At 38.6% G+C, this 72,089-nt stretch overlaps 1 pseudogene; it reads right to left on the bottom strand.

Moving 5' to 3' along the window:
• Positions 1-36,387: 36,387 nt before the first annotated feature.
• Positions 36,388-37,201, bottom strand: LOC143663396 (putative cytosolic iron-sulfur protein assembly protein CIAO1 pseudogene; annotated as a pseudogene).
• Positions 37,202-72,089: the final 34,888 nt, after the last annotated feature.

The following is a 72,089-nucleotide window of genomic DNA, read 5'->3' as shown; positions in this document are numbered from 1 at the left end:
AAGAGTTCAGTTCTCAGCTTATCTCTTTCCTGTCTCATTTCACTATAAGTTGTGAGGAGAAACTGTGCTACATTTTCGACATTTAATTTGGAGATCTCTTCTGCTAAATATCCAAGTTCATGGCTTTTATAATCTGCTTTCCAGCCAAAGCCATTAGTCAATTTTTCCAGATTATCTGAAATTTTAAAGCAAGGCTCACTTTCCTTCTAGTCTATAATAACACGTGCCTCATTTCTGTCTAAGGCTTTATCAGAAGTGTCTTTAGAGCCCACATTTCTACCAACAGTCTCTTCAAAGCATTTTAGGCCTTCTCTATCAAGTTAATAATGAGGGGTTTATGAGAAAAATTGTACCTTTTTCACACAATGAGAAAGAAAGTACCCTAGAGAACTGTCCTGGTTAGGGTGATGCCTGGCACCAATTTTAGAACCATGTGCCCAGCATCTGTACCACCTATATGGATGTTCCATGCCCCTCTTGTTTCCACAACCCATTTCCAAATTAAAGTCTCTCATGGATGCATAGGACTGAAAGAACCTGAGTAATGGTGGTGGTGGGGGGGGCTGGTTGGGTTGTGTGGGGTGGTATGTAGCAGAGGGATAGGCAGGATCCTCGTGAAGGGAACCATTAAACTGTAGAGAGAAAATTCAGAAGGTTTTATGAATAGTGTTGAGTCATGTTTATTTGAGATATCCACAATTGACATTTAATCCCAGTAATGACGGTTGTGGAGGTGATGACGATGATGGTTATCATTTGTTAAGCACTTAGGTTTTAGTCACTGTGCCCGGTGCTTTAAATACTTAATGAACATATTGTTGTGTGACACCAAATTTTGTTTTTCCTTTATCTGGTCAAACAGCACTCAAATTTTACTATGAGTAACTTTCCTTCTCCCAACCTCAGGCATGGACATTTCAGTGGAGTTGATAGCTCCTTAACCCCAGGGGTGTGTCCATGACCCAGGCCTAAGCCAATCAGTATAGCCTATTCCTGGCCATGGTAGTAAGTTCAGGGAACTGGGCACTTGACCATCTTCAGACCGATGAGAGTCAGGCCCAGGCTTTTGCATGAATTTTGGACTGTACCATGGGAAAATCAGGTCTAGGCTACTTGGCTGTCATCTTGTCACCAACTGGAGACTTGAACAAAACCAAAAAAAAGGGGACACACTGGACATGGAAGAACACCAAGTCCTGGTGATAGCATTTCAGCCCCTGGATCAAGCTACACCTGCAATTGGCATGTCTCTAGAGTTTTCACTTACGTTAAATCTACAAATTTCTCATCTTTAAACCACATTGAGTCATACTTTCTTATTTCCAAAACTGCCTTAATTTCTACACATACATTCACACTTTCAAACATTCACACTTTCAAACATTCACAAATGTGTCATAAGATTAATCATATCACATTTCACAGATGAGGACACTAAGGTTCAAAAGGATAAGTAACCTGACCAAGATCATATAATTGTCCTCAAGATTTCAAAGCACAAGCCTTTACCTACTGCGCTTAAGTACTCCTGTGTTACATAGGAACACTGGAGAGCACTAAGAAGGCAACAGCTGAGTGATTCAAGGCTTGAAAAGCAAGTCCTTGCAGAGTGCTGGTGAGTGGCCTCTGAAAGCATGAAAATTACTTTTCATTTTTTTTCTTTATTCTCTACAGTATCTAGCCCCATTTTATGCACAGCCTGACTTTCAATGAGTACTTTTCTTATTGAGTGAAGTGGCAAAGGAGGGGACTGAATGCCTCCAGTTAGGAGGAAATGAGAAGCAGGTTAGCTATCTCTACCTGTGCAAAGGGATGCTGTATGAACAACAACGACAGGACTCTGTGTGGCCCCTGCTAGTGAACAAGTTGTGGGGATCTACATGTTGCAGCAAGATGAAGAATGTTTCAATACCAAACAGAAGCTTCTACTCTCAAGGGGCAGAAGGCAATGCTGTGCATCACTGTGCACTCACTGTCTGGAAATATTAAAGAAAGAAAACATGATCATCTTTCTGAAATGTTTGAGGTTTTCCTCCATCTCAGAAGCTCTTTCAAGTTTTCACTGCATGTGCTATTCCCTCTGACAGAAATGCTCCTCTCACTCCTTGTTTGTCTGGCAAACTCTTACTCTTCTTTCAAGATTTGGCTCAAGTGTCACCTCTTCTGGGAAGCCCGCGCCAAATTATTTCTCTGGCTTGAGCACCACTTTCTCTATCTCCCGCAGCATCTTATGTACATCTACAATGGCCCCTATCACACTTTGTTATAACAATTTGTCTAATTTTTATGTCTATAAATCAAAGAGCATGTCTCATTTCTCTTCTTATTCCCTGCTGCTAGCATAGTGCCTGGAACTTGGCAGGTGATCTTACAAATCCTGACAAGACAGCCCTTCCTTCCCCAGTCTCTTTGTCTGACCATATTTCTATTTTCCTTTAGGATTCAGCTTAGAAATCACCTCCTTGACAACCTTTCCTTGACCTTCCAAAACTGGATTAAAATATCTGTCCAATGTGGTCTCTAAAGCATCCTTGCATATGTAATGATTAAGAGAGTAGACGTCAATATCTGATAGCCTGGGCTTGAATCCCAGCTCTGCGATTTCATAGAAGGTTCTTAACCTTCATTCACCTATAAAGCAAGAATAATAATAATAATATGCCTACCTCATAGGTTTTTTGCAAGTTTTAAATACGTGTGTCCAGAAAAAAAAAAAACATTTAACAATTATAGTAAGAGTTAGCTAGTATTATCATTGTTAATTTACCAAACATTGGTTAAATCATTCATTATATGTCAGGTACTGTTATAAAGTAATGTATATACAACAATAAACAAAATTACTGTTCTTATCATTGAAATATCAAATGAATTCATGAGTGAACCTAATGCAATAGGATTAAATTATTGGCAAAATTAAATTAATGCCTATTTCAATCACCATAAATATTGTTGTCCCGACATTCTCTGACCCATAAGTCAATGGTATTCATTAGTTCACAGAGACCTGGTGATGCAGTCTAAGAAAAGTGGCTTGCTCATGTCTGAGTTTCAAATTTGAATTTTTTTAGAGTAAAGCATGATAACGTTTGAAAGCCAGAAAAGAATTCTCTAAATTCTAAAAGCGAAAACTTGAAAGATCTCCCAGTCCCAAATTGACTTGCCCTGGATGATGCTATATGGAGCAGATAGGTTTCCTCTCCCAAACCCTGCTCAAATTGCAGACTCATGAACAGAATAAATGATTATTTTTTTAAGCCTCTAAGTTTGAGGGTGTTTTTTACATAATAGCCAAAACACCTCCATTTACTTTGCTCATGCTTATTAATTTTTTTCCTTTTTCTGTAGTTATCTGTGTATGTTCAATAATTTTAATTTAATAGCTAACATTTTGTTATTTATTTAATTTTTTTATTAATTTAAAAATTTTAAAAAATGACAAGAGAGAAACACAAACATTCTTAACATATGGTCATTCCGTTCTACATATATAATCAGTAATTCATAATATCATCACATAGTTGCATATTCATCATCATGATCATTCTTAGAACATTTGCATCAATTCAGAAAAAGCAATAAAAAGAAGACAGAAAAAAATCCATACTTACCATACCCTTTATCTCTCCCTTTTATTGATCACTAGCATTTCAATCTAAGTTTACTTTAACATTTGTTCTTCTATTATTTATATTTATTCTATATGTTTTACTCATCTGTTGATAAGGTAGATAAAAGGAGCATCAGACACAAGGTTTTCACAATCACACAGTCACTTAGTGAAAGCTATATCATTATACAATCATCTTCAAGAAACATAGCTACTAGAACACAGCTCTACAGTTCCAGGCAGTCCCCTCCAGCCTCTCCATTAAATCTTGACTAACAAGGTGATATCTATTTAATGCCTAAGAATAACCTCCAGGATAACCTCTTGACTCTGTTTGGAATCTCTCAACCATTGACACTTGATTTTGTCTCATTTTGCTCTTCCCCTTTTGGTCAAGAAGGTTTTCTCAATCCCTTGATGCCGAGTCTCAACTCATTCTACGGTTTTTCTCAACCCCTTGAGGCTGAGTCTCAGCTCATTCTAGGATTTCTGTCCCACGTTGCCAACAAGGTCCACACCCCCGGTAGTCATATCCCACATAGACGGGGGAATAGCTAACATTTTTAACTAATTTTTGTAAGCAAAAATTAAGCTTGGACTTCTGAGTGTAAAGTTTCATAATAATCCCTAATCATAGAAAGAACACAGGATATGACATAAGGTAAGCCCCTGTCACAAAAGAAGGGGAAGGTGCTTCTGATATGGGCAAAAACTTGCAGAGACTCTGATTGGCTGAGACTCAAGTAAAGGTGCTGCTTTAGTCCAATAGAAATGAGGAAAGCATTGGGGAGGGAAGACAAAGAACCCCATGGAAGAGACAGGGGGAGAAGGGAGGTGAAAGCAAAGAGTAGGTCCTCTGTACATAGTAGGTTCCCTGAACACAGCTGCAAGAAAATAACAAAGACACTGTATTAGTTAGGGTTCTCTAGAGAAACAGAACCAACAGGGAACACTTGCAAATATAAAATTTATGAAAGTGTCTCACGTGACCGTAGGAACACAGAGTCCAAAATCCACAGGGCAGGCTGCGAAGTCGATGACTCCAATGGATGGCCTGGACGAACTCCACAGGAGAGGCTCACCAGCCAAAGCAAGAATGGAACCTGTCTCCTCTGAGTCCTCCTTAAAAGGCTTCCCATGATTGGATTTAGCATCACTAATTGCAGAAGACACTCCCCTTTGGCTGATTACAAATGGAATCAGCTGTGGATGTAGCTGACGTGATCATGACCTAATCCTATGAAATGTCCTCATTGCAACAGACAGGCCAGCGCTTGCCCAATCAGATGAACAGGTACCACAACTTGGCCAAGTTGACACCTGTCCCTAACCATGACAGTCCACCCCTTGTCAACTTGGCACACACACACACACACACACATATATATATATATATATATCACCTTAGACCATACTTAATTTCCAAATGAAAACAAATAAGCACACATTTTTTGTTTTACCTGGCAATACTCAACTGTCCTGCATATAACTGGAAACACATTAAATCTCTCCAGAATAGCGTGCAAATCCTTGGGCAACATTCATTCTTAAACTTGATATCTTACAACTTAAATAGTATAACACAAACGAAACAGCATTACAGTCCTCGTTTCTGTAACTGATCACGTGGTCGAAGTTCATATTTATCACTACCTTCTTCCACTACCCATTCCATGTTCCCTTTCCCCTCAGCAAGCACTTCAGCTGGCCGTGGTTCTTTGCCTGGTGGGGTGACCCAAACCTTCATTCCTGAAGTCTCAGAGCCATTAGTGGTCCTGCCTGGATTGTGTCGTTGCAGTTTTCCATTGATTTTAATCACAGGGCATGGTAGTACTAATAGACGCCCCAGGGGATCTCCTATATTCCAAGAAAACTCTTCTTTACCTCCATTATGTAGTTGCAGTCCTACTTCCTTCTGATAGTCAGGGTCAATTACCCCAGACAATAATGTAATCCCCTTCTTGGTGTGTTGATCCAGAGGCATAAGTAGCCCAAAGTGGCCAGGTGGCAATCTTAACTTCCAGTTCAGTGGTATCACTGTTGTTTCTCCTGGAGAAAGCACACCCCGTTTTGGAACTAAAACCTGTAGACCAGCAGAACTCGGGGTAGCAGGGACAGGAAGCAAAAATTTTCCTAGTGGATCACTAGGAGTAATAGTGAGTGGCACCACACCCATTTCCACCCCTTGGTTCCTGGACCCATGGATCCTGGCTATGGGAGAAACAGCACCATACAGTGGATGCTGATTCAGAGCATACACAGCTTCCTGGAGAACATTACCCCAGCCTTTCAAGTTTTTGCCACCTAGTTGGCACCATAATTGAGTTTTCAAAAGGCCATTCCACCGTTCTATCAATCCAGCAGCTTCTGGATGATGGGGAACATGGTAAGACCAGAGAATTCCATGAGCATGTGCCCATTCCCGCACTTCATTTGCTGTGAAGTGTGTTCCTTGATCTGAAGCAATGCTATGTGGAATACCATGACGATGGATAAGGCATTCTGTAAGCCCACAGATAGTAGTTTTGGCAGAAGCATTGTGTGCAGGGAAAGCAAACCCATATCCAGAGTATGTGTCTATTCCAGTTAGAACAAATCCCTGCCCCTTCCATGAAGGGAGTGGTCCAATGTAATCAACCTGCCACCATGTAGCTGGCTGGTCACCTCGGGGAATGGTGCCATATCGGGGGCTGAGTGTGGGTCTCTGCTGCTGGCAGATTGGGCACTCAGCAGTGGCTGTAGCCAGGTCAGCCTTGGTGAGTGGAAGTCCATGTTGCTGAGCCCATGCATAACCTCCATCCCTACCACCATGACCACTTTGTTCATGAGCCCATTGGGCAATAACAGGAGTTGCTGGGGAAAGAGGCTGACTGGTATCCATAGAACGGGTCATCTTATCCACTTGATTATTAAAATCTTCCTCTGCTGAAGTCACCCTCTGGTGTGCATTCACATGGGACACAAATATCTTCATGTTTTTAGCCCACTCAGAAAGGTCTATCCACATACTTCTTCCCCAGACCTCTTTGTCACCAATTTTCCAATTATGGTCTTTCCAAGTCCCTGACCATCCAGCCAAACCATTAGCAACAGCCCATGAGTCAGTATACAAACGCACCTCTGGCCAGTTTTCCTTCCAAGCAAAATGAACAACCAGGTGCACTGCTCGAAGTTCTGCCCACTGGGAGGATTTCCCCTCACCACTGTCCTTCAAGGACACCCCAGAAAGGGGTTGTAATGCTGCAGCTGTCCACTTTCGGGTGGTACCTGCATATTGTGCTGAACCATCTGTGAACCAGGCCCGAGTTTTCTCTTCCTCAGTCAATTCACTGTAAGGAACTCCCCAAGAGGCCATAGCTCTGGTCTGGGAAAGAGAAGGTAATGTGGCAGCAGGAGTGGAAACCATGGGCATCTGTGCCACTTCTTCATGTAACTTACTTGTGCCTTCAGGACCTGCTCTGGCTCTATCTCGTATATACCATTTCCACTTTACAATAGAGTGCTGCTGTGCACGCCCAACTTTATGGCTTGGTGGGTCAGACAACACCCAACTCATGATAGGTAACTCAGGTCTCATGGTAACTTGGTGGCCCATGGTTAAGCGTTCAGTCTCTACTAAGGCCCAGTAGCAGGCCAAAAGCTGTTTCTCAAAAGGAGAGTAGTTATCTGCAGCAGATGGTAAGGCTTTGCTCCAAAATCCTAAGGGTCTGCATTGTGATTCTCCTATAGAGGCCTGCCAAAGGCTCCAGACAGCATCTCTATTTGCCACTCACACTTCCAGCACCATTGGATCTGCTGGATCATATGGCCCAAGTGGCAGAGCAGCTTGCACAGCAGCCTGGACCTGTCGCAGAGCCTCCTCTTGTTCAGGTCCCCACTCAAAATTAGCAGCTTTTCTGGTCACTCGATAAATGGGCCGGAGTAGCACACCCAAATGAGGAATATGTTGTCACCAAAATCCAAAAAGACCCACTAGGCATTGTGCCTCTTTTTTGGTTGTGGGAGGGGCCAGATGCAGCAATTTATCCTTCACCTTAGAAGGGATATCTCGACATGCCCCACACCACTGGACACCTAGAAATTTTACTGAGGTGGAAGGCCCCTGTAATTTTGTTGGATTTATCTCCCATCCTCTGACATGCAAATGCCCTACCAGTAAATCTAGAGTAGTTGCTACTTCTTGCTCACTAGGTCCAATCAACATGATATCATCAATATAATGGACCAGTGTGATGTCTTGTGGGAGGGAGAAACGATCAAGGTCTCTGCGAACAAGATTATGACATAGGGCTGGAGAGTTGATATAACCCTGAGGTAGGACAGTGAAAGTATATTGCTGACCTTGCCAGCTGAAAGCAAACTGTTTCTGGTGGTCCTTACTAATAGCTATTGAGAAAAAAGCATTTGCCAGATCAATAGCTGCATACCAGGTACCAGGGGATGTATTGATTTGCTCAAGCAATGATACTACATCTGGAACAGCAGCTGCAATTGGAGTTACCACCTGGTTGAGTTTACGATAATCCACTGTCATTCTCCAAGACCCATCTGGTTTCTGCACAGGCCAAATAGGAGAGTTGAATGGGGATGTGGTGGGAATCACCACCCCTGCATCTTTCAAGTCCTTAAGAGTGGCAGTAATCTCTGCAATCCCTCCAGGAATACGGTATTGCTTTTGATTTACTATTTTGCTTGGTAGGGGCAGTTCTAGTGGCTTCCACTTGGCCTTTCCCACCATAATAGCCCTCACTGCATGAGTTAGAGAACCAACGTGGGGATTCTGTCAGTTGCTCAGTATGTCTATGCCAATTATACATTCCGGAACTGGGGAAATAACTACAGGATGGGTCCGGGGGCCCACTGGACCCACTGTGAGACGGACCTGAGCTAAAACTCCATTGATCACCTAGCCTCCATAAGCCCCCACTCTGACTGGTGGTCCAGAGTGACGTTTTGGGTCCCCTGGAATTAATGTCACTTCTGAACCAGTGTCTAATAATCCCCGAAATATCTGATCATTTCCTTTTCCCCAATGCACAGTTACCCTGGTAAAAGGCCGTCGGTCTCCTTGGGGAAGACTTAGAGGAAGGTTAACAGTATAAATTTGTGGCAGTGTAACAGGTTTCTTCCCCATAGGGACCTGGCCTCCCCTTCATTCAAGGGGCTCAGGGTCTGTAAACTGTTTCAAGTCTGGAAATTGGTTAAGGGGCTGTGACTCTGTGTTTTTGTAATTCAGGTTAGACTTCTGTTCCCTTGACCTAGAACTCTTTTGTTTATACAGCTCCTACAAGAATTTAGTAGGCTGCCCTTCTATTGTATTTCTAGGCACCCCATGATTTACTAGCCAATGCCACAAATCTCTGCGTGTCATATAATTTTGATGCCTCCTTTGAGTTTGTTGTCTATTATAATACCCACGTCTACCCTGTCTGTGGTGATTAAGTGCTGCCACCTGGCTTCTGCCAACTCGGGATCCTGTCATCCCCATTGTGTTTAAGGATTCCAGCTCAGTGACAGCAGTTCCTACAGTAATATCTGACCTACAGAGAAGTGCAACCACAGAGCTCTTGAGGGATGATGGTGCTAGTCTCACAAATTTATTTCTCACTGTTCTGGTAAAAGGTGCATCCTCTGGACATTCCTGGGGTGTAAGAGCAGGCTTTGCATGATAAATCCACTCTAACATCCTAATCTCTCTAAGCCTCTGGATCCCCTCATCTACATTATACCAGGGCAGTTCTGGCATTTCAACCTCAGGTAATGTTGGCCACCTTTTGATCCATGTTTCAACCAACCACCCAAACAAGCTGTTAACACCTTTTCTAACTGCTCTAGCTATAACATTGAATGCAGAATCTCTGCTTAGTGGGCCCATATCAATAAATTCAGCCTGATCCAGCCTTATATTCCTCCCACCATTATCCCACACTCTTAAAATCCATTGCCACACATATTCCCCTGATTTCTGTCTATATAAATTGGAAAACTCACACAGTTCTTTTGGAGTATAACGTACCTCCTCATGTGTGATACTTTGTACCTCACCTTTAGGGGCCTGTTGGGACTTTAGTCTAGTTACAGGTCTAGAAGAAATGAGTGGTGGTGGGAGTGGGTCATGAAAAGAATTAGAAATATCTCCCAAGCCATTTGCTTCAGGGCTTTCATTTGCAGTTTCATCTGGTGAAACAGGATTAATAACTCTAGGGCTAATCCCTTCAGGAGGAGGTTGGGTGGCCAATTCCTCAAGGCAGGCTGGAGGTGGGGCGGCTATGTCCTCAGGGCAGACTATTACAGGGTTATCTAAAGAAGGATCAGCATGGTCTAGGGTTTCAACCTCACCCCCAACATCATTATCAATCCATATGTCACCATCCCATTTTTCAGGGTCCTACTCCTTTCCAATCAATGCCCTCACTTTAACGGCAGACACCATGCAAGACTGAGATTTCAGTTTACGTTGTAAAGTTGCTACTCTAACAATAAGATTCTGAGTCTGATTTTTAGAGATCTCAAGTCTACGGCTACAGGAAATAAAATTTTCCTTCAGGATACTCATAGAAACCTCTACATCTTTCAGACGGCACTTAAGCTTCTTGTTTGAAGCCTTAAGCCCATCCCTTTCACCCTTTAATGTAGACAGTGTATCTAACAACAACCAGCCAACATCTCTATAACTCTTATTCCTACAAAACTCTGTAAAGGTGTCAAAAACATTATCCCCCAGAGTCTGGCTTCGTACAAGCAAAGCATTAGGAGAATCGAATGATGATATTTTGACTATCTCCTTTGCCAACTCAGTCCATGGATTGGGAGTGTCATTCTGATTACGGGAATCAGAGTCCTTATTGTCTCTGAGCCCAGTCAGAGTAGAAAACCATTCATAAAAACCCATTTTTAAGATTCTGTTCCTTAAGAACCACTCCCGGTACCAAGATGTATTAGTTAGGGTTCTCTAGAGAAACAGAACCAACAGGGAACACTTGCAAATATAAAATTTATGGAAGTGTCTCACGTGACCGTAGGAGTGCAGAGTCCAAAATCCACAGGGCAGGCTGCGAAGCCGATGACTCCAATGGATGGCCTGGATGAACTCCACAGGAGAGGCTCACCAGCCAAAGCAGGAATGGAACCTGTCTCCTCTGAGTCCTCCTTAAAAGGCTTCCCATGATTGGATTTAGCATCACTAATTGCAGAAGACACTCCCCTTTGGCTGATTACAAATGGAATCAGCTGTGGATGTAGCTGACGTGATCATGACCTAATCCTATGAAATGTCCTCATTGCAACAGACAGGCCAGCGCTTGCCCAATCAGATGAACAGGTACCACAACTTGGCCAAGTTGACACCTGTCCCTAACCATGACAGACACTATCTAGACACATGGGAAATAGTGAATGAAACAGACAGAGATTCCTGTCATCATGGAGTTGATCTTCTAGTGGATCTGACATGCATTAAATAGTGAGATGAGTAAGTCACGTGGTTCATTAAATGGCCATGACTACTACAGGGAAAAATTAAGTAGGGAAGAGCGAGAGGCATGGGGGGTATGGTTTGCCAGTTTAGGAGGGAGGATCTTAGAAAAAGGATAAATGATTAAGTGATTAAATTTTACACTATATGGGGGAAAGTGCAAGAGGAAATAGCAAGTGCAAACACCCTGAGATGTAGTATTTTGGGATGTTCAAGGAACTCTCAGAGTGAAGAGGCATAGTAGCAAACATAGAGTGAGTTGGGTGCTATAATTCTCTATTGCTGTGTAACAAACCGCCCCAAAACCTAATGACTTAAAATAATGGTCATTTATTTTGTTCATAAATCTTCAATTTGAGCACAGCTTGGTGGAGACAGCTTCTCTTTGTTACATGTAGTACAAGCTGGGGTGAGTCAATACATGGCTGGAGAATTCACTATCAAGATGACTCACTCACATTTACTGAGAAATCAGTGGTGGGTATTGGATAGGAGCCTCAGTTACTTTTCACATGGCATGCCCCATAGGCTCCTTGACTTCCTCAGGCATGGCAAATGGGTTCAAAGAGCCATTTTCCTTGTTGTGGATTGAACTGTGTCTCTACAAAAGATACGTTGAAGTCCTAACTCCCAGTATCTATGAATGTGAAGTTAGCTGGAAATTTGCAGATGCAATCAAATTAAGATTAGATCACAATCTCATCAAGTTAAAATGGGATTACAATGGGCCTTAATCCAAAATACCTGGTGTCCTTAAAAGAAAGAGAGAAGAGGCAGTCATGGACAGAGACACACAAGGAGAAGATGGCCATGTGAAGAAAGAGGTAGAAGATAGAGTTTTGCTGCCACAAGGCAAGGAACTCTAGGGCCACCAGAAGCCAGAAGAGGCAAGGAAGGATTCTTCCCTAGAGCCTGCGGTAGGGACTGTGATGCTGCCAGCAGCTTGATTTTGGATTTGTAGCCTCCAGAACTGTGAGAGAATATGTTTCTGTCGTTTTAATCCTCCCAGTTTGTGGAACTGTGTTATGGCAGCTCTAAGAAACTAATACAGACAGAAAGTGATAGCTGCTGTAATCTACTGGTCAAGCAGTCACAGAGTCCAGATTCAAGGGCAGAGACGGAGACCCCTGGCCTCTTGATTAGAGGAGTGTCAAAGAATTTGAGGGTCATGTTTTAAAATTGTCACAGAGGGGGAGAAAAAAAGTCAGGTCAGAGAGGGCGGCCTGATTATCCAGGACGTTACGGGCCATTGTGATACGTTGGCTTATTCTCAGAGAGAAATGGGAAGTCATTGGAGGATTTTGAAAGGGCATAACCTCATTTGACTGATGTTTGGCAAGATCATTCATGCTGCTAAATTAAGAATAGACTTAAAATAGACAAGGGAAACCAATTTGGAAGTTGCAAATATCCAGGCAAGGGATAATGGTGGTTTATACCAGTGTTAATAGCTATGCAGGGTGTAAGAGTATATTGGATATATTTTGAGGGTAAAGCCAACAGGATTTTTTAATGTACTGGGTATGCAATATGAGAGAAAGAGAATTTAAGATGACACTTGAGCAATTGTAAGATTGGGGTTGCCATTATTTGATGCAGAGAAGGCTGGAGAGAAGCAGATGTGGTGAAGAATACAAATCAATACAAAGAAGTGATTATAATAATTGATCGTGGAATTTAAGCTGGATTAGGAGTGAGGTCAGGACATGAAAGAGGCATAGTGGTGAAAATCTGATAGGACTTGCTTTTGGACATGACTTTGACATTCAGGTGAAGATATTGAGTAGATATGGAGAGCTGTGAGCCTTCGTAGGGAGATCAGAGGAGAAGCAAGGGCTGAAGATATACATTTGGGACTTATCAACTAAGAGATGGTATTTAAAATCATGATATTGGAGGAGGTCACTAAGGAAGTGAGTAAGGATAGAAAAGAGAAGAGGTCCGTGGATTAAGTCATGGAATAATCTAATGTTAAAAGATATCAGACAGGGAAATAGGGAAGTAGTAGCAAAAGAGGAAAAGCAGGAGAATGTGGTGTCTGGGAGCCAGTCAAGGGAGTGTTTCCAGGAATAAGAAGAAGTAGTCACCTTGACTGATGTTGCCAATAGGCTGGCAACCATGAGGATTGAGAAATGACACCTGGACTTGGTGATCTTAACAAGAGCAGTTCAGGTGGAATGGCAGAGGCAAAACTTCATTCAAATGGGTTCAACAGAATGTGTATATAGGGGGTGTGTGTGGTGGGCTTGGAGACAATAATATAACAGCTTTTAAAAGAGTTTTGTGGTAAATGGAAAAGAGAAATGGAATGGTAGCTGGAAGGGAAATGGGATCGAGAGAGATTTTAGATGGGAGAAGTAATAATGTTTATTGCTGATAGGTAAAGCCAGTAGAGAGAATAAAATAATAAAGCCAATAAGAGAAGGGAGAAATGCTGTAGCAATGACCTTGTGTTAGCAAAAGGAGTTGGACTCTACTGCCCAACTGGAGGGGTTGATCTTGGCTGGGAGCATGGACTTTTCATGTATAGCAATTGGAGTTTAGGAAGATACATGCACCCAGATGCTAGAAGGCTTAGGTGTGTGGTGAAGGTATGTGAAAGTTCTCTTCAGGTTGCTCCTGTTTTCTCAGTGAAATAGGAAATAGGGTCTTCAGCTAAGAGTGAAAGTAGGGAAGGAAGTTTGGAGAAAAACAGAAATAAAAAGTACTTACCTGGGTAAGTGGAAAAGAGAATGGACGAGAAAATCTAGTTAAAGTAGGTCCTTAAAAAGGCCTACTTAATATTAGTGGTCCTGAATTTAAAATGGGACTAGAAAGCATGTTGTGGTTTTCTCAGACACATGCAGCTGTACTGGTGCAAGTGCAGAGTAAGCAGAGAACTGGATTTAATCGGGTTGGAACTTTGTTAAGTTAGTTAAAAAAAAAATTTGAGAGAGGTGAAAGATTGGGTGTCAATACAAAGAAGTGATTATAATAATGGATCATGGAATTTAAGCTGGGTTGGGCGTGAAGTCGGGACATGAAAGGGTCAAAGTGGTGAAAATCTGAAAAGATCAATGTATTTTAGATCCTTGTGGTTAGGCAGAAGAAATGCCAAGAGTGGTGTCTCAGGTTCTCCCATCTTATGGGTGGTATGCAGAATATCCATATATAATGTCAGGATACACCAGTGGGAGAATCAGAGAAGACTGAGAACCTGGTGGGAGAGACGAGGCCTGGGTCAATGGGAGGAGGCTGCTGAGTACAAGGACTTTCCAACTGGAATCAGTGACGAGGGATGATACCCTAAAAGACAAGGTGGACACCTACGTATGGTGCCCAGGAATGAAGGGAGATTAAGGACACCTCAGCAGACACCAGTAAGAATAAAGACAACCACAAAAGATTCCTCTTGCTCCTCAAGGAGAAAAAGGAGTGGGTAGGGGAGGAAAGACTAGCTATAAAAAGTCCTCGGAGGAATTCCTAGAGGAGCAGAAATGCTAAGAGCGGAACTAGTTCTGCATCTTCCCAGCCCAGACCTAGGACCTTATTTTCTGGCTTCCTTTGTTGGTAAATTGATAATAATAGCAATAATGATCATTTTAAAATGTGGTTTTGATATCTGCTTTTCATCCTCCCATTCTCACCTTAAAGAATAGGGCAATCAGTGAGATTTAAGTTATAAAGCTTTCAGGAATAGAAGATTATAAAAGCATTCATTTTAAAATATAGTTAGAATAATGCATGTTTGCTGTAGACAATTTAGAAATTAAAAATAAATAAGAAGTAAGTGAAAGTCATATGTCATCTCTCTTTCTAGAGGTAGCCACTGTCAATGTTTAGATGTGCACCCTATATATGCATTGTAAAAAATGGGATCATTCTGGACATGTAGTTATATAACTTGCTTTTTAAAATTAAATGTTACAGCATGGACATCTCCCTGCTAGTGAATATTCTTACACATCAATTTAATGAGTGCATAGGAATTCAGCACATATATGTACTAATTCTTCAACCATATCTACTATAAAAAATTGAAATTGTTTTCAATTTTCACCATTATAAACAATACCATGTGAGCCATTTTACTTATATCTTTGTGCAAAGCCATGATAGTTTATTTTCTATGAATAAAATATCAGATTTTGTTGGGTCAATTACACCCTAGTTGGGTCACAGAGTAAGCAAAATTTTAAGGCTTTTGATGATATAGCCAAACTATCTTTCAGAGAGATATTTCACCAGTTTACACTCCTCTTACAAGGTATAATAGTGCCCATTTCACCACACCATCTCTCACTATTATCATAAAAAGTCTTTGCTTTAGTTAACATCTTTGAGATTTCTTCTGACTCTTGATCTGTGTTTCTGTGGTGTGAATGAGTTTACTTGCATTTGGCTTTTCCTCTTGCTTAAGTAGAACTGATTAACCTCAGGCAGTTCAGGGGCTGCTGACTTGGGCCACCATTTTTAAGCCTCTACAAGGCATGGACCCATATCAGCAAGTTTATGGATTTATAGGAGAAAAAATGGTTTCAAGGCAGGGTGCTTGTGCTGGTTTGAAAGGATGTATGTTTGAAAAACCATGTTTTAATCCTAATCCCATTTTGTAAAGGCAACTGTTTCTTCTAATCCCTATTCAGTACTGTACGTTTGAAACTGTAATTAGATCATCTCTCTGGAGATGTGACTTAGGGAGTCACATCTTGATGTGATTTTGAGTGATCAAGAGGGGTTGTTAAAATGGACTAGGTGGAGACGTGTCTCCACCCATTCGGGTGGGTCTTGAGTAGTTTACTGGAATCCTATAAAAGAGAACAACAAGAGAGAAAGCTAGGAGATTCTGAGAGAGCAGAATGACATAACCACGAGAAGCAGAGTCCATCAGCCAGCGACCTTTGGAAATGAAGAAGGTAAACGCCTCCCGGGGAGCTTCATCAAAGGAAGCCAGGAGAGAAAGCTAGCAGATGATGCCATGTTCACTACATGGCTTTCCAGATGAGAGAGAAACCCTGACCCTGTTCACCATGTGCCTTCTCACTTGAGAGAGAAACCCTGAACTTCATCGGCCTTCTTGAACCAAGGTATCTTTCCCTGGATGCCTTAGATTGGACATTACTTGTTTTAAGTGGGACATTTTCTCGGCCTTAGAACTGTAAACTAGCAACATAAAATTCCCCTTTTAAAAACCGTTCTGTTTCTGGTATATTGCATTCCGGCAGCTAGCAAACTAGAACAGTACTGGGCTGGGGGCCATTTGATGACCTTGGGGAATCACTCAGATCCCTGGACTTAAGTTCCCTCATGTCTGCTTTCCAGTTCTTAGTTTCTATAATACTTTGTCTTCCTGTTTCAGGGAAAATTCTCACCAGCTCATCTCCAACACCAGCAGACAGGAAGGTCAGCCCAAAGTCAAGTATATTTGGAAAGAATTCTCCTGCTTCATTATCCTTTCCTTGCAAAAGTGTACCCTTAATAGCAATCTGGGTTCTGTCTTAGCCTTTGTTCAGGCTGATAGAGATCTTTCAGTTCAACTCGGATAATATTTATTGAGCAACTGCAAGGATCGCGGTGACACACTAATCATAATCGAAGCTCACATTTGTTTTCCTTCCTGCTAAGATCCTTTTCTTTTCTCACTCTATTTGTAAACTCTCTTTCACCCACTGACGTTTCCTCCTCGGTCACCTCTCCAGAGGATTCAAAATGTCGTGGTTGTCGTCATCTTCCTGTCACCACAGCAGCATGATTCACTGGCTGGTTGTAAGGCCAATTATTTGACTCTGAGATCACAGTAAACAAGAACCCTCGATAACATGGATGAGAGCTCCTTTTACAGTCCCAGTTATATAAGATGCATTGTTTTGAACATGAGCTCACCTTTAAAACAATGGCCTGTGGTGGGAAATTTTTTTTTTTTAAAGATTAGAAAGAATGGGGTAACACCTGAATAAATGAAGCAGTGTTTGGCAACTTTCTGGTTTACCGAGCCCATTTTTCAAGGGGCTACAAGAGTTGAGTCATGTTTTCTTCTTTGCTCAGAGCTGAGATTTTTTGCTAATGGAACTATTCTGCATTTAAGCAGAGAGAAAATATTCTGGCTTCATCTTAATTCTTTGGCCCTTCAGTGAGGATTGGGAGCAAAAGTCTAAATACTAATTGTGGAGAACCACATCTGTTGCTTAATGCAACATTAGGATACAGTTTGTGGGAAAGTAACCTGTATTTTTACCTGCTGGTATCCACACAGTTATGCACATGTGAACATGCTGACATGTACACAGCTACATGCTCAAAAAATGGCACAGTATTTCTAACAGAAACATGTGGCTATATAGAGATCTATTATATATACACACACAAATATGTCTATGAACTATAGTGTTTTTTTGAAATGTGAATTGCATCTGCGAAAGCTGTGTAATTTTGTCCTAGACAGAGGAGCTTCCATGGAGCATGGATTTCAGAGCAACTCACTTGCTCTCTCTCCTTTTAATTCAAAGCACAAGCTAGTGACTGTCATTAGCACTGAGTAGTGGAGTCTGTGCCAAAGGGTGACAGGATAGGAAAGTAATCCCCAATGTCAGCAGCTGAGTGTGATATCATGAAGATGTTCATCCCCTGTGCTGCCAGGCTCATCTCTCTCTGTTCTGGAAAGTGGAATCCAATATAAATGTCAATACACTTATGTTGCCACATGGAAGTGAGCTGTAGCTGTCTGGGTCACAAGCAGAAGCAGCAGATTTCAAAATGCGGGTGCCAGATGGCACTTAGGAGTGGGGCACATGGGAAGGCTGCTGGGGGAGGTTTTATTAGCTGAGACATGTGGCCTGGCACCACTGGGTGCCACCTCTACCCCCCACTCTAGGATCTCTCTTGGGAGCACATTATCCAATTTTGCTTTTAGATACCCATTAGGCACAAGTGCCCCACCCCTCTCCCCCATTTTTAATGGACTTACTGGGATGGATTTGAATGGGTCTCAGTGAAGGGATGGCACCAAAATCTGTAACAGGAAGGAGAATGGTGTAGGAGTGAAGTCTGATTGAGAGGAAATATCCCACCAATGAGGCAAAAGGGTTGGTTTTTGTTTTTGTTTTTTGAATGAGTGATAGAATTTCTTTGAAAATATAACCAGGCTTGAGTAAAAAGAAAGATGCTACCTGGACCAACTTCCCATTTTACTGAAAGCAAGTCTTTGGGAAAGTGTTCAGGAGTCCCACAGCACAACAGATATTCTCATTTCCTTTTCCATTGGTGGGTGCGGGAGGGGAGAAATACTTTTTCCATTATTAAAACATTATATTTGTTGAAATCAGAAAGAAAGATAGATGATAAAGACTGAGATGGTATAATCTAGGAATGCCTAGAGTGTATAATGATAGTGACTAAATGTTCAAATTTAAACAATGTTTTTGCATGAGAAAGAACAAAGGAATGTCATTATTGCAGGATGCTGAAATAGATGTAATTCATATTTTAAAATCTCAACTTATGGGTGAGACTAAAGCAAAAAATGTTTATTTGGTACAAAATTTATATTTTGACTAGTGCATTTGCTAATATAACTTATGTGGACAGCTTAGTCAAACACCATAGTACTTGGAACTTTGCATAGGGCATGAGATTTTGTAGATCTGTCCAGAGTGATGCCCTGATAAATCCCAGAGTGATTTGAACAGTGAATAAAAAAGTATTTGCAAAGTCTCTTTCAGGGAATGGTAAGAAGGGGGGAAAATTCAACTTCCCCAAGTTGAATTCTTGATATTCTCACAAGCAGTTTGGACAAACAAAGCTGTAGGCTGAGCCCCCAATCTTGGGGTTTGTTCATATGAAACTTAACCCTGCAAAGGATAGGTCAAGCCTACTTATAATTAAGAGACACCCCGCCACAAGAGAACCTCATTTGTTGCTCAAATGTGGCCTCTCTCTCTCTCTCCAGCCAACACAACAAGCAAACTCACTGCCCTCCCTGTGTCTATGTGGGACGTGACTCCCAGGGGTGTGAACCTTCCTGGCAATGTGGGACAGAAATGCTAGAATGAGCTGAGCAGCATCAACAGATTGAGAAAACCTTTACAACCAAAAGAGGGAAGAGAAATGAGACAAAATAAAGTGTCAATGGCTGAGAGATTCCAAACAGAGTTGAGAGGTCATCCTGGAGGTTACTCTTATGCATTAAATAGATATCACCTTGTTAGTCAAGATATAATGGAGAGGCTGGAGGGAACTGCCTGGAAATGTAGAGCTGTGTTCCAGTAGCCATGTTTTTTGAAGATTATTATAATGATATAGCTTTCACAATGTGACTGTGTGATTGTGAAAACCTTGTGTCTGATGGCTCCTTCTACTCAACAGATGAGTAAAACATATGGAATAAAAATAAATAATAGGGGGAACAAATGTTAAAATGAATTTAGTAGATTGAATGCTAGTGATCATTGAAAGGGAGGGGTAAGGGGTATGGTATGTATGAATTTTTTTCTGCTGTTTTTTTCTTTTTCTGAATTGATGCAAATGTTCTAAGAAATGATCATGATGATGAATATGCAACTATGTGATGATATTGTGAATTACTGATTATATATGTAGAATGGAATGATCAAAAGCTAAGAATGTGCTTGTTTGTTGTTATATATATTTTAATTTTAAAAATAAATAAATAAAAATAAAAAAACAACATTATATTTGCACTTGTTTAGCTTTATGGTTTGTAAAACTCTTTCATATAGACTCATTTCTCTGGCTAATGGCACTACTATCATCTTCATATTACTGACAAAGAAATAGAGGCTCTGAGAGGTGGTGACCCTGCTTATAGTCACACAACTGATGAGTAGCCAGGCCCTCCACCCTGAAGTCTTGCCTGGACACGACCCTTTATCAATGACTATTGACTCCCTATTATGCGCCAAGTGGTTTACGGCTATTGTTTTGACCCTTCAACAATTCTATAGAATAGGCATTCTTATTGTCATGTACAATTGAAAAACTCAAGGTACTAAAAGAAGCATCTTCAAAAGGTCCTATTTACAATGGGTTCACACTCATTGGGTTGCAGCTTAAAATTAATAGCATCTTTGTTGGGGTATATAATTCAATCTACCATTATGTGATGTGATGTTTAATTTTATGTGTCAATTTGACTAGATTATAATATCCAGTTGCTTGGTCAAAGACAGACTTAAATGTGAAAGTATTTTGTAGAGTGATTATAATCTACAGTCAGTTCACTTTCAGTAAAGGAGATTACCTCAACAATGTGAGTGTGCCTCATCCAATCTGTTGAAGATTTTAAGAGTAAAGAACTGAGGTTTCTGGAGGAAGAAGAAATTCTGCCTTAAAATGACACCATCTATTCCTGTTCCAGTTTCCAGCCTGCTGGCCTCTCCTACGGATTTTGGACTCAAGATTGCAGCATTAGTCTTACCAGAATTTTCAGCCTGCCCACCTGCCCTACAAATTTTAGACTTGCCAGTCCCCACAATTGTATGAGTCAATTCTTTAAAATGAATTTACACATATGCACACACACACACACACACACACACACCTTCTTGTTGGTTCTGTTTCTCTGGAAAACTTCAGTACAGTGACTCAGCTAGGATTTAAATCCATATCTGTCTTGACTCTAAAACCCAAGCCTTTCCATTCTAATAATTACAATAGCTAACATAATATTAATGAGCACTTACTATTTTCCAGGCACTGTTCTAAGTTCTTTATCTGTACTAACTCATTTAATTTTTGTAGCAAAACTATGAGCTCAATATTGTTAATTTCCCCATTTTACAGATTGAGAAATTATGGCAAAAAGAAGTTAAGTGTCTGGCCCCAAACTTCACAGCTGGTGATGGGTGTTCCTGGGATTTTAATTCAAGCAATTTAAGTCTAAGGCTCATATTTTTTAAACCACTATCATGCACTGCTCTGGAAATATGTCAACTTGCAAATTCAGGGCAGTAGATTTGGCTTAAGAAGGCTTTTAGATAAATCCATTTTTGGTGCCATTCCACACTCTCTCTAGAGTGAATACCACATTCTATATTAGTTCCAGAACTAGCCCAGACCTCCAGGGCCCATTTTGGATCAGAAATAGCTAGGGTCTTGCTGCTGAAAATGAAATTGCTGACTAGTAGTCTCAACATCTACCTGGGAGCTTGTTAGAAAGGCAAAACAAGAGCTCAGTACTCTGCATCTGTACTAATTAGTAGTCAAAATCTGCATGTTAGTAAGATTTCTAGGTAACTCATGTGCACATTAAAGTTTGAAAGCATAGCTCTACATGGGAACTAGATCCTTTAAGCACTTAGTTATGGATCTCAAATACACACGCGAATCCTGGGGAAGCTTGAAAAGGTGCTATACCTGGATCTCTTCCCCAGAGACTGGTTTACTTGCAGCTTGGACATTGAGATTATAAGAAGTAGTTCAAGTGATTTTAAAATGCAGCTAAAAATTGAGAACCACTGCTCATTAGCAGAGCAGTAATCGTGATAGAATGAGTAAAACCAGTGGTTGACTGGGATGGCCTGGAAAGAGTACCCTGATTTTACTCTAATGATCCTTCCTTCCTTTATTTTATTTTGGTCACATATGAAATAAGCCCTTGCTTACCCTGAGGGGAGGAGGCTTCAGATGCAGAGCTAATTATGTTGATCCTCCATGTTGGAAGAGCCCATCTGTCATCCAACTTTGAGACTCAAGTGCTCATCCCACCTTCCCAGAGTGGCAACACCTGTGTCATGAAGGCTTTGTAGCAAGGAAGTGCCATGTTTTACAGTAGATACCCACCATGACCTTGATGCAACTATGTACAATCCTCTGTGCAAGATTTCTAAATACCTCTGTGCCAAAACTTGTGATGGAGTCATAGCCTGTGCTAAAAATGCAAGACACTAGTTGTCAAAGGCAGGTAATTTGTTTATGCTCCTATCTTCACACAACAAAGGAAGTTTCAAGAGGGCTAGGACTTTGCTTCATTTGCTGTGGAATCCTTGGTGCCTGGAAAAATATTCAACATATAGTAGGTTCTTTGTAAGAGTTTGCTGATGAATGATGGAGAGGGAGCTGACAGGTGAGAGGACAGTTATCAAAACCATTTGTTGAGTGTTCTCTTTGTGCCAGGCCCTTTTTAAACATTGCCTCATTTAATCCTCATGACAACCTTAAGAGAGATTCTTGTTTGTTTGTCCAGTGGGATTAAAATAATTCATTCATTGGTAGTTACTTCCTAGTAAGTTGCAGAATCTGAATGCATTCATTCAACAGATGCTTATTAAGTGCTAGACACTGTTCTCTGTGTTTGGGATACATTAGTGAACAAAACAGGCAAAGATCCCTTTCCTTCTTAAACTCAAAAAGGAGAGGCAGACAATAAACAGCATAATAAATAAGCAAAATATACAATTTGTTAGAAAGGTGTTAAGATCTATGGGAAAAAAAGAAAAACTAGGTCAAGGTAGGGGATTAAGAGTGTCAGGGAGGGGTGGGTGGTGGTAGACAAAGACTTGAACAAAGATGTCAAGGAGGTGCTGAAAGTCGGCCATGTGGGTATCTGGGGAGAAGATTCTAGACATAAAAAAACAGCTAGAGCAAAGGCTATACAGAGGGTTACAGTGCCTGCCACCAGGACCACTTCTTCACAACAACAGCCAGGATTTACTGATCACTGACTACAGGCCAAGCACTAGGCTAAATAAAAATTGGCAAACTGTGGTTGTGTGAGATATGAGTGAGAGAGAGAGAGAGAAAATGAAGATGACTAGAGTACATACCCTTCTAGCAAAAGTTATCTTTAGCCAAGGAGCACCCTATGTCATCAGTGAAACATCTTTCAGGAACTAGAGCAGTTCTGGTTCTAAGCAGTTCCTGAAAAACTGAGTCCAACACTTCTTTAATGTGATAGTGTCTACCTTCTTTGACCCATTCCCTTCAGCCCAAAATCATATGGGTCCAATCCAGGCTATACCCTTTGAGGCTCAAGAAATCTGTCACACCAAGGTCCCTGAGTGTTCCTGAAAGACCCAAAACTCTTTCCCAGGACTTTGGGTCTTTCTTCAAAACAATCCTGGTGAGTCAACCTGAGTCTGGCTCTCAAGGGGATATATCCAAGAATGTGTGGGACATTAGACTGCAAGGTGTAGATAGTCTCAGGTACTGAGCACCCATCAGGGCATATAGTTCACAGGTGGGGAATATAAGCTTTCAGAAGACACAGTGGTTTGAAGTATCGAATCTCAGTAATGCACCAATAGCAGATGCAATGATGTTTTAAAGTATCCATTGATGCTCCAGATTTCTCAATTAAAATTCCAGAGGGCCCCCAGGGATCCTGCCCCAGCATATAGATTTTTGTTTTTTTTTGTTTTTTGATAGAGAAGTTGTGGATTCCCATATACCACCCTAGTAACACCTTGTATTGGTATAGAACATTTGTTACATTGATGAAAGCACATTTTTATAATTGTACTATTAACTATAGTCTATGGTTTGATTTAGGATTCATTGTGTTGTGCAATTCCATGGATTTAAAAAAAATTATTCTAATATTATAATTTACAATTCCATCCTTTTAATCATATCTGAGTATATAATTCAATACTGTTAATTACATTCACAGTGTTGTGCTACCATCCTACAATCCATTACTAAAATTTTTCCATCACCCCAAATAGAAACTCTGTACGTTTTAAGCTTCAACTCCCTATTCTCTACCCCCACCTCATCCCCTGATAACCTGTATTCTGCATTTTGACTCTATGAGTTTGCTTATTCTAATTATATTTTTATCAGTGAGATCATACAATATTTGTCTTCTTGTGCCTGGTTTATTTCATTCAACATGATGTCTTCAAGTTTCATTTATGCTGTCATTTGTATTAGAACTTCGTTTCTTTTTATAGCTGAACAATATTCTATTGTGTGTATATAGCATATTTTGTTTATCCATTCATCAGTTGGTGAACACTTGGATTGCTTCCATGTTTTGGCAATTGTGAATAAGCCACTATGGACATTGATGTGCAAGTATGTGTTTGAGTCCTCTAGTATACTGTAATGTCAAACAGGGCTTAATGTAAAAGAGGATTACCTGCAAACTCAGGCCTGTGAGTTCTGTATAATTGATGCTATTGCCCCCATAATTAATAATTCATGAACAAAGATGAGAGGGAGGCAGACAAGACATTGGTTAGACATGCTTGCCTTAATTGTGGCTAAAACTGGTGTCTTAGTTTGTCAAGGCTCCTATGACAAATGTCACACAATGTATTGACTTAAACAATGGGAATTTATAGTTTCTTAGTTTTGGAGGTTGGAGGTCCAAAATTAAGGTCTTTGTAAGCCATGATTTCTCCCAGGCCCACAGCATTCCCGCGCCGTAATCCTTTGGTTCCTTAGCATGCATCTCGGCCTCTGTCATATGGTTTCTCTTTCTGGTTCTACCACTGCTCAGTCACTTGCATCTCTGTCTAGATTTCTTCTCTTTATAAAGATATCAGTCATATGAATTAAGGCCCACCTTGATTCAATTTGGCCTCATCTAAACAGGGATCTTTGAAGATTCTATTCACAAATGAGTCTAACTAATAATAACATCTTTGAATGTCCTTTTTACAAATGAGCTCACACCCATGGGAATGCAGTTAAGGCTGGTATATGTCTTTTGTGGAAGACATGGTTCAATCTCCAGCCCCTGGTTTTTGAATCCCAGATTCCCCACTTACTTAGTCAGGGAACTTTTGGCAAAGTACTAATCTCTCTAAACCTCAGTTCCTTCAACTGTGAAACAAGGACATAGACAGCACCTACCTCACAGGGATGAGAGGTGTCTACAAAGTAGTCCCTGTAAAGTATTGTATCTGGCCCAAATTTAGTACTCAAAAATATTTACAATTTTCATTAAGATTAATAAGGTATATCAGAAAAAGTTTTGAAGTTCTAAAATCCAAAACTGGATCCTCCATTAACTAGCTTATGTCACCTTGGGGAAGTTAATTTTCTGGGCCTCTGTTTCCTCATCTGTAAAATGGCAATAATCTACTCAAATTTTGGTCCACAGCTTGCTGTCAGCCTGTGAACTGTTACTGATCAATGATAAGGAATCTATAGAAATGGATCATATGCATTTAGAGACTTCCATAGCAATTTGACCTAGTAGCTTAAGTTTTTTGAAGCATAATAAAATTTTGGGTCTATATTTTGTCTATCTGAATTCTCTCTCTCTTTTTTTTTTTTTTTTTTTGCATGGGCAGGCACTGGGAATTGAACCCAGGTCTCTGGCAAGGTAGGCAAGAACTCTGCCTGCTGAGCCACTGGGGCCTGCCCCCTATTCTTTTTAATTTCATTATCCCAGTAATTTATTTCACTGAATTTTCAAAAGTGTTAGTCTCTGATGGACTGGGCAAAAAACAACTGGTCCTTTGCCATAGATAGCTTGAGAGTTCTTTTAGACCAGTGCTTCTCCAGTTTTAATATGCAAAGAAATTCCATGGGAACCCTGTTAAAGTGAAGATTCTGATTCAGCAAGTTGTAGGGGTGAGGGGGGGAGGGAAGGGTTGATGGAGAAAGAGGCTGGGGGGAAGTGGTTGAGATTTTGCATTTCTGATAAATTCCTAGTTGATACTGATGCTGCTAGTTCACAGACCACACTTTCAGTGCCAAGACTCCAGACAACTTTTTTGTTGATTTATGTGCTAGCTTTTTTTTTTTTTTTTTTTTTTTACAAAAGTGGATTTATAGCAGCATGAAGAAATTAAGATGACCTCTAAGGTCTTCTAAGCCTGCCATTGCTTTGGGACTTTTACATCCTGTGTTCAATTTATTTTTAAAGCTTTAAGATGATCATTCAGGGATAGTCTCCATGCTGTTCTCCTCTTTCATCCAGAAATTTAGAGGCTAGTTAACCCTACTGGGATTACCAAGGCTGGGATTACCAAGAATTCTTCACTGGACTTTAGGAATGCATTTTTAAATGGTTTTATTCAGGCCAATGATATTTTTTTCAGATAGTTAAAGGAAGCTAAATTTATTCCATTTGGAAAAAGCACTAAACAAACAAAAGGAATAAATGAAGAAGACTCAAGTGAAAAGAGTAATAAACAAGATGACTGCAATAAAAAAACTTAACACAATTGATAATAAATATAAATGGACTGAAAAACCATAATTTTAAAAAATGTTTTAATTGAAATATCTTCACACACCACACAGTCTATCCAACGTATACAGTCACTGGCTCACAATATCATCACATAGTTGTGTATTCAACACCATGATCATTTTTAGAACATTTGCATTACTCCAGAAAAAGAAATAAAAAGAAAAAAAGAAAAACTCATTCATCCCATAACTTTATCCCCCCCTTTTATTGACCTCTGGTTTTGCAATCTTCCCAATTTTTTTACTCCTTATACACCTCTATTATTTACTTATTTGTTTGTCCTTATTTTTTTTACTCATCTGTCCATACACTGGATAAAGAGAGCATCAGACACAAGGTTTTCACAATCACATGGTCAAACTGTGAAAGCTATATAGTTACACAATCATCTTCAAGAATCAAGGCTACTGGAATACAGTTCAACAGTTTCAGGCATTTCTTTCTAGATATTCTAATACACTAAAAACTAAAAAGGAATATCTATATAATGCATAAGAATAACCTCCAGAATAACCTCTTGACTCTATTTGAAATCTCTCAGCCTCTGAAACTTTATTTTGTCTCATTTTTCTCTTCCCCCTTTTGGTCAAGAAAGCTTTCTCATTCCCATGATGCTGGGTCCCAGCTCATCCCCAGGAGTCATTTCTCATGTTGCCAGGGAGAGTTACATTCCCAGAAGTCATATCCCACATAGCGGGGAGGGAAGTAAGTTCACCTGCCGAGTTGGCTTAGAGCTATAAAAGAGGTTCTTTTATATATAATTATGCATAAGAATAATTATAAGTAAACTTAGCTTCTTCTTTGCAGAATAAGTTTCAAAGGGCGAACCCCAAGATTGAGGCTCGGCCTATTGAAGTGGTTGTCCCCAGTGCTTGCGAGAGTATCTGGAATACCCCAGGTGAGAAGTTTAATATTTCCTCCTTTCTCCCCAGTCCCTCAAGGGGACTTTGCAAATACTTATTTATTCTCAGGTCAATGATATTTTAGAAAGACAAATTATCCAAACCAGATGAGTGATCACTCCATTATGGTCATTAAATAGTACTAGGCTCTCAAAATAACTAGAAGAGCTGACCAGAGTATAGAGACATAGAAAGAAGTATAGATAAAAGGCATCCAACAAAATGCCTTAAAGTGATTGTATATATGTGGGGGAGAGAGTGAGGTGAGTCAGTCATCATTATTCCCTGCAGGTTCCACTTATGCAATTTGCAGTATAAAAGGACTTTACATAGTTCCAAAGGAGGGAATGGTGCTACTGTAGCTTAAGTAGGGAGAGAAAGTTTGCCTGCCAAGAGATATACCCATAGCATCTGCCTACACTGCCAGAGCCAGAGCAGGTGTGTGATGGTACAGGGGAAAATACATACCCCAGCCTGTCTTCCAGGGTTTTGTTTCTTTTATTGGTGCCTCCTGTTGGCCAAACCATTTGGTGGCCAAATGGCAGGTGACTCTGGTTTTTGTGGCCTGTGGAAGTCAGCCTCCTGGGACACAGAGCAAGGAAGAAAATGGTAGAGAATGGATTCAGAAGGCTACATGGAGAGCTCATATTCTATAACCTGACCTGCCTAATTTGGGTTTCATAAAATTGCAAATGTACAAATACATTTGAAATCATTATCAGGTATTTAAATACCACATCGTTTTGGGACTCCATACTACCGGACATAATGGACAAGAGAGGAGCTGTTAGAGTTGAGTAAGCTCAATCTAGGATGCCTTTCTGGAAGAAATACTTTGAGGTAGGCTGGTAAGGTGCTGAGAGACCTGAATTGGGTGGAAAGAAAGAGAAAAGCACTCAAATGAGGAAATGTCAATGATTTGGAAGGGTGAAAGAGGATACTAGGATACAAAGGTCAAGCAAGCCCTGTGGTCAAGGGCCTCAGGTCCTGATTTGAATGAATTACAGAGAGCAATAGTTCTTGAATATGGATTTGACAAAATGGAGGGAGACAAGATTTTTCTAATAGCTGGGCATTGGGTAAATTAGAAAAAAAAAAGTCACCAGTTATATCTTCCATAGTAAGTTTTTTACATATATCATGTCATTTATGCCTCACAACAATCTAATGTGGATGGTAATATAATCATGTTCATCATTTTATAAATGGAAAAACAGGTTTGGAAAGAAATTGTTTTGCCAAGTATGGTAGACTGTATAATTGTTCAAGAATGTTTTTTTCACACCCAATGGGGCTTCTCTTTATCAGTTCCTCCCTACAATATAGCTTCCTGCAAAAGGAAACTACCCCAAGCTTTGTTGTGTGACTTGCTTTGGCCAATAACATGTAATGAAAGTGACTTTGCAACTTCCAAGCAGAAGTTTTAGTGGCCACTGTATGGTTCCTACATTGTTCTTTTCCTTTTCCATAGAGATTACTCTGTCAGACTGGGTATTAGAGTGAGAGGACCTAGAACAGATTTGTAGCCAGTGTTCCACAGTAGATATGGAAAGAAAGCAAGAAACAAGCCTTTGATATTGTAAGCCTTTGAGATATGGGGGTCATCTATTATTGCAACATAAACTAGCATGTCCTGAATGATAAACCAAAGATATCAATTTCCTCCCAGTTGCTGTATTCAAAGTCCTTTTTTTAGTTTTTATAATACTTTATCAGTATTAATGAGATCTCAATATGAAATATTTTTCATTGTTACTTCTCTTTGTTTTCCTCCTACTTTGTGGCATTTTTTTTGTTTGTTTATGAAACATAACCACATACAAACACAAACATTCTTATTATATGATCATTCCATTCTTGTTATATAGTCAATAACACATAATATCATCAAATAGTTGTATATTCATCATCATGATCATTTCTTAGAACATTTGCATCAATTCAGAAAAAGAAATGAAAAGAAAACAGAAAAAAATTCATACATACCCCTTACCCATCCCTTTCATTGATCACTAGCATTTCAATCTACTAAATTTATTTTAACATTTGTTCCCCTTATTATTTATTTATTTTTAATCCATATGTTTTACTCGTCTGTCAATAAGGTAGATAAAAGAAGCACCAGACACAAGATTTCACAATCACACAGTAACCTTGCAAAAGCTATATCATTATACAATCATCTTCAAGAAACATGGCTACTGGAGCACAGCTCTACATTTTAAGGCAGTTCCCTCCAGCTTCTCCATTACACCTTAAGTAAACAGGTGATATCTATTTAATGCATAAGAATAACCTCCAGGACAACCTCTCGGCTCTGTTTGGAATTTCTCAGCCACTGACATTTATTTTGTCTCATTTCTCTCTTTCCCATTTCGGTCCAGAAGTTTTTCTCAATGCCTTGGTGCTGAGTCCCAGCTCATTCTAGGATTTCTGTCACCCGTTGCCAGGAAGGTCTACACCTCTGGGAGTCATGTCCCATTTAGAGAGGGGGAGAGCAGTGAGTCTGCTTGATGTGTTTGCTGAGAGAGAGAGAGATAGGCCACATCTGAGCAAAAAAAGAGGTTTTCTTGGGGGTGACTCTTAGGACTACTTTTAAGTAGGCTTATATTATCCTTTGCGGGGTTAAGTTTCATGTGAACAACCCCCAAGATTGGGGGCTCAGCCTATTGCTTTGGTTGTCTCCACTGCTTGTGAGAATATCAGGAATTCTCCACTTGGGGAAGCTGAATTTTCCCCTTTTCTCACCATTCCCCAAGGGAACTTTGCAAATACTTTTTTATTCACTGTTCAAATCCATCTGAGATTTATTAAGGCATCACTCTGGACAAACCTACAAAATCTCATGCCCTACTTAAGGTTCCATGTCTTGTGGTGTTCATTTAAGCTGTCCACATAAGTTATATTAGAAAATGCACTAGTCAAAATATAAATTTTGTACCAAATAAACATTTTTTGCTTTAGTCTCACACATAAGTTAAAGTTTTAAAATATGAATTACCATGTATTTTCAACACCCTGCAATATTGGCAATTCTTTGTTCTTCCTCATGCAAAAACATTTTTAAATTTGTGCATTTAGTCACTATCATTTTACACTCTAGGTATTCCTAGATTATACCATCTCAGTCTATATCATCTATCTTTCCTTCTGATTTCATTTGTGCCCCCAGCCCTCCTCCCTCTATCATTCTCACATTCAACTTCATTCAGTGTTCCAACATTACTGTATTATAGTTAGGTAGTATTGTACTATCCATTTCTGAATTTTTACAATCAGTTTGGTTGCACAATCTGTATCCCTTCAGCTCCAATTACCCAATATCTACACTATTTCTATTTCCTGATGGTCTCTGTTACCAACTGAAATTCTCCAAGTTCATTCAAGGTCAGTTCATATCAGTGAGACCATACAGTATTTGTCCTTTTGTTTCTGGCTAATCTCACTCAGCATAATGTCCTTAAGGTCCATCCATGTTGTTAAATACTTCATAACCTTATTCAGTCTTACAGTTGCATAATATTCCATCATATGTACATACCACAGCTTGCTTAGTCACTCATCTGTTGATGGACATTTTGGCTGTTTCGTCTCTTCACAATTGTAAATAATGCTGCTATAAACATTGGTGTGCAAATGTCTGTCAGTGTCCTTGCCCTCTGGCCCTCTAAGTAGGTAAGCAATGGTATTGCCAGGCCATATGGCAATTCTATATGTAGCTTCCTGAGGAACCACCAGACTGCCTTCCATGGCAGTTGCACCATTTGACATTCCCATCAACAGTGGATAAATGTGCCTCTTTCTCCACATCCTCTCCAGCACTTGTCTTTTTCTGTTTTATTGATAATGGCCATTCTGGTGGTGTAAGATGATATCTCATTGTGGTTTTGATTTGTATTTCCCTAATAGCCATGGAAGTTGAGCATCATTTCATGTGCCTTTTGGCCATTTGTATTTCATCTTCTGACAAGTGTCTGTTCATGTCTTTAGCCCATTTTGTAATTGGGTTGTCTGTCCTTTTGTTGTTGAGTTGAACAATCTCTTTATATATTCTGGATACTAGACCTTTATCTGATATATCATTTCCAAATATTGTCTCCCATTGTGTAGGCTGTCTTTTTACTTTCTTGATGAAGTTCTTTGATGCACAAAAGTGTTTAATTTTGAGGAGCTCCCATTTCTTTCTTTCTTTCTTCAGTGCTTGTGCTTTGGGTATAAGGTCTAGGAAACTGCCTCCTATTATAAGATTTTAAAGATATTTCCCTACATTTTCTTCTAACAGTTTTATGGTCTTAGATATAATGTTGAGGTTTTATCCATTTTGAGTTAATTTTTGTAAGAATGTGAGATATAGATCTTCTTTCATTCTTTTGCATGTGAATATACAGTTCTCTAGGCACCATTTATTGAAAAGACTATTCTGTCCCAGGTGAGTTGGCTTGACTGCCTTATCAAAGATCAATTGTCACAGAAGAGAGGGTCTATATCTGAACACTATTCAATTCCATTGGTCAGTATGTCTATCTTTATTTCAGTACCATGCTGTTTTGACCACTGTAGCTTCATAATGTGCCTTACAGTCAGGTATCATGAGACCTCCAACTTCATTTTTCTTTCTCAGGATATTTTTAGCTATTTGGGGGCACCCTGCCCTTCCAGACAAATTTGGGTATTGGTTTTTCTATTTCTGAAAAGTAAGCTTTTGGGATTTTAATTGGTATTGCATTGAATTTGTAAAGCAATTTAGGTAAAATTGACATCTTAACTATATTTAGTCTTCCAATCCATGAACACTGTATACCCTTCCATTTATTTAGGTCTTCTGTGATTACTCTTAACAATTTCTTGTAGTTTTCTTTATATAGGTCTTTTGTCTCTTTAGTTAAATTTATTCGTAAATATTTTATTCTTTTGGTTGCAATTGCGAATGGAATTTTTTTTCTTGATTCCCCCCTCAGATTGTTCATTACTAGTGTATAGAAACACTAAAGATTTTTGAGTGTTGCTCTTGTAACCTGCCACTTTGCTGTACTCATTTATTAGCTGTAGTAGTCTTGCTGTGGATTTTTTGGGGTTTTCAACATATAGTATCATATCATCTGCAAACAGTGAGAGTTTCACTTCTTCCTTTCCAGTTTTGATGCCTTGTATTTCTTTTTCTTGTCTAATTGCTCTGGCTAGAGCTTCCAACACAATTTTTAATAACAATGAAGATAGTGGACATCCTTGTCTTGTCCTAATCTTAGGGGGAAAGTTTTCCATTTTTCCTCATTGAGGATGGATTTAGCTGTGGATTTTTCATATATTCCCTTAATCATATTGAGAAAGTTCCCTTCTAGTCCTGTCTTTTGAAGTGTTTTCAATAAGAAAGGATGTTGGATTTTGTCACATGCCTATTATGCATCAATCGAGATGATCATGTCATTTTTCTGCTTCAATTTGTTGCTATTACATTATGTATTAATTAATTAATCTATTACATTAATTGATTTTCTTATGTTGAACCATCCTTGTGTACCTGAGATGAATCTTACTTGGTCATGGTGTATAATTCTTTTAATGTGCTGCTGGATTTGATTTGCAAGAATTTTGTTGAGGATTTATATTGATTTGAGAGATTGGTCTATAGTTTTCTTTTCTTGTAATATCTTTGTCTGGCTTTGTTATGAGGTTGATGTTGCCTTCATAAAATGAATGAGGTAACTTTCCCTCTTCACTTCTTTTGAAGAGTTTGAGCAGGGTTGGTACTAATTTTTTCTTGAATGTTTGGTAGAATTCACATGCGAAGCCATTTGGTCCTGGACTTTTCTTTTTGGGGAGCTTCTTAATGACTGATTCAATTTCTTCACTTGTGATTCCTTTGTTGGGGTTGTGTATTTCTTCTCAAGTCAATGCTAGTTGTTCATGCTTTTCTAAGAAGTTGTCCATTTCACCTACATTGTCAAGTTTATTAGCATAAAGTTGTTCATAGTATCCTCTCATTACTTCCTTTATTTCTTCAGGGTCAGTGCTTATGTCTCCTCTTCCATTTCTGATTTTATTTATTTGCATCCTCTCCTTCTTTTTGTCAACCTTGCTAAGATTCCATCAATCTTATTGATTTTCTCATAGAACCAGCTTCTAGTTTTGCTGATTTTCTCGATTGTTTTCATGTTCTCATTTTCATTTATTTCTGATCCAGTCTTCATTATTTCTTTCCTTTTGCTTGCTTTGGAGTTACTTTGCTATTCGTTCTCTAGTTCTTCCAAGTGGACAGTTAATTCCTTGATTTTTGCTCTTCCATCTTTTTTGATATAGGCATTTAGGGCAATAAATTTCTCTCTTAGCACTGCCTTTGCTGCATCCCATAAATTTTGACATGTTTAATATGTTGTGTTTTCATTTTTATTTGCCTCAAGATATTTACTGATTTCTCTTGTAATTTCTTCCTTGACCCACTTGTTGTTTAGAAGTGTGCTGTTGAACCTCCATATATTTGTGAATTTTCTGGCACTCTGCCTGTTATTGATTTCCAACTTCATTCCTTTATGATCTGAGAAAGTGTTTTGTATGATTTCAATCTTTTTCAATTTATTGAGACTGCTTTTTGACCCAGCATATGGTCTATCCATGAAAATGATCCATGAGCACTTGAGAAAGAGGTGTATCCTGCTATTGTGGGGTGTAATGTTCTATAAATGTCTGTTAAGTCTAGTTCATTTATTGTATTATTCAAATTCTCTGTTTCTTTATTTATTCTATGTCTAGATGTTCTGTCCATTAGGAGAGTGGGGAACTGAAGTCTCCAACTATTATGATAGATGTGTTTATTTCTCTTTTCAGTGATTGCCTCATGCATTTTGGAGCATTCTGGCTCAGTGCACAAATATTTATGATTGTTATGTCTTCTTGTTGAATTGTTCCTTTCATTAGTGCATAGTGTCCTTCTTTGTCTCTTAACTGTTTTCTGTTTGAAGTCTAATTTGTTGGATATTAGTATAGCTATTTCTGTTCTTTTCTGATTGTTATTTTGCATGAAATATCTTTTCCCAACTTTTCACTTTCAACCTATGTTTATTCTTGGGTCTAATATGCATTTCCTGTAGACAGCATATAGATGGGTCTTGTTTTTTTTCTCCTTCTTTTTTTTATTAGAAGAGTTGTGGGTTTACAGGGCAATCATGCATGAAATACAGGATTACCATATACCAACTTGGTGTGGAACATTTGTTGCAATTGATGATAGCACACTTTTTTCCTGTTCTCTATACAATCAGTAATTCACAATATCATCACATAGTTTCATATTCATCACCATGATCATTTCTTAGAATGTTTGCATCAATTCAGAAAAAGAAATAAAAAGACAACTGAAAAAAAATTCATATGTACCATACCCTTTACCCCCCTCTCTTTTAAAAATTTATTTATTTTTTATTTATTCATAACCACATACATACACACATATAAGAACCACATTCTTATCGTATGATCATTCCGTTCTTGTTATATAATCAATAACTCACACTGTCATCACATAGTTGCATATTCATCATCATGATAATTTCTTAGAACATCTGCATCAATTTAGGAAAAGCAATAAAAAGAAGTCAGAAAAAAATTCGCACATACCATACCCTTACCCCTCCCCTTCACCAATCACCAGATTTCAATCTACTAAATTTATTTTAACATTGTTCCCCCTATTATTTATTTATTTTTAATCCATATGTTTTATTTGTCCATTGATAAGGTAGACAAAAGGAGCATCAGACACAAGGCTCTCACAACCACTCAGTCACACTGCAACAGCCATATCATCATACAATTATCTTCAAGAAACATGGCCACCAGAGCACAGCTCTACATTTTCAGGCAATCTCTCCAGCCTCTCCATTACATCTTGTGAGTCTTGTTTTTAATCCACTCTGCCAATCTATGCCTTTTGATTGGGGAGTTTAATCCATTAACATTTAGTGTTATTATGGTATGGGCAGTACTTTCTTCTAACATTTTGCCTTTTAGAATTTATATGCCATATCTAATTTTTCTTATTTTTATCTTTACTGATAGTCTTTGTTTCTACACTCTTCTCTGCACCTCTCTCTCCTATCTTTTCCTATCTGTCTCTAGTGCTCCCTTTAGTATTTCTTGCAGAGCTGGTCTCTTGGTCACAAATTCTCTCAATGATTTTTTGTCTGAAAATGTTTTAATTTCTCCCTCAGTTTTGAAGGACAATTTTGCTGGATATAGAATTCTTGGTTGGTAGTTTTTCTCTTTTAGTAACAAATACATCATCCTGCTGTCTTCTCACCTCCATGGTTACTACTGAGAAAGGGCTTCCCTTGTATGTGGTGGATTGCTTTTCTCTTGCTGCTTTCAAGATTCTCTCTTACTCTTTGACCTCTGACATTCTGATTAGTAAGCATCTTGGAGTATGTCTATTTGGATCTGTTCTGTTTGGGGTATGCTGCCCTTCTTGGATCTTTAATTTTAAGTCTTCCATAAGAGTTGGGAAATTTTCAGTGACAATCCCTCCATTAGTCTTTCTCCTTTTCCCTTCTCTTCTCCTTCTGGGACACACACAACATGTATATTCATGTACTTCATGTTGTCATTCAACTTCCTGACTCCCTGCTCATATTTTTCCATTCTTTTCCCTATATTTTCTTTTGCTTGTCAGATTTCAGATGTCCCATTCTCCAGTTCACTAATCCTATTGTCCACCTCTTGAAATCTAAAATTGTAGGTTTCCATTGTTTTTTTTCATTTCTTCTACTGTGCCTTTCATTCCCCTAAGTTCTGTGTTGTGTTTTTTCAGACTTTTGATTTCTTCTTTTTGTTCGTTCCTTGCCTTCTTTCTTACCTCCCACAATTCATTGATTTGATTTTTTAAAAATTTATGAGTATTTAATTAAATTCAAAATGTAAAGAATACAAGTTGGTAGAATTAAAAAGGGTAACCCACAAATGCAGAATCAGTTTATGATAATTTTACTTTTTCAATAAAGGGCATTGAAGAAACATGACAAATGGAAGTTACTTCTCTTCCAAGATGCTGAGTGTGTTTGCTCCTCTGGCACTTGGTAAGCGTGTGAGATGCACAATTGTCTTCCTTTCTAGTGAGTTCTCCCGGCACACTTGCAGAAGGCTCCTGGTGAGCAACTCTGGTGCTCTGAAGCCTCCCTAAGTGTCCAATGGCATCTGAGATAGCAGCTTTCTGTTTACCAGGCTCAGTCTGCAGCACCTTGGGGAACTTTGACTGCCATTCAATGGATTAAAGCCACAACCTCTGTAAGAAAGTCTGAATCTCAGCCCATATCAACTGACAACAAACAGTATCATAATTGCTCTTAAAGGAAAAGCCAGATAACCTGCAGAAACATTTCCAGCTGGGGTCAGAGCCACTGCATGCCACCACTTGCTTGTTGCCTTGTAGGCACTGGCACAAAATACACATAGCACAGTTATCAGCACAAGATGTCAGGTGCTGGCTACTGGAGACAAAGGTAATGCTCCACGAGGTGGGATTGTGACTTTCTAGGGTTGCACAACATACCTTGTCATCTTCTTGATCCTGGTGCAGCTTCACTGTGTCATTTCAGCTGGTAAAAGCCTAAAACTCCTGGTTTGGGTTCCAGACCACATTCTGGACATTCTGAGTATGGGAGTTGAGGGCACTCGCATGTTCATACTCATTCTCTTCATCAAATTCCCTGAGAGACATTCTTATCTTTGTTGTAGTTTGCTAGGTGTTTGCCAGATGGAGCCCATGCCACTGCTTTGACCTCATTTCCATGACCCTCCAAAGCGTATCCTGGTTCACTTCCAAATGCACACAACAGTGTCAAAGCTGGAAGAAGCCATGTGATTCTCAAAGGGAGACTAAGCCTCCATTCACACAGTTCTCTGGATACCCTCAAGAAGACAGACTTGCAGATCCACCTGCCACCCTCATGACCTCAGTGGTTGAGTGTATGGTCACCCCTAGGTGAAGCAAGTAGGATCCTTGTTGGGTTCCAGGCCAGGAACCAGCAATGGGAGTCCACCTGGGCTGGGATATGGCTCAGCAGCACTAGCAAGTTCATCATGGAAACCCAGCACAGGGTGAGGAGTTTGGCAGCCACATACCAAGCCAGCTGTGGATCCTGCATTCCAGTCCCAGAAAGGCATGTTGAAGTCACCTGTGTTAGTCAGACTGGCCTGATTCCCAGGTCTAGGTTTTTAACATGTAATGATTTATTTATAATCACTTCTGCCAATTTCCACCTTTTCTTTGGCAAAGTTATTCACTTTACATTTAAATTGATTCCCAATAAGATAGAATGACCATTTCATTATTTGGTTTCTATCTGTCATATGTATTTTTGATCCTTGTTTTCTCCATTTTTCTTTTCTTTGTTTAATTCATTTTGCTTTAATATTTCCTTTTGCTCTTCTCATTTTCTTTACTTGTTTAATATTTTCTTAATGGTTGACCCAGTCAGAGGTCCTGGGGCTTGGATCTGGAAATGGTTTCTCTCTTTGAGGCTTTCTTAAAGAGCCAAAAGTCTCTAGAATGCTGGTCAAACAGAGAAACTCCAATGTTCACAAAATGTGCAGTTATCTTGCTCACCTGCTCTGCTGGGGCTCCCTGATTTGATTTTTGATGAGGTTTCCATGTCTGTTCGAACATTCTGAATTAGTTGTTTCAACTCCTGTGTCTCATTTGAATTGTTGGCTTGTTCCTTTGACTGGGCCATATCTTTAATTTTCCTAGTATGATTCATTATTTTTGCTGGCATCTAGGTATTTAATTACCTTAATTAGTTTATTCTGGAGATTGTTTTCACTTTTTTTTTAACCTCAGGTTTTATTGCTTGATGAGTTTGTCGTCTATCTGTTCTTTGACATTCAGTTCAGCTTATTCTAGTCCTCTAGCTTAGGTTTTGTTTAACAGATCAGAATTTTTCAGTTCTTTTTTTTTTTTTTTTTGCCCTGCCTATATGGTGCCTTCCCCTCCACCCCTGTCTCCCTTAGTAAGGTGTGCTTAGGTATTATAGACCCCAATCAGATTTCCCCAGACCTAGCTGGCCTCCTCTCAGGGGAAAAGAGTCACCTGCATCAATTTTCCCTGAGGGTGAGACCCAGCAAGTTGAAAGCCTCTGGAATCTGTTTTTTTTTTTTCCTATGCTGCCTGATATGTGGTGGTTTTCTGCTTGTGGGTCCCACCAGCATAAGGTGATGCGGTACCTTTAATTTCAGCAGACTCTTTCTGCTGGGGGCATGGTTGCAACAGAGGAGAGGTTGTAGGCTGGCTTTAACGATTCACTTTTCCAGACCTGGGGGTTTGAATTCCTTGAGGGAGGGTTTCCACCTGAGCTGGGCCCCAATCCTCTCCAGGGGAAGGTACAGACTCCAGACAAGCTCTTAGACAAGCTTGTTTCTGCCTATGCCTGGGGCAGTTGCAGCCTAAGAAGCCTTGCAGCTATATCTAAAGAGTAGTCAAACTGTAAAAACACAGCCACAAAAAAGAAAGTGAAAAATAGTTTTCAGAGCAGGATCTCCATTCCTTGGGTTTGGCAATCAAGAGCTTAAGTTCGTATGTTGCTTTGTGTATCTCTAGGTCCTATGTGCCCCTTCATTTCCTTCAAATCCCAGATTTTTTCAGATCCAAAAAAACTTTTTTTTTTTCTTTTTCTGTCAGCCCTGCTCCCTCTGCACCAGGGCAAAACCAGTGATCTCTGTTTTTACTCGAGGTTCAGCTGAGCTGGAGGCCTATTTTTGGCAGTCAGAATTAGTTAATTAATTCCACAACTGGAGCTTGGTTGCACTCAGCCCTTGATGCTGGTAAAGTCCCTTTCCTTTCCCCTTTGGGAAGCAGCTTGTTTGGGGCTGCCATGGTTTGAGGAACTCATGGTTCTGGGTGGTCTCACAACCAGTCCAGCTGGTCCAAACTATTGTATGTTGTGTGTCTGGTCACTGAGGTGGCCCCAGCAGTTGTTCTGTACTGTTTCTGGCCATTTATTTAGCTGATCTGGAGGACGAACTAAATCCCACACCTTGCTAAGCCACCATCTTGGCTCTCCTTTGTGTGGCATTGGTTTTTGATCCTTTTGGGTACCTCTGCCTCTGCTTCTCCTTCAAAGTTGCTGTTCACCAAAGTTCTGCTCTTGAATTATATCTAACACGTATTTCCTACACAATTACATGAATGCTCCTGGTTTCTTCAGTAAAAAGTGACTTCTATAGCAATCGGAGTGGGAGCTGGAAGCACCTCTAACTTATAGCTCTGATACCAAAGCCAGGTGTGAATATCAAATCATGTCTATGAGAATAGGTGAAAGCAAATTTAAAGACATTCTAGTGTGTCATCAGAACAAAAACGTTCAAGATATATTGAGCTGAGCTGTAGAACCAAATGAAGATGGAAAATTGAGGAAGATGGAAAATTGAGGAAGATGAGAGTGAGAATAAACATGCTTTTTATGTCAGAGACTATGCAAAACCACAGCTCTTCTCAGTCCTGGACGACTGCTGGAATGTTGGTAATGCCAGGAGATGGGAATGTGGAGAAGGAAGTAGTAAGAAGGAAAGCTGCAATTACTTTGAAAAAAAAAGTGCTCTTGTTGGAGAAGATGAATTCTACGGTTGCTGGGCAGATGAATCAATTATGTGGTCTGCAGGCAAAGGCAGCAGAAGCACCCATACAGTAGGGAGTAGCATCTCCACCTGCTTATGTCCTGTTAGGTAATGGGGGAAGGGGAGGTGAGTATACCAGTGGATATAGATATAGAAGACTTCAATTAGTGCCTCAAACTGTCTCAAAACTGGTCTAATTTTTCTTCTCCACTCTCAATCCAGTCTCCCTTTGGTATATGGCTCTCAATAAGTATTTGGAAATATAAGGGATAGTGGTGTGCTTTTTGGATGGTATAATGACTAAGCAGTACTCCTGGCGTTTAGTGTTTTGGGATCAAGGATGCAAAACATTTAAAAATGCACAAAAGAGTGCTCCACACAAAGCTTTGTCCTGTCAAAAGTGCCAGTAGCACTCAGCTAAGAAACACTATAGAGAATGTCATCATTGGGTATCCAATCATCCAAAAAAGAAACCTGGAAGTCATCCAAGACCCCTTTCTCTCTATTCTCCTCCCCTCTCCCAGCTAAGCAGTCACTGGGTCCTGTTAATTCTATTTCCTAAATACTTTCAAATTAATTTCTTCCTCTTCATTCCCATTGCCCCTTTAAGAGCCTCCAACTCCTCCTCTTCTCTCCAAATCGGGCTGCAAGCTCCATTTGGCAGAGACCCTTCCTGCCAGTGTGCCTGATGATACCACTAAATATTTGTTTAATAAATGAAAATCATTCTAATGCTTCCTCTTCTTTATGCTGGGTGAGAATTCTAAATTCCTTATTAAAATACAAGTGTAAGGAGGTTACTCTTTTTCTTTTTTATTATAGGAAAAATTCATATAACATAAGCCCCACCATTTTAACATTTTAAAGTGTATAATCAGTGGCATTAATTCACAATGTTGTGCACCATCACTACTATCTGGTTCCAGAGCATTTTTTTTATTACCCCAAAAGGAAACCCCATTCCCTCCTCCACCCCAGCCCCTGACAACTATTGATCTGTTTTCTGTCTCAATGGATTGGCCTAGTCTGGATATTTCACAAATGGAATGATATAATATTTAGCCTATTGTGCCTGGTTTTTTTCATTTAGTCTAATATTTTCAAGGTTCATCCATGATATAACATTTATCAGTACTTCATTCCTTTTTATGGCTGAATAACATTCTGCTGTATGATTATATCATAATTTTCTTTATATTTGGGTTGTTTACATCTTTTGGAACTTATGAATAATGCTATGAACACATATAGTAATGCTGCTATAAACATTCATGTACAAGTTATTTTATCTTCTTGATGGTTTGCTTCTTTTATCAATATATAGTATTGTCTCTTAAAGACTTAAAATCTATTTTGTCTCATATTAGTATAGTTGCCCTGGTTCTTTAGCTTACTAATTGCAGGGCCTATCTTTTTCCACCCTTTCACTTTCAACCTATCTGTGTCTTTGGATCTAAAGTGAGTCTCCTGTAGATAGCATAAAGTTGGATCATGTTTATTATTTTTTTGATCCACTGTGCCAGTCTCCGTGTTTTAGTTGAAAAGCTTAATCCATTTACATTTAAAGTAATCACCAATAAGGAAGCACTTACTTCTGACAGTTTGCTGCTTACTCTATAAATCCTATATCATTTTTGTTTATCCTTTCCTACATTACTGTCTTCTTTTTTGTTTAATTGATTTTTTTCTAGGGTAACATTTGAATTCCCTTCTTATTTCCTTTTCTGTATACTTTTAGTTATTTATTAATGGTTACCATAGGGATTACAGGTAATATCTTAAATTTATAAAATCTAGTTTGAATTAATACAAATTTGACTTCAATTAGAATATAAAAACTCTCCTCCTATACATCTCTGTCCCTCCTCCTTTATGTTGCTATTTTCAGAAATTACATCTTTATGTTGTGGGCCCATTAACATAGATTTCTAATTACAGTTTAATGCATTTGTCTTTTAAATTATACCAAAAAGAATAGAAAGGAGTGACAAATAAAAAATACAATATTACTGGCTTTATATTTACCTATGTAGTTACCTTTACTCATGTTCTTTATTTCTTCATACAGCTTTGAATTACTGTTTTATGTCCTTTCACTTCAGTCTGAAGAACATCTTTTAGTATTTACTGGATGGTAGGCCTGCTATCAAGAAACTCCTTTCACAATTGTTTATCTGGAAACATCCTTAATTTAACCTTCTTTTTTGATGCACAGTTTTGCTGAATATGGAATTCTTAGTTGAGGGTTTTGTTTTTTTTTTTCCCTTCAGCACTTTGAATTGGTCATCTCATTGCCTCTAGCCTCAATGGTTTCTGATGAGAAATTGGTTGTTAATCTTACTGAAGATATCTTATATGTTATGTGTTGCTTGTCTCTTGTAGCTTTCAAGACCTCTCTTTATCTTTGACTTTCATCAGTTTAGTTATAGTATGTTTTATTGTGGTTATTTTGGAGTTTATCCTATTTTGGGTTTATTGACTATTTTGGATGTTTGGATTCACATCCTTTATCACCTTTGGGAAGTTTTTAGCCATTATTTCTTCAAATATTCTTTCTCTTTCTCTCCATCTTCTCCTTTTGGGTCTCCCATAATTTGCATGTTAGCATGCTTGATGGTATCCTACAAGACTCTTAGACTTTGTTCATTTTTCTTCATTCTTTTTTAACCTCTTCAAACTGGGTCATCTCAACTTAACCACCTTTAAGTTTAATGGTTCTTTCTTCTGTCTACTCAAATTTGTTGAATCCTTCTAGTGACTTCTTCATATCAGTTATTCCACTTTTAAATTCCATAATTTCTATTTGGTCCCTTTTAATAATTTCTCTCTCCTTAATGATATTCTATATTTGGTGAAGCATTGCTTTTATGGTTTCCTTTAGTTCTTTGTCCATGGTTTCTTTAACTCTTTGAATATATTTAAGATGGTTGATTTAAATTATTTGTAATTCCAATAACTGTTACTCTAAGATAGAGTTTCTACAAATTTCTTTTTTCCCTGTGAATGAACCATATTTCCTATATATTTATGTGGCTCATGATACTTTATTGAAGACTGGACACATTGAATATTGTAATGTGGCAATACTAGAAATCAAATATCCCCCTTCCAAGGGTTTATGTGCTTGTTGTTATTTTTTTGTTGGTTTAGTGATATGTATGAAATATTTTTAAAAATGGGTATCCTTTGTTGTGTGTGGGGACTGAAGTCTCTGTTCTTTTAGCTTATCAACTAGGGATGTGAAAGTGACTTCCTTAACCATCAGGAACCAAAAAAAAAAAAACATGGTGAAGTTATACAGAGAAGATAGGATTTAACAAATGAATATGAATGCTGAATCATTAAATTGATATCTCATTTAGTCTACAGTATTTTAGAGCAGCTAGAAGTAAAAAACTAAAATTGTGAAATTGTAGCCCATGTCAAACTCTGAAATATGTTGTACAATTAATTGTGGTGTTGTGCTTTGAAATTTATAGCTTTTTGTATATATGTTATTTTTTTTCACAAAAAAAGAAGGAAAAAAGTCAGCTGTGATGATAAAAAAAAATATTTAAGCCCTCTAGTCTCCTATATTCTGGAGCAGCTAGAAGGAAAAATATGAGAGGATCATGTGGTAGCCCATGACAAACTCTGGGAACTGTGTTGTAGCTACTTGTTGAAGAGTGCTTTGAAAACTATTGCTTTTTTATTTTTTTGCTTTGTATATATGTTATACTATACAATTAAAAAGTTAAAAATAATTAAAAAAGAAAAAAAACCCAAACACAAAAACCCTTTAAAATTGTCTCTATGTTGGGGCACAGCTACAATACTTAGCTGGGACATTTACAACTCTGTCCTAAATTTCATTTTCTGATTATATATAGTCTAAAGTTCAACTAGAAGTGAAAGCTTAGCTCTCAGGTGTTTTCTGAGCATGTGCCCATCCTTGACAATGTATGTGGCTTTCTAGATTCCCCAGTATATATATATATATATGCTTTTCAAAATCTTTATTTCCCCATCGATCTCTTTCTCCATCCTTTTCTTCCCAGGATTTTCAGTGTGTCCATTGTTTGTTTATTGTTTCATTTCACTTAGGAAGCCAAATGAGTCCTGAGAAAACTACACTGCAAGTGAAAGAAAGGCAAACTCTTGAGCCAGTCCTTCATGGAACCACCAGACAGTTCAAACACACAATCACATTTTTTTTTGAGAATAACCTCTGCATTTCTCCCTATGGTACTAGCAAGGTTCACCAGGAATGTGGGTGTCTGTCTTTATGGGTGTTGTTGAGTTGGGGAGTGGATAATGATAAGTGGGTAAATTAAAAGGCCATAGTGCTCTCTTATCTACATTTAAGTTTTCTTCATTAAGTGCTTCCTCGTTGTTGTTTTTAATTAGATTCCAGAGTTCTTACAAACTTGATTCTTACTGTTTTTCTCGGCTAAATTATGACTTTAGTGTAGGGGTAGAGTTTTGGAGCTTCTCATTCTACTATTCTTGGTGATTTTACCCCTGCTATTCCCACTTTTAAATTCTCTATTTGCTCCCCACCTTGACTGCTCAGCATCATCTCCCATTACTCTTCCACAAGAAAACTTTTCTCCATCTTCTTCAAAGTATCATTGATCCCCTGACCTTTTGACCTTGTATATTCTGTTCCCTATATCAGAAGTACCATTTATCCCCTTTCTGAATGGCTGATTCATAATTCAGACCTAGTCAAAGTATTTTTTCCTCTAGAAAGCCTTCTCTGGCTGCCCTACCCCCCAACAACTATTCTTGGGATCTCTTCTATATTTCCATCTGTATCACACAGCTCTATCACATTAAAAACCTGCCATTCCCATTAGACTGTGGAGTTTCTGCAGCTTGTGGGTAGGCATGACCCCTGACCCATAGTTATTTAATCAATGCTTTCTTTCATGTGTGGAGAAACTGGTCCAAGGTCACATAACCAACACATGGCAAAGCTGATCAGATCTTCAGTCTCTTGTGCATCCTGCTGTCTCTTATGGAGCTTAGAAACAATGGAGGACTGGATTGATCTATTAATTCTGAAGTGAGGGGATACTTGAGAAACTATCTGTGGAAGCAATGGGTAGAGTTAATTCAACATATAAAATTTATCAGTTGAGTACTTACTATATCCAGGAACAGGGATAAGAAGAATTTTAATGGAAAGTGCAACAATTCTAAGGGATGGATTTTGTTTGACTGTGACAGATGAAGAAACATCACAAGGGGAATCCCATATTCCCATCGGAACCATCCTAAGTCCAGGTGCTCAAGGATAGATGGCCTTGCTTCAGGAATTTAGTAAGTTGCATAATGTTAGAGTGAATGTTGGCCACTACTTTAACAGCCCCTGGGACTTCTGCACAGGCAGCTTACACATTCTCCTTCTACTGCCACTCTTTGTGGAATGGAGATGAGCTACCAAAGGGAAAATGTTTGGAAAGCATAGCCAAGTTTCCTCCTACCTCAGTCATCAGCCAGAAAAAAAGGAGCCTCTGTTCCCAGGAGGAAATCTGGTATTAGAACTCGTTATTTATCAACAGCGCCACCTGGCACATCTTTAGCCATTGGCTTCTGTTAAAAGTGGGAAAGGGAGCTAAATAAATAGTAGCTTGTCATTGTAAACACCTGGATGGTAGGGAAAGGAGGGGGATAGCCAGCAGGACAGAGGCCCAGATGTCACTGAAAATCTAAGGACTAGAGTCTTGATAGCGTCTGAGTTTAGGAAATTGAATCGTCCGGTTCATGGCCCCATGGGAACTCCAAGGGCGAGCAGGCAGGAAGCAGGAGTACAGAAGCCAAGATGCAGAGAATATTCTGATCTGAAAACATCATGGGGCCTTCCTATCCTTTACCCTTGATCACCACAAGTGACCTTAGGGGTTTAGAAAACTATCTCAGGGTTTTGACAAGTGCTAGGAAATAGCAGGATGGTGACAAACTGGTATGAACAAGAAGTCTGGATTCTGGTTATGAAACTGGATTTAGGAAAAGGGATAAATTGCTTTGCAGGCAGTTAGTAATGTTGGCTAGCAGAACCTTGCGGAAATATGCAAATTAAGAGTTAATGAGAGCCAAGGAGACCAGCAAAATGTCATATCTCTGTTTTAACATTCATTTTGATTTCCTTACTAAGGTTTTATTATGACAATGGGACACACAACAGAATGAATTTCAGTAGAGAAGATAACAGTCATTAGTTACTAAATATGTTGCTTTTGGGAAGTGTGTATTTATATAAGCTTTTTTTTCTAAAAATGTAATGATCTCAGGTCAATTTCATTTCTCAGATCTGAGCATATAAAACAGCATTTCAAAAAATTTTTTTTTCCTTTTTTAATTTAAAAGAATTTTTTAAAGCATAACATACAAACATGAACATTCTTGCCATATGATCATTCAATTCTTGGTATGTAATCAATAATTCACAATATCATCATATAGTTGTATATTCATCACCATGATCATTTCTTAGAACATTTGCATCAATTCAGAAAAAGAAATTAGAAAAAAAAGAAAGCTCATACATACCACATCCCTTACCCCTCCCCGTCATTGACTGCTAGTACTTCCATCTACCCAATATATTTTAGCCTTTGTTTCCCCTATTTTTTCTATACCACTTACTACTCCCTTTCATTGATCACTAGCCTTTCAATCTACTAAGTTTATTTTAACATTTGTTCCCCCTTTTATTTATTTATCTTTAATCCATATGTTTTACTCATCTGTCCATACCATAGCTAAAAGGAGCATCAGACACAGGGTTTTCACAATCACACAGCCACATTGTGAAAACTATGTCATTATACAATCATCTTCAAGAAACATAGCTACTGGAACACAGCTCTACATTTTCAGACACTTCCCTCCAGCCTCTCCAATATACCTTAACTAAAAAGGTGATAGCTATATAATGCATATGAATAACCTCTAGGACAACCTGTCCACTCTGTTTGAAGTCTCTCAGCCATTGACACTTGATTTTGCCCCATTTCTCTCTTCCCCCTTTTCATCTAGAAGTTTTTCTCAATCCCTTGATGCTGAGTCCCAGCTCATTCTAGGATTCAAAAATTTTTTTTGCAAGACAAACTTAGGGAAAGCTGTTGTCTTTAGTAAACTTTTAAGGTCATAATCCTAAAAATTCTTTAAAAGTTAATTTATGCTTTATCATTTGTTCCTGGGGTTTTAAAATACTTTATTCCTTATGGAATTAATTGGAACTTACCCTTAATGCCAGGATTTGGCTTATGCTGGCCCTTGGACTTTGACTTTTCAGGATTTATTTCTGTGTATTCCTCCTATAATTGTTTTAAGTCCTGTGGGAGTCAAAAGTAAGTCCTCAGCAAATCATTCTAAAGTCCTTTTCTAGAATCTGAGAAAAGAGAACAACCTTAACAGAAAAATATGGCAAGAGGGAGTGTGGTTACAAGTCAAGTGAGCCTTGACTTAGATCTTTAAGAGTCTAGAAAAAATGAGATCCCAGCATCATTTTACGACTGAGTTTCATTGTGTGTCAGTAGCAAGCAAATAAATTCTTTAGTATAATTAAGCAGAAGCTCAATGGAAAAAAGACAAATCTTTGAACAGGCTTTGTTAAAGGCCAACAGATTCAGATTGTGTCAGTCCAGGAAGGAAGGCGATTCTGAACATAAAGACCATCCATAGAAATCATCTTTTTTCCAATTCCCAGGAGTTCTCCATCAGGTAATTAACAGGAATAACTGCTTTATTCCTGAGAAGAGAGAGGATGGGAAGGAAAGAAAGATGGAGAGAGAGTAGAGAGAAAGAGAAAGGAAGGGTGGGGGAGAAGAAAGAGAGAGAGCAAAAGAGGGAGATAGAGAAGGAAAGAGAGAGATATAAGAGAGAAAGAGAGGGAAGGAGAGGGCAATGGAGAGAAAAAGAGAGAGAACAAATATCTTTAAGGTAACTATTGGAACAAAACCCTTGTGTTTTGGTTTCCACCAGCACCAGAGAAAATCTATGCCCCCCAAATGCTAAATAAGTTTAAACTAATATTTCTATTGTACTTTGCTTTGCAACCCTCTCACCCCACTTCTTATTTAAAGCTAAACCTAGGATGATTCTTTGGTCTATGATTCTTTCTAGTGCGGATGCAAGAAAAATTAATCACTGGGGAAATTGCAAATCCTGAGAATAAGAGCCATGTAATATGATGACATCTGTTTCTTCACACAACACTTACATTATGAGCAGGTCTGAGGATGTGGTCTGAGCAATGCCCAGCAGTGAGCATGACCAAGTCTTAGCCTTTGCATGAGGCCTTCATCTGGTGTTAGAGAGGGAGGCCAACAGGCTTGTGTGTCTAGACTTGCCTTGAGAGCAACTGTTTTGTGGTATCCAAGAGGTGGAATGTTGGAGTACTTGGATGCTTTTAATTGTTTATTCAAAAATCAACATTATAAAGCAGGTGCAGTAACAATGATGGTAAACAGTCTTCACTAGAGATCCAGAAACAGGGAAATTTATGTTAGAGAGAAAATATAGCAGGAACAGAGCTAGAAGTCTCTCTATACAGTTTACTGGGTGAAGTATTGATAGCTGTGAGGCTGCGGACAAGTTATGTCGCCTCTTTTAGCTTGATTTTCTTAAGGGTAAAAAGGAAATAAATAACTGAGTCTACCATTCTTGGGCTAACTAAGGATTAACTAAGAAAATGCACATAAGTGGGCATAGCTGAAGATAGCCAGGGCTCCTCTGCAGAGATCTTTGTACATTCCTCAGGCCATGTCTTCAGACCTACTCAAACTTACTATTGTTGTGCCATTACTAGCTGTGTGACCTTGGGCAAGTTACTTGACCTTCTTGTTTTTAGGTTTCCTCTTCTGTAAAGGGTTACAGAACTGTGAGAATTAAATGAGTTAATATTTGTGAAGTGCTTAGAATAGCACCTGGCATATAATTGGCACTATATGAGTGCTTTTTCAATAAGGAAAAGTGTGCCTGGACATCCAAGAATTTAATGCATGTTAGTTATAATTATAAATGTGGTCAGTTTCAAGGAGAAATTGATTCTGTTCTGAGCTTTTCACTAGAATGAGATTGATAACAAGTTAGTCAGGAAATACTCTGAGAAAAAGTGTCTGTATAGGTGTATGATGGAGAGGGAGAAGATGAGGATAATTTTTTTTTTATTAAATAAAAAAATTAACTAACACAACATTTAGAAATCATTCCATTCTACATATGCAATCAGTAATTCTTAATATCATCACATAGATGTATGATCATCATTTCTTAGTACATATGCATCAATTTAGAAAAAGAAATAGCAAGATGACATAAAAAGAAATAAAATGATAATATAGAGAAAAAATAAAAATAAAAATAAAAAATACAAAAATATATAAGAAAAAAAACTATAGCTCAGATGCAGCTTCATTCAGTGTTTTAACATAATTACATTACAATTAGGTAGTATTGTGCTGTCCATTTTTTTTGAGGATAATTTTTAAACATCTCTTTGAAACTTATCCATTCCTATACATAGTAATCTCCTTCTCAAGGGAGTAGAAGAAAAAATATATAGGTCAAAGGCAATACTAATCAATAGTAGTTATAACCATGACTTCATGATTAAACAATGAAATTTTCTAGCATCTTTGGATAGAGCCAGGGATTCACAATATAGAATTATTATACCTTTGAATATGATGGTGGCATTTCTGTAATATTTCATCTGCTTTGATTCTTAAAATGTGTTCCTTTTTATTTGGTTTTAATGTAGTTCTAACTTCTGATCAGGAATTATTTAATGTGAAGTTGCCTTGGACAAAATTGAGCTACTGGAGCATTTCTTTTTAATTACAAAGTTATTTTTTTTATATATTTTTTTATTAATTAAAAAAGAATTAACAAAACAATTAGAAATCCTTCCAATCTACATGTACAATCAGTAATTCTTAATAACATCACATAGTTGCATATTCATCATTTCTTAGTACATTTGCATCGATTTAGAAAAAGAAATAAAAAGACAACAGAATAAGAATTAAAACAATAATAGAAAGAAAAAAAAACAAAACAAAAACAAAAAACCTATACCTCACATGCAGCTTCATTCAGTGTTTTAACATAATTGCAATACAATTGGGTAGTATTGTGCTGTCCATTTCTGAGTTTTTATATCCAGTCCCGTTGTACAGTCTGTATCCCTTCAGCTCCAATTATCCCTTCTCTTTTTTTTTTTTAATTAACGGAAAAAAAGAAATTAACCCAACATTTAGAGATCATACCATTCTACATATGCAATCATTAATTCTTAGCATCATCACATAGATGCATGATCATCATTTCTTAGTACATATGCATTGGTTTAGAAGAACTAGCAATATAACCGAAAAAGATATAGAATGTTAATATAGAGAAAAAAATAAAAGTAATAATAGTAAAATCAAAACAAAACAAAACAAAACAAAACAAAAACCTATAGCTCAGATGCAGCTTCATTCAGTGTTTTAACATGATTACTTTACAATTAGGTATTATTGTGCTGTCCATTTTTGAGTTTTTGTATCTAGTCCTGTTACACTGTCTGAATCCCTTCAACTCCAATTGGCCATTATCTTACCCTGTTTCTACCTCCTGCTGGACTCTGTTATCAAGGACATATTCCAAATTTATTCTCGAATGTCTGTTCACATCAGTGGGACCATACAGTATTTGTCCTTTAGTTTTTGGCTAGACTCACTCAGCATAATGTTCTCTAGGTCCATCCATGTTATTACATGCTTCATAAGTTTATCCTGTCTTAAAGCTGCATAGTATTCCATCGTATGTATATACCACAGTTTGTTTAGCCACTCTTCTGTTGATGGAGATTTTGGCTGTTTCCATCTCTTTGCAATTGTAAATAACGCTGCTATAAACATTGGTGTGCAAATGTCCGTTTGTGTCTTTGCCCTTAAGTCCTTTGAGTAGATACCTAGCAATGGTATTGCTGGGTCGTATGGCAATTCTATATTCAGCTTTTTGAGGAACCGCCAAACTGCCTTCCACAGTGGTTGCACCATTTGACATTCCCACCAACAGTGGATAAGTGTGCCTCTTTCTCCGCATCCTCTCCAGCACTTGTCATTTTCTGTTTTGTTGATAATGGCCATTCTGGTGGGTGTGAGATGATATCTCATTGTGGTTTTGATTTGCATTTCTCTAATGGCCAGGGACATTGAGCATCTCTTCATGTGCCTTTTGGCCATTTGTATTTCCTCTTCTGATAGGTGTCTGTTCAAGTCTTTTTCCCATTTTGTAATTGGGTTGGCTGTCTTTTTGTTGTTGAGATGAACAATCTCTTTATAAATTCTGGATACTAGACCTTTATCTGATATATCATTTCCAAATATTGTCTCCCATTGTGAAGGCTGTCTTTCTACTTTCTTGATGAAGTTCTTTGATGCACAAAAGTGTTTAATTTTGAGGAGTTCCCATTTATTTATTTCCTTCTTCAGTGCTCTTGCTTTAGGTTTAAGGTCCATAAAACCGCCTCCAGTTGTAAGATCCATAAGATATCTCCCAACATTTTCCTCTAACTGTTTTATGGTCTTAGACCTAATGTTTAGATCTTTGATCCATTTTGAGTTAACTTTTGTATAGGGTGTGAGAGATGGGTCTTCTTTCATTCTTTTGCATATGGATATCCAGTTCTCTAGGCACCATTTATTGAAGAGACTGCTCTGTCCCAGGTGAGTTGGCTTGACTGCCTTATCAAAGATCAAATGTCCATAGATGAGAGGGTCTATATCTGAGCACTCTATTCGATTCCATTGGTCGATATATCTATCTTTATGCCAATACCATGCTGTTTTGACCACTGTGGCTTCATAATATGCCTTAAAGTCAGGCAGTGCAAGACCTCCAGCTTCATTTTTTTTCCTCAAGATGCTTTTAGCAATTCGGGGCACCCTGCCCTTCCAGATAAATTTGCTTATTGGTTTTTCTATTTCTGAAAAATAAGTTGTTGGGATTTTGATTGGTATTGCATTGAATCTGTAAATCAATTTAGGTAGGATTGACATCTTAACTATATTTAGTCTTCCAATCCATGAACACGGTATGCCCTTCCATCTATTTAGGTCTTCTGTTATTTCTTTTAGCAAAATTACAAAGTTATTATTTTTTTTAATGATGGAGAAACCATTGGCCTATACCAAAAGTAGAATGAAAGGAGAAGTGACCTCTTTCTCATTTTTTAAAAGTTTCACCCTAATATTTAGAAGGCTATAATGAAGGAAAATTTAATGCAAAGGAGAGGGAGGGGCAGTGGTAGGATTATTATCCTACTGAAAGCCTAAAACTTTTATTCCTGGATTCCATGACTAAGTGTGGCCTTCCTACTTCAGAATGCTCTAGAGGTATCTCCAAATTCAATTTTCTTCTCCTTTCTGGTGTGATCAACTACATCTCATGTGCATCCAGGCAGCCCTTGTCAATCACAGCAACATCTACAGGAGGATTCTGAAGCCTTCTCTGTGCTCTGCAGAACAGAATACTGTCATCCATTAGTAATTCCTTTCATGGGCAGAGGTGACTATGCTAGAGGTGTGGCTTGCACATTTTCATTTAACATCCCTGCTCAAATTCTTCTGTTTAACTGAGAGACAGAATTGCAGAGAACTTCCAGTTGTTAGGTTTTGAGTATATTTCTCAAGCTATTTAAGCATCAATCCTCATGTTTAAAATAGTGAAAATAACTACAATATAATAATACCAAGAATTATAGCTAACTTTTTTCATTATTTTTTTAACTTTTTAAACTGTATGATATAACATATATACAAAGCAAAGAAAGAAAAAAGCAATAGTTTTCAAAGCACTCTTCAACAAGAAGTTACAGGACGGACCCCAAATTTGTCATGGGCTGCCATATCATCATCTCAGATTTTTCCTTATAGCTGCTCCAGGACATAGAAGGACTAGCTAACTTTTCATAAGTGCTTAATACATGCTAGACCTGGTCTAAGAACTTTACATATACCAAATCATTTAATTCTCACCATAACTTTTTATTTTTTTGCGAAGTTAACATTTTTATTGAACCGAAGTGGTGTAAAACAGTGGGGCACCATGGCTGCTGAACTCAATAGCAACTAATAAACCCCTGTCTCACTATTTGATGTAGGACTAAAAGTTACCCTTTCTTCAGATGAAACTGAGGCTTAAGTTAAGGTTACCACCTAGGACATGTCCTAGTTCTTTTTTAGATATAGCAACTCTTCCATGTACACATAGAAAGCATTTGATATATGTTGCCCATTTTACTTTCACTTGCAGGTTAAAAGAGAATTTGTAAAGGACATGGATCTATAGAGAGAACAAACAGGAATGTGTTAGTGGATTCTGCTACTGTCATGACATGTCATTGTATTTAACCCTTGTGTCACTTTGAAAAAGGACATTAATGCTTAGTAGAAATCACAGGCAAATTCTTCCAGCCATATTTTATTTCTTCATAGACCTAGAAAATTTATGAAGTACTTTTATGTTAACTTTGCTAATCTTCTCAACATCTTTGTAACATAGGCAGGAGCCTTCATTTTTAGTAAGGAAGATGGCATGAGAAACTAGGACTTTCAAATGCCTTATTGAGGACTCTTTCCACCTTCCTATATTTTTGGTTTCTTAAGTTCACTTATTCTCAAAATGTGGTTCATGGTTAGCAGCATTAGCATCACTTGGGAACTTGTTAGATGTGAAAATACTTGGTACCACCCCAGACCTACTGAATCAGAGACTGTAAGAATGGGGCCCAGAAAACTGTGTTGTTACAAGCCTCCAGATTATTCTGATGCATGCTCAAGTTGGACCCCTTATAAGGTGAAAAGTTAAAGGAAGTTTAGGTAACTGACTACAAAAACATGTGATGACTGCCATGAAAAATTTGAAAGATGTTTATGCAAAATATGGAGCTGAGTGATAGCAGTATAAACGGTAGAATAGGGACCTTACAGGACCCATCAATCTCCAGAAACACTGAAAAACTTAGCAAAAGCTCTTAGAATCTAACTTATCAGAACTCTATAGAAGATGGTCAAAGCTTTGTAACATCCAAGTGAATGCTTAGCCAGGACAAAAGTGAATTAAATATTATAGGAGACTTGTGTAGTGTTTAAACTTAATTTTACTGTATCCTCCTTCCTGATGCAGTAGCAGTTTTGAAGACACAGTTTGCATCCCTGATGTGAGTACCTAATTCTGTAGGGAGCAGAACAGACCTAATTCAAGGGATTGCATTTGTTTCTTTTGAACTGCCTGTGGGTTCCTTGTAGGACTGAAGCAAAAGTTCTTCCTTTATTTTGCCTAACTCTAAATTCTATCAGGGTAGAGAAGCAGCTATGTGAAGAACTTTCCTCAAAAATGTTGAATGCCAAATAGGTAAGACACTTCCACACAGGGCAAAAAACACCAACAATTGAGTAAGCAATAAACACACTGAAAGCTGGGGAGGAAATTCTGGAAATTAGAGTCTTTGGGAAATAAGGGTTTTGAAAAGCTCACATATAAAACAGGAACCTGGAAAGCTATGAATATGCCCAAAGCAGAATATATACTCAGAAAATACATGAGAAGTCCATAAGCTTTCACCTTTACTGATCTTTTTGCTCAACACAAGTGGGAAGTGAAAGCTAGGGCAGAGTTAAAAAAAAATGGTGTGGCTAAGCATTGAAGGAATGCCCCAACATAGAGACAATCTGCAAAGTCCTAGAGAGTATTTTTTCTTTATTTTCTTTCTATTATTATTATTATCACTATTATTACTATTACTATTATTGGTTCCAGGAAATTCAAGAATTCTCTAGTTAACAAATAAGATAAAGGACAGAGACTTCAGAGACCACATATGACCAATAATACAGTCTTTATGAAAAAGGTTTAGAAAATTCAGTAAATAAACTAATAGCTAGAAGCCACCAGAAGCAACAGCAACAAATCCAGGAGAGGAGATAAAATTTTATTTCCAAAGTTCCAGATCATAGTATTCAAAATATCCAGTCTTCAGAAAAATTATCAGGCATACAAAGAAACAGGAAAGTATGATCTATTCAGGAAAAAATAAATTAATAGAAACTTACATGAGAAGAACAGACATTGGACTAATTAAAAAAATATTAAATCAGTGTTGAAATATGATCAAAGAGCTAAAGAAAACCATGAGCAAAGAACAAAAGGAAACCATGAGAATGATGTCTCATTGACTATAGAACAACAATAAAAATTTAGAAATTATAAAATGGAACCAAAGACAAATTCTGGAACTGAAAATTAAAATAACTGAAATGCAAAGTTTGGTAGAGGAGTTCAAAGCAGATTTGAGCAGGAATAAGAAAGATGGGTCAGTTGAAACATTCAGTCTGAAGAGAGAAAAACAAACAAACAAACAGAGCTTAAGACATTTGGAGGTCACTATCAAGCAAACCAACATTCACATAACATAAGTCCCAAAAGGAGAGGAGAGAAAGAGAAAAAAAGAATATTTGAAGAAATAATGAACAGAAACTCCCCAAACTTGATAGAAGACACGAATCTACACATTCAATAATCTCAACAAACACCTACTAAGATAAACTCAAAGAGATCCACATCAATACCCAGTATAATTAAACTTATGAAAGTTGAAGATAAGAGAGATCTTGAATGCTGCAAGAGACAGGAGACTCATAGCATATAAGAGATCCTCAATAAGATTAACAGTCAAGGCCATTAGGCAGATGGATGTCATATTTACAGTATGACAGAAAAAAAATCAACCAAAACTTCCTGTCAAAAATGAAGGAGAGAGTAGGCCATGGTGGTTCAGTAGGCAGAATTCTTGCCTGCATCGCCGGAGACCCAGGTTCGATTCCCAGTGCCTGCCTATGCAAAAATAAAAAATAATATATATGTATTATATATATATATATATATATACATGAAGGAGAACTTAAGTCATTCCCAGATAAACAAATATGGAAGAAGTTCATTAATAGACGACTTACCATCTAAGAAATGCCAGAAGGGGTACTTTAGGCTGAAATGAAAAAATGCTAGGTAGTAACTCAAAGTCATATTGATAAATAAAGATATCATTAAAGGTAACCACATAGATAAATATAAAAGCCAGTATTTTTGTATTTTTGATTTGTTGCTGTATTTTTTATTCCTATTTGATTTAAAAGACAAATGCATTAAATAGCCATTATAAATTTAAGCTAGCAGACCCATAATGGGTAAAGATGTAATTCATGAAAATAACAATATAATGGAGGAGGGACAGAGATATATAGGAGCAAAAGATAATTCAAACTAGATTAGTATACATTTAAGGTGTTAGTTGTAACTCCCAAATTTATCACTAAGAAAATTCCTAAAAATATGCTTAAAAGAAAATGAGATAGGATGCAAAATGGTATGCTACAAAAATCAATTAGGAGAAGTGAGGAAAGATGGCACCATCTGGAGGTGTGGAATTTAGTTAGTCCTCTAAAGCAGTTAGTAAATAGCCAGAAACTGTCTGGAACAATGGTTTGGGGGACATCTGTGATTGGAAACACATCATAAACCACTCTGGAATGGGTGGAAAGGCGAGGATCATAGCACAGAACTGTAGGTAAAGCTCCCAAACTTCAGAGGTTGGTGCCCTTTCTCCACTGACACAGCAGGCTATTGGAAACACTTCCCCATGGAAAGAAGAAACAGTTTCTACTAGGAGCAAGGGAAAGTAGTACAATCAAACTTCAATTGTGGTATTAAGTAACAAATTTGGACTGCTGAATACAAGCTCTGAGCACATATAAACCCAGAAAAATCAGGAAAGTAACCCTGAGGTCTCTCTCTGTGGAGAGGAGAAGAAGCTGATGGGAAAAAAAAAAGTAAAGGAGTTAATATAGGTCTGAGAGACAAAGTTACAAGTCAAGTGAAGGAAACAATTCCTTAAATTAAGTTGAAACAACTAAGTAAAGAATGTTCAAACAAGCATGCTAGGTCAATTAAAAAATCAAATCAATGAGTTGAGAGAAGATATGATGACAGAGATGAAGGATATAAAGAAAACATTGGGCAACCATAAAGAACTCAAAATCTTGAAGAAACAAATGGGAGAACTTATGAGAATGAAAGGAAGAATAGCAGAGATGAAAAACAGAATGGAGTCTTACAACAGAAGATTTTAAGAGACAGAAGAAAGGATTAGTGAAGTAGAGGACAAGAAATCTGAAATCCTGTACACAACAGAACAGATAGGGAAAATAATGGAAAAATATGAGGAGGGTCTCAAGGAATTGAATAACACCAGGAAGCATATGTACATATGTGTTATAGTGTTCCAAAAGGAGAAAAGCAGGAAAAGGGGGCAGAAAGAATAATGGAAGAAATAGTCACTGAAAAATTTCCATCTTTTATTAAAGACATAAAATTAAAAATCTGAGAACTGCAGTGTACCTCAAACAGAACAGAACTTCACAGACCCACTACAAGGCAATTATTAATCAGATTGTCAAATATCAAAGTCAAAGAAATAATTCTGAAAACAGTAAGGGAAAAGTGAGCCATCACATACAAGGGAAGTTTGAGAAGACTGTTTGTGGATTTCTCAGCAGAAACCATGGAGGCAAGAAGGCAGTAGTATTATATATTTAAGATACTGAAAGAGAAAAACTGCCAGCCAACAATTCTATACACATAAAAACTGTCCTTCAAAAATGAAGGAAAGTTTAAATAATTTTCAGACAAATAGTTACTGAGAGAATTTGTAAATAAGAAACCTGCTCTACAATAAATACTAAAGGTAGTAGTACAGGCAGATAGGAAAATAAAACAAAAGGAGAGAGGTCTGGAGAAGAGTGTAGAAATGAAAATTATCAGTAAAGGTAAAAAGAGAGAGAGAAAAAGCAAGATATATCAGAATAAAATAATGACATATGCAACAATGTGAATAAACCTTGAGGACATTAGGCTGAGTGAAACTAACCAGAAACAAAGGATAAAAACTGCATGGTCTCATTAATGTAACCTAACCTTAGCGAGTGTACTTTGAGAGTTAAAGTCAAGAGCATAGGTTATCATGAGATAGAAAGAAGGTCAAGATTGGATATTTGATGTTGAAAGAGTATAGAATGTTCAACAGGATTGATTGTAAAGATCCAGAAAAGTATAGCACAATACTATCTGATGATAACACAATATTGTAAGTACACTGAACAAAGAAGTGTGTAAGTGTGGTTGAAAGAGGAAGGTTAGGGGCATGTATGACACCAGAAGGAAAGACAGAAGATGAAGATTGGGATTTATAACTTAGTGAAACCTAGAGAGTGGACAATAACAATGATTAAATAGGGACTTCCGGAGAAGATGGCGGCTTAGTAAGGCATGCGAGTCTTAGTTCCTCCTCCAGAACAACTACTAAAGAACTAGAAACAGTACAGAACAGCTCCTGGAGCCACGACAGAAACCAGACACACAGCGTACCCCACTCCGGAATGGCTGGACTGGCTAAGAAATTCCGCTGCGGTGAGGTCCCTGAGAGGCGCGCGCTTCCCCGGGCCGAGGTGACTGGCAGCTGGAGTCCCTCCCTCCCTCCTTCCCAGGCCAGCTGGGAGTTTTGGATTGGGTTCCCCAAGCCGTGGCGACCGGAGCCCCTTCCACACATGCGGCTTCCTGCGCTGGCTGGAAACCTTGGATCGATGGTTCCCCAAGCCACTGCGGCCCTCCCACACACGACTTCTGGGGCCAGCTGGGAGCTTTGGAGTGGCAGTTGCCCAAGACGTGGTGGCTGGCGACCCTCCCCCACACGCAGCTTCCCAGGCCGGCTGGTAGCCTCGGAACAGCGGTCTCCCAAGCCGCAGTTTCCGGCGACCGCAGCCCCTTCCACACACGCGGCTTCCCGGGCTGGCTGGGAGCATCGGAACAGTGGTTCCCCAAGCCACAGCAGCTGGCAACCCTCCCCCACGCACGGCTTCCTGGGCCGGCTGATAGCCTCGGAACAGCGGTCCCCCAAGCCGTGGTTTCCAGCGACCACAGCCCCTTCCACACACGAGGCTTCCTGGGCCAGCTGGGAGCATCGGAACAGTGGTTCCCCAAGCCGCGGCAGCTGGTGACCCTCCCCCACAGGTGACTTCCTGGAGGGAAAGGAAAGAGTCTCCAACAGTAGTAGAGACTGAGCCCAACCTAACACCAATAGTGGCATTAAGGAACAACTTCTGACTACTAAAAATAGGCCCTCAGCTCAGGCGAAACTGATCAAGGTGGAAGTCGCCAATTGGGCTAACTGAAAAAGAGGAAAGGGGGTGAAACAGAGCCTTCTGCAGCTGTTTCTATGGACACTTCATTGCCTCTGGGCTCAGCGCTGGGATTACATAGGTCACAACTGCCCCAAACGCAGAAACAGGCTGCTTTTAGGGCTCTCTACCACCTGAACCTTCCCCGCGGGAGGGGTGAAATGCAATGCAGGTGGAATTCCTCTCTCAAGGAATTCAGATCCCAGGACTTCACAATTTGAAGCCATTAAAACCAACCTACAACCTTTCCTCTGTCTCCACCACACACCCAGCAGCGAGAGTCTTCCAAAGTTAAAGGAGCCACAACATCTTTTGCTGGTGGGACCCACAGACAGACAAGCACCACGTACTGGGCAGGATAAGAAAAACACAGCCCAGAGACTTCACAGGAAATCTTTCAACCTGCTGGGTCCCACACTCAGGGAAATCTGATTAAATGCCCAGGTGCCAGCAAAAAATAAAAAATCACACCAGGAAAATTGAGATATGGCCCAGTCAAAGGAAGAAACCAATTCCTCAAATGAGATACAGGAGCTGAGACAACTAATTCTGAATATATGAACAGAAATGGAAAACCTCTTCAAAAGCCAAATCGATAAATTGAGGGAGGACATGAAGAAGGCATGAGATCAACAAAAAGAAGAAATGGAAAGTCTGAAAAAACAAATCACAGAACTTATGGGATTGAAAAACACAGTAGAAGAGATGAAAAAAACAATGGAAACCTACAATGGTAGAATTAAAGAGACAGAGGATAGAATCAGTGAACTGGAGGATGAAACATCTGAAATCCAAAAAGAAACAGAAATTATAGGGAAAAGAGTGGAAAAATTTGAGCAGGGGCTCAGGGAATTGAATGATAATATGAAGCGCACAAATATACGTGTTGTGGGTGTCCCAGAAGGAGAAGAGAAGGGAAAAGGAGGAGAAAAACTAATGGAAGAAATTATCACTGAAAATTTCCCAACTCTTATGAAAGACCTAAAATTACAGATCCAAGAAGTGCAGCGCACCCCAAAGAGATTAGACCCAAATAGGCATTCTCCAAGACACTTACTAGTTAGAATGTCAGAGGTCAAAGAGAAAGAGAGGATCTTGAAAGCAGCAAGAGAAAAACAATCCATCACATACAAGGGAAACCCAATAAGACTATGTGTAGATTTCTCAACAGAAACCATGGAAGCTAGAAGACAGTGGGATGATATATTTAAATTACTAAAAGAGAAAAACTGCCAACCAAGACTTCTATATCCAGCAAAATTGTCCTTCAAAAATGAGGGAGAAATTAAAATGTTTTCAGACAAAAAGTCACTGAGAGAATTTGTGACCAAGAGACCAGCTCTGCAAGAAATACTAAAGGGAGCACTAAAGTCAGATACAAAAAGACAGAAGAGAGAGGTATGGAGAAGAGTGTAGAAAGAAGGAAAATCAGATATGATATATATAATAAAAAAGGCAAAATGTTAGAGGAAAGTATTACCCAAACAGTAATAACACTAAATGTTAATGGACTGACTTCCCCAATCAAAAGACATAGACTGGCAGAATGGATTAAAAAACAGGATCCTTCCGTATGCTGTCTACAGGAAACACATCTTAGACCCAAAGATAAACATAGGTTGAAAGTGAAAGGTTGGGAAAAGATATTTCATGCAAATAACAACCAGAAAAGAGCAGGATTAGCTATACTAATATCCAACAAATTAGACCTCAAATGTAAAACAGTTAAAAGAGACAAAGAAGGATACTATCTACTAATAAAAGGAACAATTAAACAAGAAGACATAACAATAATAAATATCTATGCACCGAATCAAAATACCCCAAAATACATGAGGAATACACTGCAATCACTGAAAAGGGAAATAGACACATCTACCATAATAGTTGGAGACTTCAATTCGCCACTCTCATCAATGGACAGAACATCTATACAGAGGATCAATAAAGAAACAGAGAACTTGAATATTACAATAAATAAGCTAGACTTAACAGACATTTATAGGACATTACACCCCACAACAGCAGGATACACCTTTTTCTCAAGTGCTCATGGATCATTCTCAAAGATAGACCATATTCTGGGTCACAAAGCAAGTCTCAACAAATTTAAAAAGATTGAAATCATACACAACACTTTCTCAGATCACAAAAGAATGAAGTTGGAAATCAATAATAGGCAGAGTGCCAGAAAATCAACAATGATGAAATACATAAATATAAAAATGTTTTTACATAAGGGAAAGTGAATGAATGTCAATAGTGCAAGGTGTTGAAATGAAATGGTATATGGAAAAATACAGTCAATACAAACTAGGGTCTATAGTTATCAGTAACATTGTAATATGCTTCCATTAATTATAACAAAGCAAATACCAACACTAAGTGTCAATAATAGGAGGATACAAGGGAGGAGTATGGGATTCTTGGTGTCATCGCTATTTCTCCATTTCATTTCATTATTTTTTGTCTTTCTTTTTTAATTAGAGAAGTTGTATTATAGTGCAATCATGCATAAAATATAGGATTCCCACATACCACCCTGTTATACCACCACACCATATACATCTTGCATTGGTGTGAAACATTTGTTACAACTGCTGGAAGCACATTTTCAATAATTATATATCTAACTATAGTCCATGGTATAAATTAGGGATGACTGTGTTGGGCAGTTCCATGGATTGAAAAATATATATTTTGCTATTCAAATCCTTTTCCCATTTTTATTGGTATTTTTTTTAATTAGAGGACTTGTAGGTTTATGGAAAAATCATGCATAAAATGCATATATCACCCTATTATTAATATAAGAATAAAATTGGTTAGCTTTTACACGTGATGGTGCAGGAAACAGAACTCACTAAATTAAGGGCTGCAAGACAACTCAAACTGGTCTTGCAGGTAGGGAAGGAGAGGGCCTGTGATGCAAACCTAGAATTGATGCCAAATCCTTAAATAGGTAAAAACAAGTTTAAGTAAGTAATGACCAGGGTCACAGAAATGTAAAACATAATTAAAAGTGAGAACCTTTGGTGGGAAATTTGAATTAGTTAGACTATCTAGATAGGCTGTAACCTCTGGAGTATCCAGTCAGCAGAGAAACAGGGGAGGGACCTGCGTGCTAAGCTTAGGGTATAAAGCCTTTGGCATTCTATTGCTTGGTGCACCAACCATCATTTTTTCAGTTGAGCACCTGTTTTTGCAAGATGGTGAATAAATTATTTTCCTCTCCACAATCAGATGAGTGTTTGTTCTCTTTTAGGTATGGCTTTCTTTCTAACAACTTTGGGGGCTTATCTGGGATCTAAGGCTTTGGAGGAGGACTCCCACGGGAGAGAAAGGGAAGACACGTCCCAATGATTGAGCATTTTCTGACTCCACAATTAGGGGCCCACTTAAGACAGCCAGAAGGAACTAAGACAAGACACTTGGATCCACTGATTGTGAATGCAAAAAGAGAAAGGGACAATCTGTTACACAGCAACCAGACAACTCTGTGAATGAGCCAAGGTAAGATAAAGGATTGCCTTGGTGGTCAGGAAAAATATTGGTGAACCTGGAGTTGAGTAAGCAAGTGTGGAGTCCCAATCTGTGGTTCCCTTCTCCCACAATGGAAAGGGCTGGGGTCGTATGAAGTGAAATGGTGCTGAGACAAAGGAACTCAGGCAAAACACAGCTGGGGAAAAAGAGAAGGGAGTACTTAGAGCACCCTAGGAATATTCCCTTGGGTAGTCCATAGGAGAATGTTGGAATATTGTACCAATAGCAATCAGACCAAGGAAAAGGACAAAAAAATAATTAAATATTCTTGTTACATTTGGACAAAAGAAAGCATTGTGCCACCTGATGTTTTCTAGCCAAAATACAGGGAAGATGAGGATTGGCTTTGTGCTGACCTCATGCCTTATGTTAATGAAAAGAAGCCTTTCTCCAAAGAGGAGTCTGACTATACCATGTGTTAGCTAAAGGGAAAGGCAACCCTTCTTTATCTTATTAAGGCCAAAACCAGACAAAAGGTAATGGCAGTAAAACAGAAATTCCCAGTGCAGATCCCAAATGGAATAATAACGATCAGGAAGAGAGGGCACAAATGAAGGATCTTAGATATCTCACTATTCAGGGAATAAAATTGGCTATAACCAACTCTCAGGCATAAAGCCTTTGAGGTGGCTAAAAAAAGAGACAAGACTCCCTCTGCTTACCTGCAAAGGTTGAGGGGCCAGGTGATGAAATACTCAGGGATGGACCCTGATAATCCTGTGGCCCAAAGATGTAAAGGGGTCTTGGCCTGACATTCAGCAAATGATCCAGAAAACAGATGGATGGATGGATAAACCACTAGGAGAGTTGTTGAGAGAGTCTTACAAAGTGTTTGTGATAAGTAAGAGGAAAAGCAGAAGCAACAAGCTAAAGTAATGGTGAGCACTGTCGACCAAATGGTCAAGAAGAGATTAGAGATAAAGCAGGGAGGAGACAGGCAGAGGTGAGATAGAGGAACAGTCTGGGCCAAAGGAGATAAAGGAATGAGGAGGTAACAGGGCTGAGCAGGGTGTTATCACTGTGGGAAACCTGATCATTTCAAAAGGGAGTGCCTGAGTTTAAAGAAAGAGGGTCGAGTGATACCCCTGATGAATTTTGAGGATTAGGGGGGTCAGAGGCTCCTTGTCTCAAGATACCCCTGATGAATTTTGAGGATTAGGGGGGTCAGAGGTTCCTTGTCTCAAGAACCCACTGGGAGCCTTTGGTAAATCTGAAGGCAGGCCCATATTAGGAATAAATTACATTTTTGGTAGACACTGGGGAAGCCCAGTCTTCTGTGAACCACATCCCAAAGGGGATTGAATTCTCCAGTAGCTCCCTCAAAGTTTGGGGGATGTAAGAGGGAGGATTTAAAGTCCCCATTTACAAACCTACTAACACCTGTTGGGAAGATAACCAAATTATAAGGCCCCTGCTGTACATTCCAGAAGCTGGGAGTAACTTGTTGGGAAGGGACCTGATAGTACCCATAGGACTGGCTGATGGGCATGATCCAAGACTACTGCATAGAAAGTCAATGAGAGTGTTGTGGGATCTGTATAAAGAGAACCATTATGAGTCAGGACTGAGAGGGACAGAAAAGGGATACATTGGAGCAAAAATAACTTCAGAGGGAAAACTATGGAAGTTAAAGTCTGAAGTCAAGAAGCCTCAGACCAGGAGAGTGGATACACCCAAGTACTTGGAGAGGGTAAATTTTCCCTGAAGGCAGAGGATGGGCCTTCCACCTCATTGCAGTGGAAGAGTTATGCTGCTTCAGGCCTTGGAGAGGGTGGAGCACATTTCTTGGGAATTGGAGAGAGTTTGGCTGCCACTACATGGAGAGGTTGAGCATGTGCCCTAGAGATGGTAGAGAACCTGGGTGTGGCCCCAATGCTTGGAGAGGGTGGAGTCAGGAAAAGGTGGTCTCCCCAGTGTCCCCCAAGGTTGCATTTGGAGAAAGGTGAGCCACAGCGTAGGCCCCTGGAAAGAGTGAGACTGCCTTTTTTTTTCTTTATTTTTAATTAATTTTTAAGTTTTTTTAAAAAAAATAACAACAAACACAAACATTCTTAACATATCATCATTCAGTTCTACATATATAATCAGTAATTCACAATATCATCGCATAGTTGCATATTCATCATCATGTTCATTTCTTAGAACATTTACATCAATTCAGAAAAAGAAATAAAAAGACAACAAAAAAAATTATACATACCATACTCCTTATCCCTCCCTTTCATTGATCACTAGCATTTCAATCTAAATTTATTTTAACATTTGTTCCCCCATTATTTATTTTTATTCCATATGTTTTACTCATCTGTTGATAAGGTAGATAAAAGGAGCATCAGACATAAGGTTTTCACAATCATATAGTGAGACTGCCACTTTTTAAAGCCCTGAAGATAAATGACTCTCAGACTTTGAAATCTAATGGAGTTTTCCCTGCAGGCCTTTGAAACTGGTTGGGTCCAATGGCCCCTGTCTTCATTCTAAGTTCCCCCTATGGAACTTAGTCATATGTATCGTATGACTGTCCCTCCTTTGTATGTTGGCAGCAAATAACTTGTTCTGAGTTTTACAGGTCCAGAGCCAGAGGAGAATTTTGCCTTAGGACAGACCATGCCAGTAGCTGACTTTGCAAAGGACCTCTTCCTTAAGAATTATGTACTGGCTTTGTGCTCTACTCTGTCATCCCTCAGGCACCTTGGTTTACTCGTCCAGACCCCACCTCTTGAATTTGCTGTCCATCAACAGCAACCCAGCAGTTGGGTTCTCATCAAATCAGGGAGAATCCAAACTCCAACCAACCTGGGAAGGACTATATCAAGTTCTGTTGACAACTGAGATGGCTATCTGGACGGCAGAGAAAGGCTGTACTCACTACACCCTAGTGAAAGGACCAGTACCTGAACCTGACAATAAGTACCCAACAATGCAGTCCAATTCCTGGGAAATAACTCCAACTTCAGACCCTTTAAAGGGGGGTTAAAAGGGATTCATGGGTAGTTCAGTAGTAGAATGCTTGCCTTCCATGTGGGAGACCTGGGTTCAATTCCTGGACCATGCACCCCCCCCAAAAAAAAACCCCATATATTAAAGAGACAATAGTTGGGATGGTACACAGGGTTTTGGGATTCGGGATTTGGATTCTGTATTTTAATCTAACATATTTGATAGTGACACTGATCAGAGAGTCTTACCAAGGAAGAAGATGAGGGACTTTAAAGCTCAATTTAAAAATGAAAATAATTACACTAGCTATCATGTTCCAAATTCTAGATGCAATGAACCCCATCAGATTGGTAGCGAATATAACTGAAGGTTTAGAATCCCAAACTGTACAGTTTGATGCTTGCCAAATAATAGACTGCAGAGACTTAGTGAGTCAATGACAATTGGGTGGGGAAAACAAGTACTTGTGTCCAGAACCAGTAGGGAGGTGTTACAGCGAGCCTCTCCTTGCCCCTCCTGGAATGATATATTATGGACTACCCAGTTCCAAGGGAGGACCATGAACATGGAACTAATTTCACAGACTTAAAGGCTATTAAATGATAAAATAACCTTTTATAAAGGAAACCACCCACCAAATTGCAAAAAATCTTAAGTGTAACCCAGTGGTGATGACCATCAAGAAAGCAAACAAACATCCATCAGGGGTGGGCAGCAGAGATGTGGTAGTTGTTGATAGAATATATGGGATGGGGGCAGACCTCACTGGAAAAGACCCTCTCCCTGACACCAACAGCACTCTCTCCTGTTAACTCTTCCATAGCGCCTAGAGGGACCCAGCTGGAGGTTTGTTCCCCAATACAGAATGATCCCAAAGTTGTCAGAGTGGTAAAAGCAGAAAATTTGAAGTACACCATAGAAATAGAGACCGGGTATGGAGATACAAGTGCCTGGGTGGAATAAATTAAATATACCATCCACAGTCTAAACAAAAGCAACTGTTATGCTTGCACAACAGGCCAACCCACCACTTTTATTGTGCCCTTTCCAATAGGTATGGAGAAACATGAAAAGGAGGTCCATCCATGTTGTTAAATACTTCATAACCTTATTCTGTCTTACAGTTGCATAATATTCCATCGTATGTACATACCACAGCTTGCTTAACCTCTCATCTGTTGATGGACATTTTGGCTGTTTCCATCTCTTCGCAATTGTAAATAATGTGGCCATAAACATTGTTGTGCAAATGTCTGTCAGTGTCCCTTGCCCTCATGCCCTCTAAGTAGGTACTTAGCAATGGTATTGCCAGGCCATATGGCAATTCTATACTTAGCTTCCTGAGGAACCGCCAAACAGCTTTCCAGTTTGTACCATTTGCCATTCCCATCAACAGTGGATAAGTATGCCTCTTTCTCCACATCCTCTCCAGCACTTGCTGTTTTCTGTTTTATTGGTAATTGCCATTCTTTTGGATGTAAAATGATATCTCATTTGCTTTTGATTTGTATTTCCCTAATAGCCAGGGAAGTTGAGCATCTTTTCATGTACCTTTTGGCCATTTGTATTTCCTCTTCTGAGAAGTGTCTGTTCAAGTCTTTTTCCCATTTTGTAATTCATTGCCTGTCCTTTTATTGTTGAGTTGAACAATCTCTTTATATATTCTGGATACTAGAACTTTATCTGATATATTGTTTCCAAATATTGTCTCTCATTGTGTAGGCTGACTTTTTACTTTCTTGATGAAGTTCTTTGATGCACAAAAGTGTTCAATTTTGAGGACTTCCCATTTCTTTCTTTCTTTCTTCATTGCTTGTGCTTTGGGTGTAAGGTCTCGGAAACTGCCTCCTATTATAAGATTTTAAAGATATTTACCTACATTTTCTTCTAACAGTTTTATGGTCTTAGATCTAATGCTGAGGTCTTTGATTCATTTTGAGTTAATTTTTGTATAAGGCATGAGATATGGATCCTCTTTCATTCTTTTGCAGTGGGTATCCAATTTCCTAGGCACCATTTATTGAAGATACTGCTCTGTCCCAGGTGAGTTGGCTTGACTGCCATACCAAAGACCAACTGTCCATAGATGAGAGGGGATATATCTGAACACTCTATTCAATTCCATTGGTCAGCACATCTATCTTTATCCAAGTACTATGCTGCTTTGACCACTGTAGCTTCATAATGTGCCTTAAAGTCAGGTAGCATGAGACCTCCGACTTCATTTTTCTTTCTCAGGATATTTTTAGCTATTTGGGGGCACCCTGCCCTTTCAGACAAATTTGGTTCTTAGTTTTTCTATTTCTGAAAAGTAAGCTTTTGGGATTTTAATTGGTATTGCATTGAATCTGTCAATCAATTTAGGTAGAATTGGCATCTCAATTATACTTAGTCTTCCAAGCCATTCCATTTATTTAGGTCTTCTGTGATTTCTTTTAACAATTTTTTGTAGTTTTCTTTGTTTAGGTCATTTGTATCTTTAGTTAAATTTATCCCTAAATATTTTATTCTTCTGGTTGCAATTGTAAATGGAATTTTTTTCTTGGTTTCCCCTTCAGATTGTTCATTACTAGTGTATAGAAATACTACCAATTTTTTGAGTGTTGATCTTGTAACCTGTCATTTTGCTGTACTCATTTATTAGCTCTAGGAGTTTTACTGTGGATAATTTTGGAGTTTTTGACATATAGTATCATATCATCTGCAAACAGTGAGAGTTTTACTTATTCCTTTCCAATTTTATATTTCTTTTTCTTGTCTAATTGCTCTAGCTAGAACTTCCAACACAACGTTGAATAGCAGTGGTGATAGTGGACAATCATGTCTTTTTCTTGATCTTAGGGAGAAAGTTTTTAGTTTTTCTCCATTGAGGATGATGTTAGCTGGGTTTTTCATATATTTCCTTTATCATGTTTAAGGAGTTCCCTTCTATTCCTATCCTTTGAAGTGTTTTCAACAGGAAAGGATGTTGAATTTTGTCAAATGTCTTTTCTGCATCAATTGAGATGATCATGTGGTTTTTCTGCTTTGTTTGTTGCTATGGTGTATTACATTAATTGATTTTCTTATGTTGAACTCTCCTTGCATACCTGGGATGAATCCTACCTGGTAATGGTGTATAATTGATGGATTTGATTTGCAAGAATTTTGTTGAAGATTTTTGCATCTATATTCATTTGAGAGATTGGTCTGTAATTTTTTTTTCTTGTAATATCTTTTTCTGGCTTTGTTATGAGGTTAGTGTTGGCTTCATAGAATGAGTTAGATAGCCTTCCCTTCTCTTCAATTTTTTTGAGGTGTTTGAGCAGGATTGGTACTAATTCTTTCTTGAATGTTTGGTAGAATTCGTATGTGAATCCATCTGGTCCTGGACTTTTCTTTTTGGGGAGGTTCTTAATGACTTATTCAATTTTTTTTTACTTGTGATTGGCTTGTTGAGGTCGTGTACTTCTTCTTGAGACAGTTTTGGTTGTTCATACCTTTCTAGGAAGTTGTCCATTTCATCTTCATTGTCTAGTTTATTAGCATAACGTTGTTCGTAGTATCCTCACATTACCTCCTTTATTTCTGCAGGGTCAGTGGTTACGTCTCCTATTCCATTTCTGATTTTATTTATTTGCATCCTCTCTCTTCTTTTTGTCAACCTTGCTAAGGGTCCATCAATATTATTGATTTTCTCATAGAATCAACATTTTGTTTTGTTGATTTTCTCAATTGTTTTCATGCTCTCAATTTCATTTATTTCTACTCTAACCTTTGTTAATTCTTTCCTTTTGCTTTCTTTGGGGTTAGTTTGCTGTTTCTTTAGTTCTTCCAAGTGGACAGTAAATTCCTCAATTTTTGCTCTTTCTTCTTTTTTGATATAGGCAATAAATTTTCCTCTTGGCACTGTCTTTGCCTCATCTCGTAAATTTGGACATGTTGTGTTTTCATTTTCATTTGCCTTGAGATATTTACTTATTTCTCTTTTAATTTCTTCCTTGACCCACTGGTTGTTTAAGTGTGTGTTGTTGAGCCACCATATATTTGTGAATTTTCTGGCACTCTGTCTATTATTGACTTCCAACTTAATTCCTTTATGATCTGAGGAAATGTTTTGTATGATTTCAAACTCTTTAAATTTATTGAGACTTGCTTTGTGACCCAGCATATGGTCTATCCTTAGAATGATCCATGAGCACTTGGAAAAAAGGTGTATCCTGATGTTGTGGGGTGCAATGTTCTATAAATGTCCATTAAGCCTAGCTCATTTATTGTATTATTCAAATTGTCTCTTTCTTTATTGATCCTCTGTCTATATGTTCTGTCCATTGACGAGAGTGGGGAATGAAAGTCTCCAGCTATTATAATAGATATGTCCATTTCTCTTTTCAGTGTTTTCAGTGTTTGCCTCATGTAGTTTGGAGGATTCTGGCTTGGTGCATAAATACTTATGATTGTTATGTCTTCTTGTTGCATTGTTCCTTTTATTAATACATAGTGTCCTTCTTGTCTCTTTTAAGTGTTTTCAATTTGAAATCTAATTTGTTGGATATTAGTATAGCTACTCCTGCTCTTTTCTGATTGTTATTGGCATGAAATATCTTTCCCCAGCCTTTCATTTTCAACCTATGTTTGTCCTTGGACATAATATGCATTTCTTGTAGACAGCATATAGTTGGGTCTTGTATTTTATTCCATTCTGCCAGTCCATGTCTTTTGATTGGGGAATTTAATCCATTAACATTTAGTGTTATTACTGTACAGGCAGTATTCTCTTTAAAAAAAGTACATTTTGCCTTTTGGATTTTGTATGTCATACCTAATTTTTCTTCTTTTTACTTTTACTTATAGTCTTCATTTCCACACCCTTCTCCACACCTTTCTCTTCTGTCTTTTCTTATCTGTCTCTAGTGCTCCCTTTAGTATTTCTTGCAGAGCTGGTCTCTTGGTCACAAATTCTCTCAGTGATTTGTTGCCTGAAAATGTTTTAATTTCACCCTCAGTTTTGAAGGACAAATTTGCTTGATATAGAATTTTTGGTTGGCAGTTTTTCTCTTTAAGTAACTTAAATATATCATCCTACTGTCTTCTTTCCTCCATTGTTTCTGTTGAGAAGTCTATGCCATAGTCTTATTGGACTTCCCTTGTATGTGATGGGTTGCTTTCTCTTGCTGCTTTCAAGATTCTCTCTTGCTCTTTGACATGTGACATTGTGATTAGTAAGTGTCTTGGATTATGTCTATTTGGATCTACTCTCTTTGGGGTATGCTCACTTCTTGGATCTGTAATTTTAAGTTTTACATAAAAGTTGGGAAATTTTCAGTGATGATTTCCTCCATTAGTTTTTCTCTTCCTTTCCCCTCTCTTCTCCTTCTGGGATACCCACAACATGTATATTTGTGTGCTTCCTGTTGTCATTCAATTCCCCAAGTTCCTGCTCATATTTTCCATTCTTTTCCCTACATTTTCTTTAGATTGTTGGATTTTGGATGTCCCATCCTCCAGTTCATGAATCCTATCATCTACCTCTCAAAATCTAGCATTGTAGGTTTCCATTGTTTTTTTCCATCTCTTCTACTGTGGTTTTCATTCCCATAAGTTTTGTGATTTGTTTTTTCAGAGTTTTGATTTTTTCTTTTGGTTCATTTCTTGCCTTCTTTATATCCTCCCTCAATTCATTGATTTGATTTTTGATGAGGTTTTCCATGTCTGCTAGAATATTCTGAATTAATTGTTTTAACCTGTATTTCATTTGAATTGTTGGCTTCCTCCTTTGATTGGACCACATCTTCAATTTTCCTAGTATAATTCATTATTTTTTGCTGGCCTTTAGGTATTTAATTACCTTAATTAGTTATTCTGGAGATTGTTTTCAGTTTTTTTTTCCCTAGGATTTTCTTGCTGGATAACTTTTTTGTCTATCTGTTCTTTGACATTCAGCTCAGCATCTTCTAGACCTCTAGCTTAGGTTTTGTTTGACAGATCAGAAATTTTTGGTTCCTGTTTTATTGTTTCTTGCCCTGCCTGTATGGTGCCTTTTTTCCCCTCTCTTAGGAGGGTCTACTTAGGTATTACAGACCCAGCCAGATTTTACCAGGCCAAACTGGCCTCCTCTTAGGAGGAAAGAGTCACCTGCATCAGTTTTCCCTGAGGGTGAGACCCAGCAGGTTGAAATAATTTCCTATAAAGCCTCTGTCATCTGTGTTTTTCCTATCCTGCGCAGTATGTGGTGCTTGTCTGTCTGTGGGTCCCATCAGCATAAGGTGATGCAGTATCTTTCACTTCAGCAGACTCTCCCTACTGGGGACATGGTTGAGACAGAGGAGAGGTTGTAGGCTGGCTTTAATTGCTTCACTTCTCCAGACCCTATTGTTTGAATTCCTTGAAGGAGGGTTTCCACCTGAGCTGGGCCCCACCCCTCTCCCAGGGAAGGCACAGTCTCCAGGCAAAGAATCAAAGAAGCTTAATTCTGCCTATGCCTGGGGCAGTTGGAGCCTAAGAAGCCTTGTAGCTATATCCATTGAGTAGTCAAGCTGTAGAAACACAGCCATGAAGAAGAAAGTGAAAAATAGTTTTCAGAGCAGGTCCCCCATTCCTCAGGTTTGCCAATCAAGAGCTTAAG

The sequence above is a fragment of the Tamandua tetradactyla genome, chromosome 19 (assembly GCF_023851605.1).
Source record: "Tamandua tetradactyla isolate mTamTet1 chromosome 19, mTamTet1.pri, whole genome shotgun sequence".
Lineage (NCBI taxonomy): Eukaryota > Metazoa > Chordata > Mammalia > Pilosa > Myrmecophagidae > Tamandua > Tamandua tetradactyla.
This window is presented reverse-complemented; position numbering and strand designations above follow the sequence as displayed.